We start from the raw sequence: 72,089 nt of genomic DNA, 5'->3' as shown, positions 1-72,089 counted from the left end.
TGAGCCTAAAGAATACAATAAATTTAATACAAATTACTTGTAATTTAAAAAGAGTGGGATACATAGCAAGTATGTAATTAATCGTAACTATTGAGGTTATTATTATTTTACTCCAGAAAGTCCCAATGAGCCTAAGAATGCACTAACTCAGCACTAGTATTTCCACTGTGCACAAAATGCCTTGCCTATTCTAGTAGTGAAGACACAAATTTCATGCAATTTAAAACCCACAGAGAAAGTGGACCAGTGTTTCATAAATATCCTAGAATGTTTGTTAAAATATTGTTTCCCAAGCCCCAACCCAAAACCTACTGAATCAGAAACTCCAGGGACTAAAAGCTAGGTGTTTAACAAATAACCAAATGATGACACTAATCATTTAGAAAGCTTGAATTCTTAGCCATGCAGACAGACACATATAACACACAGTAAAATGGATCCTTGTCTTGAGAAGTATAAATAAAATGTATTAGGAAACTCAAGATAGGAGAAAGGTTCTTTAATGAAGTTCTTATTTTGTGATTTTGAGAAGATGTTTGGGGAAAACAGACAGATATATATACCATTATAAATAAAATAAGTGAGCCCAGGCTGGGTGGCTCAGGTGGTTGGAGCCTCATCCCCTATACCAAAAAGATTGTGGGTTCGATTCCTGGTCAGGGTACATTACTAGGTTGCAGGATTACTAGGTTACTATTTAGGGCACGTGCAGAAGGTAACCTAGCAATATTTCTCTCTCACATTGATGTCTCTCTCTTTCTCACTCCCTTTTCCATCCTCTCTCTCTAAAAATCAATATATATATCCTTGGGGGTAAGGATTTTTAAAATGTTAAAAAATAAAAATAAATAAAACAAGTGAGGTTAAATGATTAAAAATAAATCTGAACCAAGATATGGTTGTTAAATCTGTATAAGAAAGTACTGTGTTCAGACAAATTTCTTCTTGGGTGTGCAGTTAGAAAATAAGTTTTTTATCTGCTAAAATATCATGAAATTTGAACCTTGCATGTTCTGCGAGGAAACAGAGTTGTTTAGTTCAAATCTAAGTCATGCAGGCGAGTGGGTAACCACAACACTGTCACTAGCATGGTGCACAGCAGGCTTCCCCACTCCCAGGAGGGAACACCCCATACAGAGGTGGGAGGCAGGAGTCAGCAAGTCAGGTCCCCACAGGGGAGAGGGCTGAGGTCAACTCTGTTAAGAGGAAAAGAACACCCAGCCCATTTGAACAACCAGCACTTCAGGTTTAAAGACAAATACACAGAAGAGTGGTGATCTGGAACCTTATTTTGTTGAGAAAAATCAGGTAAAATAGCAATGGGACTAGTGGATAGCAAACCTATAGTACAAAGCACAATGATGATGTAATGATAGTGTTGCACATATTGTATGTATTCCTACTGAACCTCCTGTGCAACATCACTAATCAAGTGATTAGTGATCACTTGGACCCTCCTGGATGGGTCCTCATGTAGTCCCCATTTACAAAGGAACACAGTCAGCTCTAAAGCAGTTAAGCGCCTTGCATCAGATCACAGGCTTACAAGGGGTTAAGCAAAGATTTGAACACATGCTATCTGACCTCTGACACTGGGTTTTTTATCTCAATGTAAACTTGCACTCTATGAAATAGAAATGTTACAGTGAGGAAACTGACTCAATTTGGTGATGTTTGTGTAAAATTTAAACCATCCAAGTCCCTGCACTCCTGGAACTCTCAGTGAGGAAATACCCCAGATTCCCTCACAACAGTGGAGACCAAAATCAGTCTCTTCCATCCCTCTCAGGTCACTCTGGAGCTGTTTGAGGGTCCTGACATAACCTCCTCAGAAATCTCAATTATATAATTATAAATCTGTTTATACCTTCTTGATGTGTGTGTGTGTGTGATGTCATCAATCTTGACCACCAAAATAAATTTTTATTTTTTTAATTAATAAATTTATTTTTGTTACAGATGTTTCTCCTTTTTCCCTCATTGATTCCCCCCTCCCCATCCCTCCCCGCCCTGTCCCCAGCTTTGTTGTTCAAGTCCATTGTTCATGCATACATGCATATAAGTTCTGTGGTTTATCCCTCCCCCACCACCCCCTCTTCTAGAGACTGTCAGTCTGTAGCCCACTTCCACGTCTCTGGGACTACCCTATTCCTCAGACTGTTATGTTCATTGTATTCCACAAATAAGTGAGATCGTATGATTCTTGTCTTTCTCTGTTTGGCTTGTTTCGCTTAGGATAATACTTTCCAGGTCCCTCCATGTCTTCTCAAAGGAAAAGAGATCTTTCTTTCTTACAGCTGCATAATACTCCATTGTGTATATGTATCAGTGTTTTTTTATTCATTCATCTACTGATGGACATTTGGGTTGTTTCCAGATCTTAGCAATTGTAAATAGTGCTGCTACGAACATGGGGGTACATATATTCTTTCAGATTGATGTTACAGGGTTCTTAGGGTATATTCCTAGAAGTGAGATCACTGGGTCAAATGGCAGTTCAATTTTTAATTTTTTGAGGTAACACCATATTGTTTTCCACAGTGGCTGCCTAGTCTGCATTCCCACCAGGAGTGTACTAGAGTCCCCATTTCTTCACACCCTCGCCAACACTTGTTTGATGATTTGTTGATGGCGACCATTTTGACAGGTGTGAGGTGATACCTCATTGTTGTTTTGATTTGCATCTCCCTGATGATTAGTGATGTTGAGCATTTTTTCATATATCTCTTGGCCATTTGTATGTCCTGTTTGGAGAGGTGTCTATTTAGGTCCTCTCCTCATTTTTTAATTGGGTTCTTTCTCTTCCCTTTGTTGAGTTGTGTGAGTACTCTATATATATTGAAAATTAACCCCTTATCTGAAATATTATTGCCAGTTATGTTCTCCCATACAATGGGTTGCCTTTCCATTTTGATGATTATATCTTTTACTGTGCAAAGCTTTTTAGTTTGATGTAGTCCCATGTGTTCATTTTCTCCTTTGTTTCTGTTGCTTTAGGTGAGGTATCAGTGAAAATTCTGTTGCATATAATGTCTGAAATTTTGTTGCCAACATTTTCTTCTAAGATTTTTATGGATTCATGAGTCACATTTAAGTCTTTTGTCTATTTTCAGTTTATTCTTGTGTAGGGTGTAAGTTGATGGTCTAGTTTCATTTTTTTTGCATTTAGCTGTCCAATTTTCCCAACCCCATTTATTAAAGAGGTTGTCCTGACTCCACTGTATGCTCTTGCCACCTTTGTCAAATATTAATTGAGTATATTGCCTTGGGTCTATTTCTGGGTTGTCTGTTCTGTTCCACTGGTCTATATGACTGATCATGTGCTAGTACCAGACTGTTTTGATTACAGTGGCTTTGTAGTATAACCTGAAATCTGGTAATGTGATCCCTCTAACTTTGTTCTTCTTTTTCAATATTGCTGTGGCTATTTGAGGTCTTTTTTGGTTCCATATGAACCTTTGAAGCATTTGTTCTAGGTTTGTGAAGTATGTTGTTGGTATTTTGATGGGGATTGCATTGAATCTATAGACTTCTTTGGGTAGTATGGACATCGAAATGATGTTGATTCTTCCCATCCGTGAACAAGGTATGGGCTTCCACTTCTTTATATCTTCCCCTCTTTCTTTTTTCAATTACCTGTAGTTATTTGGGAATAGGTCCTTTATTTCTTTGGTTAAGTTTATTCCTAGGTATCTTAATTTTTTTGCCACAATGGTAAATGGGATTGTTTAATTAGTTTCTCTTTCTGTGAGTGCATAATTAGTGTATAAGAATGCCATTGGTTTCTTGACATTAATTTTGTATCTTGCTACTTTGCCAAATTCATTTATTAAGTCTAATAAATTTTTGATGGAGTCTTTGGGGTTTTCTACTTATACTATCATGTCATCTGCGAATAATGACAGTTTTACTTCCTCCTTTTCAGTTTGGATCCCTTTTATTTTTTTCTTCCTGTCTGATTGCTGTGGCTAAGATTCAAGTATTATGTTAAATAAGAGGGGCAAAAGTGAGCATCCTTGTCTTGTTTCTCTTTTTAAGGGATATGCTTTTAATTTTTGCCCTTTGATTATGATATTGGCAGTAGATCTTTCATATATGGCCTTTATTATGTTGAGATATGATCCCTCTATTCCCTCATTGCTGAGTGTTTTTATCAGAAATGGGTGTTAAATTTTGTTGAATGATTTTTCAGCTTCAATTGATAAAATCATATGATTTTTATCTTTCATTTTGTTTATGTGTGCATCATATTTATTGGGTTGCCAATATTGTACCAGCCTTGCATCCCTGGGATGAATCCCACTTGGTCATGGTGAATAATTGTTTTGATGTATTGCTGGATTTAGTTAGCTAGTATTTTGTTCAAGATTTAGGCATCTATGTTCATTGGGGATATAGGTCTGTCGTTTTCTTTCTTTGTAGTGTCTTCTTCTGGTTTTGGAATTAGAATTATGCTGGCCTCATAAAACTAGGGTGGAAGCCTTCCTCCTTCTTGAATTTTTTGAAATGGTTTGAAGAGAATGGGTATTAGTTCTTCTTTGAATGTTCAGTGGAATTTCCCCGTGAAGCTGTTCTGGGCCTGGGCTTTTGTTTGCTGGGAGAATCTGAATTACGTCTTCAATTTCTTTTGTTGTTATTGGTCTGTTCAAGTTTTTTTTTTTCTCTCTTTTGGGAGACTATGTGTTTCTAGAAATTTGTTCATTTCACTTATATTGTCGAATTTGTTGCCATGTAATTGTTGATAATATTTGTTCTCAATCCTTTGTATTTCTTTGGTGTCAGTTATTATTTCTCCTCTTTTATTTCTGATTTTGTGTATGTGGGTTCTCTCTCTTTGTGTCTTGGTGAGTGTAGCTAAGGGTCCATCAATCTTGTTTATCTTTTCAAAGAACCAGCTCTTTATTTCATTGATCCTTTGAATTGTTTTTTTTGGTCTCTATGTCATTTATTTCTGCTGTGATCTTTACTATTTCCTTTCTTCTACCTGATCTGGGGTTTCTTTCTGTTTGTTTTCCTGTTCTTTAAGTTCTGAGGTAAGGTAGTCTATTAGAGATTTTTCTTGCTTCTTGAGGTAGGCCTGCAGTCCTATGAACTTCCTTATCAGAACTGCTGTAGCTGCATTCCATAGATTTCGTGTTGTTGTGTGTTCATTTTCATTGATTTCTAGGAAGTTTTTAAATTCTTCCTTGATCTCCATGGTAACCCATTCATTGTTCAATAACATGCTATTTAGCCTCCATGGTTTCAAATGTCTTTGCATTTTCTTGTTGCAGTTGATTTCTAGTTTCATGCCATTGTGATCTGAGAAGATGCTTGGTATGATTTTATTCTTCTTGAACTTGTAGAGACTTAGTTTGTGTCCTAACATGTTGTCTATCTTTGAGCATGTCCCATGTGCACTTGAATAGAATGTAAATTCTGCAGTTTTGGGGTGTAATTCTCTGTAGATAGCTATTAAATCTATTTGATCTAGCACATCATTTAGAGTCTGTGTTTCCTTGTTAATTTTTTGTCTAGATGATCTCCAGTGATATCAGCGGTGTGTTGGAGTCTCCTGTTATGATTGTATTGCTGTTGAATTCTTCTTTAAAGTCCTCCAAAAGATTTTTAATATATGTTGGTGCTCCTATATTGGTTGCATATATGTTTACCAATGTTATATGTTCCTTTGGATAGATCTTGTCAGTATTATGTAGTGGCTTTCTTTGTCTCTAGTTATGGCCTTCATTTTGTAATCTACTTTATCAGATATGAGTATTGCTACCCCAGCCTTTTTTTTTTTTGCTTCTGTTTGTTTGAAACTTTTTTCCAATACCTTCACTTTCAACCTATGTGAGTCTTTTTTTGTGATGTGGGTCTCTTTGTAAACAACATATATGTTGAGTCATGCTTTCTTATCCAGTCAGCTACTCTGTGTCTTTATATCAGAGCATTCAAACCATTCACATTTAAGGTGATAATTGATATGTTTATTTTTTGCCATTTTTGTTTAGTGTGGTTATATTTTTCTTCCCATGTCTTCTACTAATTTCAGCAGTCCTTTTAGTGTATCTTTTAGTTCTTGTAGTGCTGATTTGGTGTTAATATATTTTCTTAGCCTTTTTTGTTTGTTTGTTTGTCTTGAAAGCTCTGTATTTGATCTTCTATTTTGAATGCTAGCCTTGCTGGATAGGGTATTGTTGGTTTCAGATCCCTGTTTTTCATGACCTTGATTTCTTCTTGCTACTCCCTTCTGGCCTATAGTATTTCTGTTGAGAAGTGAACGTAGAATCTTATGGTTTTTCCTTTGTAGATAACCTGTTGCTTAGCTCTTGCTGCCTTTAGGATTCTCTCTTTGTCTTTAATTTTTGGCATTTTAATTACTGTGTGTCTTGGTGTGGGCCTGTTTGGGTTCTTACTTGGGGCTCTCTGTGCTTCTTGAACTTCAATGCCTTCTTCCTTCACCAAGTTAGAAAAGTTTTCTGTCACTATTTCTTCAAATATATTCTCTAACCCTTTCCCATTTTCTTCCTCTTTGGGGACTCCTTTGATGTGAATGTTGTTATGTTCTCACTGCTCTTGTGAGCTGCTGGGTCGCACAGGCCTCGGTGGAGCCCCAGGTCCCACCACTGGAGTCTGGGGTGTGCTGCTGCCCTGTGGGGCTCAACTCCTGCTGCGCTTCTGCTGTGTTTTGGGGGGATGGGTCTCAGTTGCTCGTCTGTACTTCTGTTGCCTGGGAATGGATGTCTGCTCCCCAGCCTCTGTTTTTGGATGTATATCTCAACTCTAATTGGGCTGTTAATGGGGGATGGTGCTGGGCTCCTGGCTCTCTGCGACTTCCATGACTGGCACCTTAGGAGCTCCACTGCTGTGCACTGGTCTGTATTGACACAGAGTGTCCTCTGGTCCGATGGTGCCAGGTGTGCTGGTCAGCTCAGGTTGCTGGGCCTTAGCCGCTCCACTGCCTTCTCCCATGGAAGACCCAGGATCTTCCAAAATGGTGGGACTTCCCGTCGGCGCAGGGAAAAGCACATGGAAGGACCTCTTATTGTGGTAGCCGGCTACTCCAGTCCACAGCACAGGAACTTTCTGGTCCGTGGCTCTGCACTGCTCAGGTTTCGTTGTCCACCTTCACATCCACTTACACTCTCTCACACACTAGCTCACTCTCTGACATACTCACCCTACCTTAGGTCCTGCCTGCCACCATCTTCTCCCAAACTAAATTTTGAATGGGTTTTCATCTACCTCTGCAGGAGAGCATGACCCGTATATTGTTTAACATATTGTCAACTTGTTTCTTCTTATATGTATAATTTTATATCTGCTTTCCCTATTATACTCAGGGAAATTCTTTCAATATCAGCAATAGCAAATATTGATAACAACAAGTCTGCCTTCCAGAACAATGGAATTTATTCCTAAGTAAACACAGTTCCATTTCCACCTGAAATCCATGGATGCTTTGGCAATAAAAATAACTCTTATTGAATTTATTGGTATGATATTTAATAAAATTATATAGGTTTCAGGTATACAATTCTATAATACCCTCTCTGTATATTGTATCGTGTGTTCACCATCCCAAGTCAAGTCTCCTTCCATCATTGTTTATCCTCCCTTTACCCTCTTCTACCTCTCCCCACACCTCCTTCCCTCTGGTAACCATCATACTATTATTTATGTCTATTCATCATTTTTTTTCTTAATCCATTTATCTTTTTTACCTAGCACCCCCTAAACCTCCACCCCTCTGACAGCTTTCAGTCAGTTCTCTATGTGTATGAGTCTGCTTGTGTCTTATTTGTTAGTTTATTTTGCTCATTCCTTCCACATATGGTGAAATCATGTAGTACTTGTCTTCCTCTGGCTGGCTTTTTCACTTAGCATAGTGCTCTCTAGGTCCATCCACGTTCCTTCTTTTTTATGGCTGAGTAGTATTCCATTGTGTAAATATACCACAGATTTTTTATCCACTCATCTACTGATGGACACTTGGGCTGTTTCCAGATCTTGGCTATTCTAAGTAATGCTGCTATGAATATAGGGGTGCATATATGCATTCAAATTAGTGTTACAGGTTTCTTTGAATAAATTCCCAGAAATGAAATAGCTGGATTATAAAGCAGTTCCTTTTATTTTTGAGGTAACTCCATACTGCATTACACAGTGTCTGCACCAATCTGCATTCTCACCACAGTGCATGAAGGTTCTTTTTTCTCCACATCCTCACCAGCACTTGTTTGTGGATGATTGATGATAGCCATTCTGACAGGTCCTTTGCCCATTTTTTAACTGGATTGTTTATTTTGGAGTTTAGTTGAATAAGTTCTTTATACATTGTGGATATTAACCCCTTATCAGATGTATCATTGGTAAATATGCTCTCCTATTCAGTGTGCTGTCTTTTCATTATGTTAATGGTTTCTTTGGAGTGCAACACTTTTTAGTTTGATGTAGTCCCATTTGTTTTCTTTTTGTTTTGCTTCCTTTGTCTGAGGAGATACATCAGAAAAAATTTTTGCTATGCAAAATTTCTGAGATTTAGCTACCTATGTTTTCTTCTAGGACTTTTATATTTTTGAGTCTAACATTTAAGTCCTCAATCCATTTTGAGTTTTCCTGTGTATGGTGTAAGAATGTGGTCTAGTTTTATTTTATTTTTTTTTCACGTATCTATCCAATTTTTCCACCTCCATTTAATGAACAGACTATTGTTACCCCATTATATAGTCTTTGCTCTTTTGTCAAATATTAATTGACCATAAAGACATGTGTTTATTTCTGGGCTCTCTGTTCTGTTCTATTTATCTTTATGTCTTTTTTTTTTATGCCAGTAGCATGCTGTTTTGATTACTATAACCTTGTAGTATAGTTTTATATCAGGTAGCATGATTCCTCCAACTTTGTTCTTCTTTCTCAAAATTTATGTGGCTATTCGGGGTTTTTGTAGTGTCATATAAATATTTAGAATATTTTTTTTTTTTGTGAAATATGCCATTGATCTCTTGATAAGAATTGTGTTGAATCTATAGATTGATTTGGGTAGAATGAACATTTTAATGATATTAATTATTCTTATCCATGAACATGGTTTACTATGACTGCTTTGGCATTTTTTTTTTTTTTTCATAACATTTTTTCCCTGAGACAGCCATAGTTGGTTAGTGTTAAGAAAAGAGATAAAATATTTTACCACCCTAGACTTATAGGGTTGTTTTAAGATAGGCAGGGAGTTGGGGACCTTCCTCAAACATAGTCTAGGCATATTAGATGCCCATGATACAGTGGTTGTTGGAAATACTAAAGGAAGAGTAAGGAAATCTGTGTCCCAAAAGCCAGCGAAAGGGGCAAGAAAATAAATAATGCCAGGAATATACCTGAGATAAAATAGTGACTTCAGGGGCTTTACTTTATAGAGTTGAGTTCTATGCTTTTCTAGTAAAAAATATTTTCTCATGATCTGATTTTTAAAATGCATTCACAAAGACAAAACTTATTTTCCCCAGCAATAACTGAACAGTGCCCATTAGGAGAACCCTTCCAGGTTACCCTCACATTCTTGAGAAAATACCATGACATTAATCTCAGGGTGTGATACAGCTGGCAGAATATCCTTTGGAAATGTTTTGCCTTTCAGCTACAAAAGTTCTTCTAACAAAGTGGATGTTAGTAGAATCTCCCAGGCACCCCTGGCTATGTCTATAGCTCATTATCTCCTCATTACAGGGAACCTAAAGGGGATGAGGAAAGTGCATTTGGAAAGATGCATTCATCTTTTATTGATTGCCAACAGAGCTCAAGCCTCTGAATACTCACACTTCTGGATGTTCAGTTAGGAAAATAAGCAGGGTAGGCTCGCGTTTACATGCCCTCTCCCTTCTGGTGGAACTGACTCCAGCAAAACACTGAGCACCTTCCCCAGTTGGGTTCTCATGGGCCAGCTCCACACATGAGCTGAAGCGAGGCATTCAGTGAGCATATGACTTGTTTATTGTCTCAGAGAACTTAAAACATTTTCCACTAATTGAATCTCTTCTTCTGATGAATGAGTAAATGGAGACCCAGAGAAGTAAATCAGCTTATTCATGATTATTCAGCCAGTGAGTGACGAAGCTGAGGTTGGATCTCAGGGTTCTTGATGTGTTCATCACACCTTTTTAATTATTCTGACAAGTCTGTGCATATGCACTCCCCTCCCCCCCTTTTCTGGAGAAAAAAATAACAAAGCAGTAGTTTTAAACTCTCCCATATTGTTAATAAAGCACATAGTCCAGAGTTCATCTAAGTACACTTAATAATGACATTTGTGGACAACCCAGATTTTTTGTTTGTTTGTTAACCCTCACTTTAGGACATTTATTTTTCCATTGATTTTTAGATAGAGTGATAAGGAAGGAGAGAGAGAGAAACATCGATGTGCGAGAAACACATCAATGGGTTACCTCCCACATGATCCTAACTGGGGCAGGGGATCAAACCTGCATCCCAGGTACATGTCCTTGACCCTATGGTCCTTTAATGCTGAGCCAAACTGGCCAGGGCAGCAACTCATATTTTATTAAGACTTTACAAAGTAAGAAGGCAATTTTTCTGAGGATGTGTCAGGTAATAAATTAGTAAAGGAACTTAGGGTATTTTATTCTGACATAAAGGCAAGATTGGTGGGAGTATGAGAGTTGTCTAGAAAAGGAAGGAATTCATTGATTCTTAAAAGTAGAGGCATGTAGAACCAATGAGAAAATGGTTGTGAGCATGGACTTTGAAATCAGAATGACTAGTGTAAACTGAGCAAAATATTAAACTTTTTGAGTTTTAATTTCTATGCATGCAAAATAGAGATACTAATACTTACTGTATAGGATTGTGAAAATTATATTAAACCATATTAATTGTTGTTTTTATAGGATAATTATTATATCAGGCAGTATTCCAAGCATTTCACATGTGCTGATGGATATTTCTTCTCACACAACTTTATAAAACAAGGGCTGTTATCTCTATAACAAAAAAACTGAGGCAAAGAAGGAAGAGCACTCTAATTATATATCAAAGTTTTTTGCCAGGGCAAACTGGCCTTAGAACCCATGACGATCACTACTATGCTAGATCTTTATAGCATATTTCCCCTTTATTGAGTACATAGTCACTGCTTAAAAGAAAAAAAAGTAGCTTGTATTAGTACTATTATTTTTTCTTTAAAATTAATGATAATGATGATGATTATTATAGTGAAGAAGAGTGAGAAGAGGAGGAAGAGGAAGAAGGAGGAAGAGAAGCAAAGGTATACATGATAATAATGAAGGGACTTCCTGGGGTCACCAGTGTGTTGTTTCAGCGAGGAAAGTCTAGGCTCTGATGAGTAACAACAGTCCTCAAAATCTCAACAGATTAATATTTTAAAAGTATATTTGTTACCCATGTTTTATGTCCACTATGTGTCAGTAGAGGGATGTGGGGAAAGTCTACTTATCTTTTTATTTATTTATTTATCCTCACCTGAGGACATTTTTCCATTTTTTTTGTTCAGATAGAGTGGGAGGGAGAGAGAGGAAGAGAGTGAGTGAGAGAAACATCGACGTGAAAGGGACACATCGAGTGGCTGCCACCCACATGACCAACCAGGGCCTGGGACAAACTGCAACCGAGGTACATGCCCTTAGCGGGAACTGAACCCAGGTCTCTCTGGACCACAGGCCGACACTCCAACCACTGAGCCAAACCGGCCAGGGCAAGTCCACTCATCATAGTTACTCAAGGACCCAGAATCATGGGGCACAGTCTCCAGATGTCCTTCTGTGATCAGGATGACAAGGGGCAGATATGTTGTACCAGGCACTGCAAATATTAATACAAATCACTTCTATTCACATTGAAAATCCAGGATAAACCATCAGTCACACCACATTTCAGAGTGTGTAGGGAAATGCCATTATACCATGTGTCCAGAAGAAAATGAAATTGAACATTTATAAATAGTCTTGCCCAGCTGGTGTGGGTGGGTCAGTGGTTGAGCATTGACCCATTTATCAAGAGGTGGTTGGTTCGATTCCCAGTCAGGGGACATGCCCAGTTGTGGGCACAATCCCAAGTGGAGGCCATGCAGGAAGTGGCTAATCAATGTTCTCTCATCGATGTTTCTATCTCTCTCCCTCTCCCTCTCTAAAAATAAATAAAGAAAAAAAATTAAATAATAAAATAAATAAGTAGTCTTAATGACTTTTCCAATTAATAAGTAAGAACCAGAATCAAAACTGGGAAGCCTGAGTAAATATTAGTTTTTAAGGAAGAACTTGATGATCATCTGTATTTGTTTTCTGTGACTACATTACAAATTACCATAAACTTTCTGGATTAAAGCAACATACATATACTATGTGATATTCTTAGGTCAGAAGTCCAGGTGGTCTCAGTTGAGTTGTCTGATTAGTGTCTCACAAGGTCGTTAACGTCAAGAGGTCTGCCAAGCTGGGCTCTTAACCTATCCCTGCTATTAGTAGCCACCTACCTTCCTTTTCACATGACCTCTTCTACCTTCAACCAAGGACAGTGCATTATGTCCAGCTCAATCCTTGAATTTCTCACCTTCATCCAGATAAAACTCTTTATAAGTACCTATGCAATTAGATCAGGCCCACCCATATATTTTTTCTGACTGAGGCCCATTGTGCCGTATGACATAGCTCCGTCATAGAAGTGATGGCTCATTGCAGTCCCAAGTGTTGGGGTTCAAGTGGGACATCTCTGGTGAGCCATTTCAGAAATCCCACCTGCCTCACCATCATCACTGACCAATGATATTAAGGATTGCCCATCAAAGTAGGTGTTCTCTTCACTGTAAGAATAATATCCCGACTACTTCACTTCAGTTCCAGAGAAGACACTGTGGCTACTGGAGCCTAAATCAAATGCTTTTCTGTTGACTCCTTTTTCACAGAGCAGAAATAAATAGAAGCCAACTGTATTAGTTTTCTACTGCTGCTGTAACAAATTATCACGAACACAGTGATTTGAACAACCCAAATTTAATGTTTTATAGTTCTAGATGTAAGAAATGTGACACAGGTCTCACTGGGCTAAAATCAAGGTATCGCTGGGGATGTGGTTTTTTTGAGAGGCTTTAGGAAAACTTATTTACCTTTTACGGATTTCAGAGGTTATCCCCATTTCTGGGCTCTTGGCCCCTTTCCTGTATCTAAAGCTGACAGTGGCAGGTGGAGTCCTAGCATTTCATATTCTTCTTGATTTTCTTTTTAGGGAGAGGGGAGAGGGAGAGAGAAAAAAACATCCATTTGTTTTTATATTTATTTATGCAATCATTGGTTGATTTTTGATGTGCTCTGACTGAGGATCGAACCTGCAACCTTAGTGTATCAGGACGATGCTCCAACCAACTGAGCTACCCTGCCAGACCACATTTTCTCCTTTGTTTGTAGTACCAAATGGTGTTTTAATTTTTTTTTTAATGACTCATGTAATCAGATTGGACCAACCCAGATAGATCAGAGTAATCTTCTTATAATCTCCTCATCTCAAAATCCATACCCTTAATCACAGCTACAAAACCCCTTTGTAAGGTAACATATTCAAGGATTTCAGGGAGTGTGGCATGGAAAACTTTGGGAGTCATTTTTCTTCCTACCATACTAACCAAAAAACGTGTAAATCTATTCTAAAGATTTATGCCTTTCTTGGGTAAACTACAAATTTCCAGAAGAGGTTGGAATTATAAACCGGAAGGACAGCTACAGTCCCTCCCCATATGTTTCCAATGCTCCTGTTGAAAACCAGTTTACTTTTCTTTCACAGCAGAACTTCCTTTCTCTTCATCTAGTCTACATAACAGAAAATAGCTGTCCAACATCTTCCAATTTCATAATACAATTCTAGCCACCAGCTTGATTTTTATTGTATAATTAATTATGTATAATATACATATACATATATACGCATGTATATATTACATATAATTATATAATAACATGTGGATATTACTTTAATATATGTAATTATATATAGTAATATGTATTATTATATATAACTAGTATAAATATTAGTATATATAATTACATATATTACAATGATATATACATATGCACATATACATATAGTATATATTATATATAAGTATATATAATCATTATATATTTCCCCAGTTATTCCAAATGAAGAAGATATCATTGTTTAATGTTTCCCTATGGCCAATAAAATGGACTAAATAGAATATAAAATGTTGTTCTTATATCATGCATGTGTCTCCAGCAGTGATGCCTTAAACTTTGTGTGTGTGTGTGTGTGTGTGTGAGAGAGAGAGAGAGAGAGAGAGAGAGAGAGAGACATGCAACCGTGGTAGGTGCACCATTGCCCTATGATGGAAGAAATACTGTCTCTAAAGCCTTCATAATTTAAATTCAATATCAATGCAGGATATCTGGCTCCTTCAACTGCAATTTTATTATATTACCTTTGTGTACAAGTGACATCCCGGACCTGCTGGTTGCTCTACATTACATTTGTTGATTCTCTGTTCCAGTTTAGCTTTCCCCTAAGCAAACCTTCCAAGTTAGTAGCTGGGTTATTCAGAGTAGTCAGTATACAAAGTTAATGTTTGTTTCTGAATTCATCTTACTTATATTTCAGGCACTAGTAACAACTTAAAGTAATTTAAGGAAAGGGAAAATAAATAGGGTCCTGGAAATGTCACGGCTGGGAGACTATTGCTACATGATCACATTCTTGCCTAGGATTTCCAGGTGTCTGTGAACAGGAGTACTTTTGAGGAAAAAGATTGAGAAATATACTTCTTCTTTTTTTTTGATCAATATAGACCTTTACTGTTAAATATAGCAATACAACAAAGAATTACCGAGTATTTGAGGAAATCAGCATCATGAAAGGGAGAGAGAACCAACCACAAACAAGGAAAAAAATGAATATACATAATAAGACTATATATCAAAGAAATAAGAGATAAATGCATGTAATTCAAATCTATTGAGGTTACTGAGAAGTTGTCATATCCACAAAAGAAAATGTTACTGTTATACAAAAATGAAACATTAAAGAACTGATAGATAGCTGTGGCCAGTGTGACTCAGTTGGTTGGGTGGTTCAATTTCTTTTTTTTCTTTTATTGATTAATTTTTGTTACAGATGTTTCTCCTTTTCCCCCCACTGATTCCCCCCTCCCCCTCCCTCCCTGCCCTTTCCCCAGATTGTTGTTCATGTCCACTGTTCATGAATACATGCACATAAGTTCTGTAGTTCATCCCTCCCCCACCTCCCCCCTCTTTAGGGGATTGTCAGTCTGGACCCCACTTCCGCATCTCTGGGACTACCCCATTCCACAAACTGTTATGTACATTATATTCCACAAATAAGTGAGATCATATGAAACTTGTTTTTCTCTGTTTGGCTTGTTTCACTTAGGATGATACTTTCTAGGTCCCTCCATGTAGTCTCAAAGGATAAGAGATCTTTCTTTCATACCGCTGCGTAGTACTCCATTGTGTATATGTACCACAGCTTTTTGATCCATTCGTCTACTGATGGACACTTGGGCTGTTGTCAGATCTTAGCTCTTGTAAATAGTGCTGCTACAAACATGGGGGTACATATATTCTTTCTGATTGGTGTTTTATGCTTCTTAGGGTATATTCCTAGTAGTGGGATCACTGGGTCAAATGGAAGATCAACTTTTAATATTTTGAGGTGACACCATATTGTTTTCCATAGTTGCTGCACCAGTGTGCATTCCCACGAGCAGTGTACTAGAGTCCCCTGTTCTTCACACCCTCGCCAACACTTGTCGTTTGATGATTTGTTGATGGCCATTCTGACAGGTGTGAGGTGATACCTCATTGTTGTTTTAATTTGCATCTCTCTGATGATTAGTGATGATCAGCATTTCTTCATGTTTCTTAGCCATTTGTATGTCCTGTTTGGAGAGGTGTCTATTTAGTTCCTCTGCCCATTTTTAAATTGAATTCTTTCTCTTCCTTTTGTGGAGTTGTATGAGCACTCTATATGTATTGGAAATTAACCCCTTATCTGATATATCATTGGCAATTATGTTCTCCCAGACAGTGGGTAGCCTTTCCACTTTAATGATTGTATCTTTCGCTGTGCAGAAGCTTTTGAGTTTGATGTAGTCCCATGTGTTCATTTTCTCCTTTGTATCTATTGCCTTAGGTGATATGTCAGTAAAAATTCTGATGCATATGATGTCTGAAATTTTGTTGCCCACAGTCTCTTCTAGGATTTTTATGGATTCATGAGTTACATTTAAGTCTTTGATCCATTTTGAGTTTATTCTGGTGAAGGGAGTAAGTTGATGGTCTAGTTTCATTTTTCTGCAAGTAGCTGTCCAATTTTCCCAGCACCATTATTAAAGAGGCTGTCCTTACTCCACTGTATGCTTCTGCCACCTTTGTCAAATATTAATTGAGCATATTGCCTTAGGTCCATTTCTGGGTTCTCTGCTCTGTTCCACTGGTCTATATACCTGTACTTGTGCCAGTACCAGGCTGTTTTGATTATAGTGGCTTTGTAGTATAACCTGAAATCTGGTATTGTGATCCCTCCAACTTTGTTCTTCCTTTTCAAGATTTCTGTGGCTATTCGAGGCCCTTTTTGGTTCCATATGAACTTTTAAAATAATTGTTCTAATTCTGTGAAGTATGCCATTGGTATTTTGATGGGGATTGCATTGAATCTATATATTGCTTTGGGTAATACGGACATTTTAATGATGTTAATTCTCCCAATCCATGAACAGGGTATGTGCTTCCACTTTTTTATATCTTCCTCTATTTCTTTTTTCAATGACCTGTAGTTTTCTGCGAATAGGTCCTTTATTTCTTTGGTTAAATATATTCCTAGGTATCTTAATTATTTTTGCCGCAATGGTAAATGGGATTGTTTTCTTAGTTTCTCTTTTTGTGAGTTCATCATTGGTGTATAAGAAAGAATGGCATCAATTTCTTGACGTTAATTTTTTATCCTGCTACTTTGCCAAATTCATTTATTAAGTCTAGTAAACCTTTGGTGGAGTCTTTGGGGTTTTCTATGTACAGTAACATGTCATCTGCAAATAATGACAATTTCACTTCCTCCTTTCCAATTTGGATCCCTTTTATTTTTTCTTCCTGTCTGATTGCTGTGGCTAAGACTTCCAGTACTATGTAAAATAGGAGTGGCGAAAGTGGGCATCCTTGCCTTGTTCCTGTTCTTAAGGGAAATGCTTTTAGTTTTTGCCCATTGAATATGATGTTGGCTGTAGGTCTTTCATATATGGCCTTTATTATGTCTAGATATGATCCCTCTATTCCCACACTGCTGAGCGTTTTTATCAGAAATGGATGCTGGATTGTGTCGAAGGCTTTTTCAGCATCTATTGATATTATCATGTGGTTTTTATTCTTCATTTTATTTATGTGGTGTATCACATGTATGGATTTGCGAATATTGTACCAGTCTTACATTCCTGGGATGAATCCCACTTGCTCATGGTGGATAATTTTTTTCGTGTATTGCTGGATTTGATTTGCTAGTATTTTGTTCAGGATTTTGGTATCTACGTTCATCAGAGATATTGGCCTGTAGTTTTCGTTCTTTGTTGTGTCTTTTTCTGGTATTGGAATTAGAATTATGCTGGCTTCATAAAACGAGTTTGGAAGTCTTCTTTCTTCTTGAATTTTTTGAAATAGTTTGAGGAGAATGGGTATTAGTTCTACTTTGAATGTTCGGTAAAACTCCCTCGTGAAGCCATCCGGGCCTGGGGTTTTGTTTGCTGGGAAAGTCTTGATTACATCTTCAATTTCTTCTGTTGTTATTGGTCTGTTCAAGTTTTCTATCTCTTCCTGATCCAGTTTTGGGAGACAATGTGTTTCTAGAAATTTGTCACTTTCGCTTAGATTTTCGAATTTGTTGCCATATAATTGTTCATAGTAGTTGTTAACGATCTTTTGTATTTCTGTGGTGTCAGTTGTTATCTCTCCTCTTTCATTTCTGATTTTATGTATTTGGGTTCTCTCTCTTTGTTTCTTGGTGAGTCTAGCTAAGGGTCCATCAATCTTGTTTATCTTTTTGAAAAAACAGCTCTTTGTTTTATTGATCCTATGAATTGTGTTTTTTGGTCTCTATGTCATTTATTTCTGCTCTGATCCTTACTATTTCCTTCCTTCTACTTGCTCTGGGGTTTTCTTTTTGTTTGCTTTCTAATTCTTTAAGTTGTGAGGTTATATAGTCTATTAGAGATTTTTCTTCTTTTTTGAAGTAGGCCTGTAGTGCTATGAACTTCCCCTCAGAACTGCTTTCGCTGCATCCCATAGATTTTGTGTTGTTGTGTGTTCATTTTCATTGGATTCCAGGAAGTTTTTGATTTCTTCCTTGATTTCCTCGGTGACCCATTCATTGTTTAATAACATGCTATTTACCTTCCATGTGTTCAAATGTCTTTGTATGTTCTTCTTGCAATTGATTTCTAGTTTCATGCCATTGTGGTCAGAGAAGATTCTTGATATAATTTCAATCTTCTTGAACTTGTAGAGACTTAGTTTGTGCCCTAACATGTGGTCTATCTTTGAGCATGTTCCATGTGCACTTGAGAAGAATGTGAATTCTAGTTTTGGGGTGTAGTTCTCTGTAGATATCTATTAAACCTTTTGGTCTAGTGCTTCATTTAGAGTCTCTGTTTCCTTGCTAATTTTTTGTCTAGAGGATCTATCCAGTGATGTGAGCGGGGTGTTGAAGTCCCCTGCTATGATTGTATTGCTATCGATTTCTCCTTTGAAGTCCTCCAAAAGTTTTTAAATAAATTTTGGTGCTCCTATGTTGGGTGCATATATGTTTATTAAGGTTATATCTTCCTGTCAATATTACGTAGTGGCCTTCTTTGTCTCTAGTTATGGCCTTCATTCTGAAATCTATTTTATCAGATATAAGTATTGCTGCCCCAGTTTTTTTTTCTTTTCCGTTTGCTTGAAAGATTTTTTTCCATCCCTTCACTTTCAATCTATGTGAGTCTTTTGTTGTGAGGTGGGTCTCTTGTAAACAACATATAGATGAGGCATGCTTTGTTATCCAATCAGCTACTCTGTGTCTTTTTATGGGAGCATTCAGTCCATTTACATTTAAGGTGATTATTGATATGTACTTATTTATTGCCATTTTTGTTTAGTGTGGTTCTATTTTCCTTCACATTTCTCCTGGTAATTACAGCAGTCCTTTCAACAATTCTTGCAGTGCTGGTTTGGTGCTAATGTATTCCCTTAGCCTTTTTTGTCTGAAAAGCTCTTTATTTGACCTTCTATTTTGAATGATAGCCTTGCTGGGTAGAGTAGTCTTGGATTCAGATCCTTGTTTTTCATGACCTTGATTACTTCATGCCATTCCCTTCTAGCCTGTAGTGTTTCTTGTGAGAAGTCAGCTGAGAGCCTTATGGGGTTTCCTTTGTAGGTAACCTGTTGCTTATCTCTTGCTGCTTTTAGGATTCTCTCTTTGTCTTTAATTTTTGGCAGTGTGATTACTATGTGTCTTGGTGTGGGCCTGTTTGGGTTCTTCTTACTTGGGGCTCTCTGAGCTTCTTGAACTTGAATGCCTTCTTCCTTCACCAAATTAGGGAAGTTTTCTGTCACTATTTCTTTGAATATATTTTCTAGCCCTCGCTTATTTTCTTCTTCTCCACGGACACTTATGATGCGATTATTATTTCGTTTCCAGTTGTCCCATAGTTCTCTTAAGCTGTCTTCCTGTTTTTTAATCATTTTTTCCTTTTTGTTTTCTGATTGGTTGATTTCTTCTAGCCTGTCTTCTAATTCACTGATCCGGTCCTCAGTTTCCCCTACTGTGCTTTTTCGACCTTCCAATGTGTTTTTCATTTCTGATATGTCATTCTTCATTTCTTCCTGTTGGTTTTTCATTTCCAACTGGCTTATTTTCAACATTTCTATGACTTTACTCATGGTGCTCATGTCCTTACATGCTGTTGAGCTTCCACAACATCATGGCTCTAAATTCTAGTTCTGTTATCTTGCTTAACTGCACCTCATTTATTTCATCTTCTGTAGAGGTCTCTTGTTCTTTCATTTGGCTTTTGTTTCTGTTTCTCACAATTTTGGCTATCACAGTGGGCTTTGGAGTCTGCCAAATTTTCCCAGTGGGTGTTGGTGTTCTGCTGTTTGTGTCTCCCCCTCCTGGGTTTGGATGTGCCAGGGAGGACCCACTTTAAACACCACCGTCAAGTCTTAGCTTTTCTGGTTAGTGTTGCACGCCCAGGGAATGGTAGTTATCCTCTAGCTTTTTTTGCCTGGAGGCTATTAGTAGAGGTCACCTGCAGACCTTTGGTTTCTGAGTTGCCTGAAAAACTCCCTCAAGTGCTCAGTGTAAGAGGATTTCCTGAGAGTGAGGCAGGTGTTCGTTGTTAATGGGCCTCAATTAGCATTTCAATGGCCACCAGGTGGGGTTGAATCTCTGAGGGAGAGGCCACCCATCTCTCTGTCTCTCCGGGGCCCTGAGAAAAAGTAAAATGACCACAGTCCTGCATGGCTGCACTCAGCAAAAGCTCTTAGCACCCTCCAAAACCCGAGTGTCCCCACACAGTTCCAGTCCAGTCTGCCTTCCCTTTGCCAGAGCCCAAGGTGATTGGCTGCTGCCAATTTAGCCTCTGTCCGAACTCTGCTTCGTGGAGCTGTGTGGGACTTTTAACCTGGGGGCGCTTCTTCCAGCCAAGGGCGGCTGCGGCTGTGGCACCAGCTGAGGGGGTTGCACTCAGCAGAAGCCTGAGGACTTAGCCGGGGTAGCGGGACACTGCCGAGGTGGCAGTAGTGTCCAGCACAGTCCCCTGGTCCCCGCGAGTTTGCGCGGCGCCCGCCGAGGACTTAGCACGCATAATTCGCGGGACTCAGCCTTGGTAGCAGCGTCCCGCCAAGTACCCTGGTGCCCGCGAGTCTGTGCGGAACCAGCCGAGAGCTTAGCAGGCATCAGAGTTCCCAGGGCCCATGCAGGGTGGCAAGGGAGGCGGTAGCAGTACCTTCCAGCCGAGTTCCCTGGCCCCTGCCCAGGCCGCTGCGGACCGTGGGCTCCTGGCCCCCACTCGCGTCCTCGCTAGCCTACCAGGATTGTGTGGGTGTTTCTGGTTATGTGTTCCTCTAAGGTGTTTTTTGGCTGCCCTTTCCTGACGATTTGCCTTTATTTTCGTTGGAAATCCAGTTTGGTATTGGGAGATGGTCTGTGTCGCTCCATTCTCTTCGCCGCCATTTTCTTTCCTCCAGAAATATACTTCTAAGTGCCTAGTATTTTCAAATTGTTTTATTATTTTCATTTAGGTTGTGGTTTATATTTTAGGATACCTTCTTGTGGTATGTCAAATGTTTATGACTCAGCCACGGTGACTGGTGAACATTGCTGACGGGGCAACAAGGGGACCTCAGGAGATGGGTGGACGTGGACCATTGGTGTGATGGTGAAGGTTATGAACAGTGGCTGCCTGCACGGCAGGGTGCAGACTGCTCAGCAGCACTAAACAGCACCTTTCACAGCTATGTACCCTGTGAACACTTTTCTGTTTTCTTTTAACTAGCTTGTATCTCAGAATGTAATTATTCAAAGATAACTACTTTTTTTGTGATTTCAAGTAAAACGCTCATTATACAAAATTAAAACAACACAAGGAAAAAATACAAAGAAGGAAGAATTTATATGCATTTCCCTGCCCCCAAAGCCAAATAATTATTATTGTTAGAATGAGGTGTATGCCATTCCTCAAAAACAACAGTATTTTAGGATGAAAATACTTGTCAGATGCATCCACGTACACTAAATTTTTTAGGAAGTAGTGCTGAGGATCTTTTAAAGGAGGGAGGAGTGCTGTCTTTTCTCGGGGACAGTTGGATTTTCCTCGAAATGTGTAGTGGCTGCACTCCGTGTAGCACACAGACTCACAGGAATATCCTCTTACACGGAGGCACTGGGTACTTGAGTGTCTGTAAGGATGTACCACATTGTTTACTGAAGGCTTTAAGTTTTACCAAATCTGAGTAGGTATGTTTGTGCATAACATATATTCATAATTTGAAGTGATTATACAGTGTGGGGCAAAAAGTAGGTGTAGAGTCGCCCTCGTTTATCGTGGTTAATCAGTTCCAGACTCTACCGCCATAAATGTGTCTCCAGAAGTAGGGTCCTTTAGTCCTGCAGTCGTCGCCCCGCTTCGCGCCTCCCCGGGCGGAAAAACCGCGATAGAGGGAAGCCGCCAACATCGAAGCACGAAGTGGTGAGGGGACTGTACAGTTGTTCATATGGAAAATAATACAAAAATTAATAATAAATAATAATACAAAAAATAAAATGTTTCTCGTGCTCACATCACCACTGTAAACCTCCTTTGCCCGCCCAACGTTGTGTCACCAGGGAAAGGAGAGCCTCTTACTGCCACATGGAGAAGTGAGTGCTGTGATCATGTTGCTAACTTACTTTCAGAAAATGACATCTCTTAACAAATGAGGACATTATTAAAAGTCCATCCTCCATTTTTAAAGTAGTTGCTTACATTTCTGCTTCATTTCTGTCATGCACAGACCCTAAAATGACCCCCAATTATGCTCGTCTTCTGGTATTCACACTAGAAGGGGTTATATATCCTCTTCCCCTTGAGAGTGAGCAGGATCTTGTTCCTTATCCACAGAATATGGCCAAGGTGATGGAATGCTATAGCCTTGATTACATTACATTATGTGGCAAAAGTTATGGGGTGTCACTCCATAGTTACATTAATGGGACTGTACTTCATGCAGACCTACGTGAGACTGTCTCACTCTCCTGATGATATTGAAGGGTAAGCTTCCAGATGTGAACTGCCTCTAGACAGTAGCAGACAGCTCCAGGAAGACTCTAGGATCTGAGAGTGACCCACAAGAAACAACCAACCAGCACTCGACCACCTTAGTCCCCACACATGAGATTAATTCAGTCAATAACCTAAGGGAGTTTAGAAAGGGATTGATCCCCAGCTAAGTTTCCAGATGAGAACCTGGGTCTTGACTCTACTTTGACTGCAATTACCAAGGAACCAGCCAGCTCATGCTCAGATTCCTAACCCACAGAAACTGTGGGATAATAAATGTGTACTATTTGAAACTACAATGCATGTAGTAATTTGTTAAATAGAAATACATAACTGATATAGTTTCCTAAACCAAATGCATATGTACAAAGATGGCATGCATCTGCCATAGAATATTTCAGTCATGCTCATGGTCCCCAAAGCAGGTAAACACAAGACACGGGAATCTCTTTATAGATAGACTTACCTAGACCGTAAGTCTTTCTGTGTCATTCTTAATTATGTTATATTTATTATCTCTCATGGTTCGTAGATATGGTAAAGATGGTTCCAATTTTATAGATGAGGGAGCTATAAAGACACTCTATATGCAATGGACCAGTCAATCATCTTCAGAACAACCCTATGTGGGATGGTCTGTTGGTGAGTAAGCAGTGCTTTATCCAGTCACTCTTAGGACGTGGCAGAATAGGAAGCTATGTTGTTTAATTATGTGTCTACTTGACTGGGCCATGAATGCCAGCCATTTGGTCAATAATTACTTTGGCTGTGTCTCTGAGGCTGTTTCTGGGTAAGTGTAATTTTTCGTAGACTGAGTAAAGTAGGTACCATTCCCTTATATAGGTGAACCTTATCCAGACAGTGGGGGGCTGAACAGAACAGAAAATCTGACCATCCTACCAGTAAAAAAAATTCTTCCTGCCTGCCTGCTTTGAGCGGAACACTGGCTCTTTTCCGCCTTCTCATTTGAACTGAAACTACACCATTGGCTCTTCTGGGTCTCCAGTGAGCTGACTGCAGATCCAGAGACTCCCCAGCTACCATAATCATGGGAGCTGCTTCTTTATAATAAAAAGTAAATGTAGACCTAGATATTTCCATCCTAGTCATTTTATTTCTCTGAACCCTGACTAATATGGAAGTCAAGCACTGACCTGTCTAATCTCAAAGTGAGTATTTTTCTATCACTGTCCTGTTTCCCTATGAGTAAAAATATGACTTGTTTTTTGTGATAATACTTGGGAAGTTATAAAAATCCTTTATTGTACACCATAAAATGCACTTCTGCATGCACCATCTCAATTGTTTTAATACTTTTATTCTTTTTAGAAAGTTTCCTTTTAAAGCCTTTAGACACTAAAATGTAAAAGAAATAAGAGAATAGCTCTGTTGTATGGCACAGGGCAGTCATGATCACCCTCAGTTCTTGCCTGAAATTTTAGAAGCCCACGGACTACATTTTGAAAAAACAGGGAATATTTCAACTAGTCTTCCACATGCCATTGGGGATGTGGGAGACAGCAATCATTACCTTCATTTTTTTATACAAAGAAGACAGGGTTTAAGCCAGGCTCTTGTGGGAATAACATGTTCCCGGTAAGACCAAAACAGAGATATGCGAATCCTGGCTACATCACCTCCTCAGTGGTCAGTTCTACAGAATCAGGTCCTTCCCAGTTAGATGCTTATGCAAATCACTTCTGAGTATCACCAGAATGTTTAACATCTCAGATAGCCTAAGAATACCATGCCCATTCCCTTGACACTGTCTATTCAAACACAACCAGTGATGAAGAAATAGTTCTTATTTCACATTGACAGTAAGGCAAATGTGTGAAAGCCAATGTAAGTATAATGCTTAACAGAAATGTTGTGCTGTGTGACCTCAGGCAACTCACTCTCCCTCTCCTGCTCAGTTACTGTATCTAAAAACAGAGAGGATGATGCTATTTCATGGAATTGTTGTGACGATGGAAGTAACATATGCATCAGTACTGGTGATGTGTTCAAGGGCCAATTGTGTTAGTTATGGATAGATAATGTGAATTATTTGTAAGGGGAATATTATTTCAATGTTCAGATTTTGAATTGTATGTATAGAAATATCATTAGAAAATCAGTGACAGGTTGCCTCAATGAAGAGCAGCACTTTTTTGTATAATATACAGAAATAGGATTTCAGTTTATTTTTGATAAGACCAAGTTCTATGAGCATATTGTCAAATTACCTCTATTAGACCAATGAGAAATGCCTCATGCTTAATAAAATGAGATCATTGGGTTTTGCCTATATATTAAATTACTGTTTGCCCACAAACTACAGTTTCAAAGCTGATGTTGCACTGCAGGTGAATAAGCCTCCCTGTACTGTGTGTGGCTCATTAATTTCCAGATCATAATGAAGACCAGAGACTTACTATGTAGAAAGCAGGTCAGGTAGAAAGCTCAGAGATAAGAATGCAGGGTCTCCATGTGGTTTTGGTGATGCCTCATCTCCTCATGTAGTAGTATGCAATGAGGAACAGGAAGAAATGTCTGTGTGACCCTAGGGGTATTCGTGGCCTCCTAACCTGCAGATTCGCATGATGGAATCTGAAGATTGATAGGTCACTGTTGGACTCCATGTACTTTCAAAAAAATGTACTAACAAATGAGGCTCCCCATTGAGTTCTCAGTTACTATCTTAAACACCAGTGTGGAGTCCCCACCAAGAGTTGGTGTGTTCTATGTACTGGATCACAGCTCACATGTTTAGAAAATGTCAGTTTCTTACCTAAGTATTTAAGGTCTTTCAGAGCTGGCTTCTGGATAGAAGCTATCATGTTAAAGTGGAAATGAATCTACAAATCAAGTTATCTAGGTTTTATTTCTTCTGCCACCTAACTCTCTGTGTTCCTATTGCTAAGTTATTTAGCTATTCTAGGAGCCAGTAAGCTGTAGAGTAGCTTGAATTAGGTGTGCTGTACCATAAAATATGTACCCATATTTTTAAAATTGTGTGTTCTTTATTGATTTTAGAGAGAGAGGAAGGGAGAGGGAGAGCAAGATAGAAACATTAATGAGAGAGAACATTAACTGGTCACCTCCTGCATGCTCCCCACTGGGGATTGGGCCCACAATTAGGCTATCTGAGATGCTCTGACCAGAAATAAAACTGGCAACTTCTTAGTGCATGGGTCGATGCTCAACCACTGTGCCACACTGGCTGGGCCCAGAGCCCATATTTTTAAGCCCACCCTTTCATCTTCCACTGTAGTGAATGTTTATCAAGTTGTTCTGAACAGGTTTAAATATTTTGAAAAAGAATCACTGGTTTCCACAGAACACAATTCTTCTCTTTTACTAACTCTGTGATCTTCAGCAAACTACTCAATTTTTCTGAGCCCGTTTCCTCATCTGTAAAATATGAATAAGAGATAATAATAGCAGTTAAGTCCTAAGTTTGTTTCAAGAACTAAATGAATTATTATTTATGAAGGGCTTAGAAAAGTACTTCAATAAATATTGTTTTTTCTTCTTATTCACTGTTATTATTCCCTAGTGCTACTGGTGTCTTTAAGCAGAAAACAAGAGCAGAGCTAGTACCAGTCAACAGACATGAGTATCAATCACATTTAAGTGAATAGTTTAATAAAAGCAAAGATCATGTGTCCATCATGCTATATTAAAAATATTGCTATTTATGGTAGTAACAAAAGACAGATTTGGGCTGAGGCCAGAGCTATGACTTTTTAATGCTAGAATTATCTAGGAACTTTAAAAAATATCTGTGTCCAACCCCCATTCAAGACCAATTAAAATATGGTTATCTTACATTTTTAATGTACTCCAACACCAGTTGATTTGGAGTTAGGAATAGACCCATTTATAAAGTTGTTCTGAATTCCAAGAAGTTGTTATGTAGGGAGGGGGGATGGGACTAGAAAATGTTCTGGCCAGAGACTACATCTTTCTACCTCCGAGCAGACTTCTGCTTTCCTCCTGGTTCAGAATAAAGAAAATTCTAGTTTCCTCCATTTTCTAAAGTTGACATAAACCTTCTTCCCCTGACTTAGCTGTTCATCCTGTGTAAAGAATAATTATTTTCCACCTGATCTTAAATGTTTCTTTTGATTGGTTGGGAGATATTCAAGAAGTATATTCGGAACTATTTAAAATTTTGGTTATTAAGATCACCCTGACATTGTCAGATAAAAAACAGAAGAAAGAGTCAGTCAATGGTAGAGTGTCGACCCATGTACCAAGAGTTTGCCAGTTCAATTCCCGATCAGGGCACATGCCCAAGCTGTGGGTGAAATGCCCAGTGAGGGGCATGCAGGAGATGACCAATCAATGTTCTCTCTCATCAATGTTTCTATCTCTCCCTCTCACTTCCTCTCTCTAAAATCAATAAAGAAAAAAAAAATTTAAAAAGAAAGCAAAAAGCAAAATTTATTTAATATAGCTTTATTTTTTTAGTTTCAAGCATGATTTTACATATTTTTTTATAGGAGTGAGGACCAGGAATGTGAGTGAGCTCAAAGATGGAGACTTGCTAACTCTCCAGTCACTGAGCCATGCTCTATCCCCTCTCTGAGTAGAACCTGCTAACAAGAGTGACCCTTTTGGCCCTGGTCAGTTTGGCTCAGCAGTTAGTCAGCTTGTGGACCAAAGGGCCGCAGGTTTGATTCCTGGTGCAGGGCACATACCCCGGTTGCAGGTCAGCTCCCCACCCTGGTCGGAGTTTTGCGGGAGGCAACCAATTGATGTTGTCTCTCTCACATAGATGTTTCTCTATCCTTCCCTCCATCCCTTCCACTCTAAAAATCAATGAAAAAATATCCTTGGGTGAGTATTAACAACAACAAAAACTAAAGTGACATTTTTGGGGTGATTTGAGAGCATTTCCTTGAAGAGAGTTCTCCATGTCCCTCTGGTAGATGAGCTGGGCTAGTAACTGTGATTGTCAGTGAACAGGAGAACCATGTCAAGACTGAAGTGTTAACACAGTCTTAGCTCGTCGAGGCTGCTCTGTACATGTAGCCCTGGTCAGTCCTCAACTGCTTGTGTCCTCAACTGGTTGTGTTCACTTAAGTCATCTATTTCCCTTGGGCTTCTCTATCAGAAAGCACACAAGAAGAGAGAAACATGAGATGAAGGCTGTGGATGTTTGGGAGGAAGACAGGAAAAGAAACTTCCAGATGCATGCCTATGGGATAAATGCCAAAAAAGGAGGGAGGCACAGCTCCTTTAGAGCACCCTGGAACAACCCTAACTCGCCCGCACTTGGGACTTGTGTGAGAAGACCGTCTTGTGCTGAGCCTCACAGGGCTTGTCCCCATGACAAGGAAAGATTTCTCACAGCCTGGACAGAGGAGTGGAGAGGGAAGGAAACCAAGTGTGTCTGCAGGGCAGCAATAGTCAGGCATGACCTGAATGAGTCAGAGACTGGCTGAGATCTCATCAGGCCGTTTGTGACAGTCAAGCGCCTGCATTTCATCCTGAAAGTTATATATAAATATTTTGGGTCTTTAAGCAGGAGAATGACGTGGCTTGGTTTTCATTTTAGGGGGGAAGGTCAGCACTTCTGAGTACTACATTTAAAAGTCTCATGGGGATGTCAGACAGAAGTGATCCCTGTTGTTGGAATCCCACATCATATCACGTGAGGAAGGGATGCGAGAACTGAGGTGGGTTTTCGGCTGGAGGGTGTAAGGCCGATGGTGAACATCTGCTGCCGTTGGAAGAGGGAGGAGAATGCTTATCTGTGATTTCCTGGCACCAACAGATCTTAGTTATTGGAGACATATTTCAGTGCAACATAAAAAAATAGTACCTCTGGGTGTTTGGAGCTGTCTCAAGATGGGAAGGCTTGGCAATTGTTTCTGACTGATAAGTGCAAGTATCCAATGGGTATCTGGCTAGGTATATTTAAGTCTTTTGCAAAGACTCTTTGCCCTTGTGGATCACTTTGTTCACTATAATCAGCCACTAGAAAGTGTGCTGATGAAACAAACCAGTGAAGGTCACTAGTGCAACAACCTTCCTCGAGGGCTGAGATGGAAGTTCAGATAATGAGAATTCTTTGTACTCACTGTAGACACATTCGCTCAATTAAAAGCAAAGAACAAAGTACATGTCCTTAAAAATCTGTGGCTTTCACCTTGTAACCAAAAGGACATGATTGAAAGAGTTCTTGATTGGATCCTCCTGGCAAGGGACCTCGTATCATCTTTTCCACCTACTTTTATGATTCACAGGGCACAGACACATTTTTACAAGTGCATGGCCGAATATCTTTCTCTCATTTTTCTTTCCAAAAAACTGGCGTTAAAATATAGCTCCTGAAATGCTACATTTTAATGAAAAGGGTATTTTAAACTACAACCAAAATAATAGTTGTATGTGTGTGTTTGTGTGTATAACTATATATATATATATATATATATATATATATATATATATATATAAAATGTAAAATGTACACCTTCCATAAATCTTCTGATTTATGATATTTTAGACAAGCAATATACAAATCAAATGAGTATTTATGGTGATGCTCAGAAAAATGAGAAAGAGGATGAATTTCAAATAGCTCTTCCTTTAGTTTAATATCTTTTTCAGTGACAAACATAGGTCAGTTTGATGCCCAGCTGAACTATGATACAGAACCATTTTACTTGACATTTCACTTGACATTTTGAATTAATTTGCTTTTGCAGCCATGGAACCAGTATAAAATTACATGTTGTCGATTGAAAACTTCTAATGCACTGTACTTAGGATCTATTAAAAACTTGCCAGTATTTAAAATTTTTAACCTAAAAAAATGGCCATTTTTGTAGCTAACTGGAAAAGAGGTCTCAGTTTCAGTCTTTGCTATAGCACAGGATACTTGAGAATTCAATCCATTATTCAATTCTTAGAACGTAAATTGTTTTATCCAGTTAAATATAAACAGCAACCGAAACTGTCAGAGGTGTTGTGTGGTTTAAATGAGACACTGGGTGGGAACACACTTTGAAAAAGTCTAACTGGTTTGGAGTGCATTAGCATTCTGCAAAAGGTTGTAGAGTTTATAACCAATCATTCCCCAATGCTTAAGTGATTTCCTGGTTAGAATACACAGAGGTTTACATGTTTTTATTTCCTTCTGGATGCGACCTGACTTTTCTTTCATTTAGTCTGTTCTCAAAGCTATTCCCCTCATTCCTTGGATTTACTGTGTGGATTTCTTCTGAATTGGTAGGATATTTATACATTTCATTAACAATACATACTCCAGCTTCCTGGTTTGTTCATCCAGTAAAATGCTCAATAGAAAATGTGCCTGAGGGTTGTTCCCTTACTAGGGAACTGACATTCATTCCCTTACAATTTCCAAGAGCTTTAAGCACTTGTTTTGTTTAGGAGTCAAACAGCTATGCTGGTAAAGCTTTTGTTATTGTTCAAGCTCTTTGTCCTTTATATCTGGGTGATAGTTTACACTCGCTGGTCAGACACAACCTTCAGCACCTCTAATCTGGGTTGTGGTACAACCTCCTAGAAGTCTTTGGCGCTTCAGTTTCTTTTCCCTTCAAATCAGTTGTCCAACTTACCAGCAAAGTTTAACTTTAGTTAAAAAAAATTTTTTTTTAATTTTTACAGAGAGAGGAAGGAAGAGGGAGAGAGAGAGAGAGAAACATCAACAAGAGAGAAGCATCCATTGGCTGCCTCCTGCACACTCCCTACTGGGAATCCAGCCTGCAACCCAGGAACGTGTCCTGACTGGGAATTGAAATGGTGACTTCCTGGTCTATGGAATGACGCTCAACCACTGAGCCACACTGCCTGGGCAGAACTTAACTTCTTATTATGAGGAATATTGCATGATTCCTCAGTGTTCCAAGGCTTAAACTCTCACCTTACAAATCATTATATGGGATCATCTTAAAATATAAGTGGAGACAATACCTCTTGTTTCTCTTCTCCCTTCTCTTGAATCCAACCTACTAAATTCTTTAATATTCTCCAAATCCTCTACCACAAGGTTCTCTTCTCGCTGACCATTCACAGCCTGGTCCTCTACCTAGAAAGACTTTTTCACCTTTGACAAGCACAGTCATCTTTAGAGGACAGCTCAAATGCCACTTCTCTTAAGTTCTCTCCTCCTCCTTGAGGCAGGCAGTTCACCACTTACTCCTCTCTGTCTCCCCTAGAACTGCACTCAGGCTTTCTGTTGTAATTATACTTTTACTTCCCTGTCTTTGTTTCTTCAATCTGTGACCTTTTATACAGCAGGGATTCCTACTTACCCGTCTTTGCTTCCCCAGGGCCTAGATACTCATTTGACTTTTTTTTTTAATTTTAAAAATAAATAAATGGTAAGTTTCCCCTTTTTCTATAGATACCGCTAGTGCTGCCTAAATAGTTCAAAATGAATATTTCTGGTTACTCAGTAAATGTTTAAAATATCTGAAGGTCCCAGAGAAAAAAATGACTTTTTCGAAAGAAAAGGAATTTCAAGTATATGATGTCCTGTACTCTGGCCACGTGTGAAGGTGTATGCATGGGCTTGCTTTCAAAAGAGCTAATAATGGCTCTGACCAGTGTGGGTCTGTAGTTAGAGCATTGGCCCAAGGACCTAAGGGACTCAGGTTTGATTCCCAGTCAAGGGCACATACCTGAGTTGCAGGTTTGATCCCTTGACATGGATGGGGTCAACCAGGAGGCAACCAGTCAATGTGCCTCTCTCCCATCAGTGTTTCTCTCTCTCTCTCTGTCTCTTTTGCCCCCCACTTCCTCCTTCCCAACTTGTCTAAAAATCAATGGAAAATTATCCTCAGGGGAAGATTAACATAAAATAAAAATAAATTTAAAATAAATAAATAAAAAGCTGTTAATAGAGAGCATGGGCTGCTCTGTATCTGAGAACAGCCTCTGGCATTTGAGCTGACCATTGGCTTAATGAGATGCTGTAGATGGTCAGTGCCATTCAGTTAATAACGGCCCCAGCGTATTCAGGCCACAGAGGGTGACTGTCTACCTGTGTTCTCCCTCAGGAAGAGCACATCTGCATTAGTTGGTCTATTGCATAGTATTTTATTTTAAGGGGTTATGTAGAGCTACCTACAACTGGCCCATAAGTGAGAGACCAGAAGTTAAGGGGTAGATATGAATGACATCATTAACGTAATGGTTAAACAGGTTGCAATAATTAGATGAGAGTGAGGAATAAAAGAGTTTCCATCCATTCATACTGGGACCCACATACCAATAAATTGACATGTGAATGAGCAAGGAGACAAGGTCCTGTTTTGTCAGAAGGGAGCAGCATTCATCCAGAGAGGGTGGTTACTACGGCGCAGCAGGTGGTTAATTCAATCAGCAAATAAGCAAGTGAAACTGCCAGAGAAATCGGTTTCCTGGCCCTCTCTGAAGGAGACGAAGAATAACATTCGGAGGTTTTATGAAAAGGATTGGACTAAATGTTTTTCAAACATTATTACGAATCACCTGAGATCATGGTTACATGCAGATTCTTATTCAGGAAATCTGCAGTGGGTCCCGAGAGTCTTCATTTCTCACATGTTTTTGGGTGATTTTGATAATGCTTGTTCAGTGGTCCACCCTCTCAATGGTAATCGCTGGATAATATAAAAAAGTGAAAGTATATCATAATCACTAGGAGCATATTCAAGAATCAAAAAAGCAGCCATGATTTTGAATTTCAGTCTGACATGCATTTGGGAAACTTGCATCTCCTGCCTGGGCCTCACTCTCCTCATCGGCAAAGTGTCTGGGATGCTATGGCTTCTTCATGTTGACTCTGCCTAGACAAAACGAGGATGTGTGCATAGAGCATGGATGCAGTGCAGCACATGGTGAGTCCTACATAATGTTAGTGATTACATTTTAGCTTTACCACTATTGTTCCTTCCATTTGAGGATTGTATTATTCTGATTTATTTTCAAATGTGTCAGAATAGTAAATTGCCTCAAAGTGCAATGTGAAAATCAATGAAGGTACATTTTATAATTCTGATAATGTAACTTTAATGAAACTCCAGTCATCCTCAGACCAACGCAAACTTGTCCTTCTGGTGAACAACTGTTCATCCTTCAAGATTTAACTGAAACACCACTCTTCTCTGCCTTCTCAATTACTGTGGAGACGATTATCACTTGAATTTTTAATCTCTCTATTATACTTACTGCAGGCATCTCTTAAATCATCCACCATGAAGTTATAAAAACAACTGCTTGACCATAATGGGGATCTCTTGAATTCAGAGACTATGTCTTACCCATGGTGTATTCCCAACATCTATATGTGGTATGTATCATGGTTTATAATAGATACTTTAGCACAATCAATGAGTGGAAAACACAGAGGAATAGTCAAATTGACTCATGAATGGGGAAAGTCAGTCCTTGATGTTCACATTTTCTTTCAAAAACTTCCTGCCCTGTTTTTCATTTCTCTATTTCATTGGGGTGGAGTTTTACCCCTAACTACTATGATGAGAATCTCTATTAAGATGTTTTTGACAAAAATATTTGATACTTGTCTTCTCTTGGAAGTCTTTGTATTTTAACCAAGGTTTATGGGATATGTGTGGATACATACAAAGATGTATATCACTGTGTGAGGACAAACTAGGGACAGACGGATGGGATGGATAATTTGGGAAAAGATCAGGTCATTTCAGTGCTCTCCAAATGATGAATATTCAGCTCAGTTTGATTATGAAGTCAGAATCGCTCCACTGAGTGGATGAAGTATGTCTGAAGTTGCTGCCAGAAAAGGAAGTGTCCTCCCATTAAACCCAGAGCAAAGCCACGACTAGTTTCTTCTATCTTAATTTTTACTCTGGAATTGATGTAGAGGTTTGATTATGAAGTCAGCTCTACATCAATTCCAGAGTAAAAATTAAGATAGAAGAAACTAGTCGTGGCTTTGCTCGTGTTTAATGGGAGGACACTTCCTTTTCTGGCAGCAACTTCAGACATACTTCATCCACTCAGTGGAGCGATTCTCACAGAGAGTGAGCATCCTTTGAGAAAATCTAAATGGCGGGGAAGTTAGATCCTCCAGTTTCAAAGGGATTTTAGAGGTCCCCTTCCCATCTCTCTGTCTTTGGAGACAATAGTGTCCTTAAAACATTGGGCAGTCGGAACCATGTTTATATCATCCTTGTTGACTGAACAATTTTGGTTCACAACTGTTTTTGTACAAAACCTCATTAAAAAAAATTTTTTTTTGCCCTAGCCAGTTTGGCTCAGTGGTTGGAGCGTCAGTCCATGGTCCAGAGCGACATGGTCCCACTAAGGGCATGTACCTCGGTTGTGGTTTGTACCTGGCCATGGTTGGGGTCGTGTGGGTGGCAGCCAGTCGATGCGTCTCTCTCACATCAATATTTCTTTCTCTCTCTTCCTCCCTCTCTCCCTCCTGCTCTATCTGAAGACAAATGCAAAAGTGTCCTCAGGTGAGGATAAAAAAATAAATAAATAAAAGAAATTTTTTTCTGTATTGATTTCAGAGAGAGAGGAAGGGAGAGGGAGAGAGATAGAAACATCGATGAGAGAGAACATAGACTGGCCACCTCCTGCATGCTCCCACTGAGGATTTGGCCCACAACCTGGGCAGGTGCCCTCAGGAATAAAACCAGCAACCTCTTGGTGCCCCACCACTGAGCCACACTGGCCAGGCTTGTGCAAAACCTCTTAAATCATACAAAAAAAGAAGAAGAAGAAGAAGAAGCTTGGTACCACCTTGTCTTTCTGTTAATGGCAGCTATTAGAATTGCACACAGACTGGGAAGATCAGTCTTACCAGATAAACTAACAACTGTAGGAATCTTTTTTTTTGCTTTTGTAATGTTGATGATGGTGATAACACTAATTATAGCAGTTACTATTTATTAGGCACTTATCAGGCACTGTGCTAACTTTTTAAGTACATTCCCATTTTGGTTCACTTTTCATCTTTACCAAACATGTGAGAAGTAGGTGATGTTGTTCCATTTTGGACAACCAAAGGTTGTCTTGGAGTGGTTAACCACGTCAGACCTCCGCACCACAAAGCTACATGGCTCCTGCCACAGAAGCTCTGGGAGAGTCATTTGCAAAATGGCAGCATCTTTGAGCAATGTCCTTGAAGTCATACAAAGACACATGTAAATGATAAACTTTCCAGATAAGTTGATGGTCTCTTTGAACTGTAAATATTGACAGCAACAGTGGTTTTTTTTTTCTCACCTCTTAGGCAAATGCTTTAGAGGTGGGCTCAGCAGATACCCTTGCATGTCCCTGTCTGAAGCTGCTCATAGAGGTTTATTCTCAGTGGTGGCCACTAAATTCTTTAACTAGCCTGCCTGCCTGTCGTTACAGCTCTCCCATGTTCTGTAGGCGGAGACTGTGGGACATAGAAGGCTGGATAGAACATTAGCCCTAGTATGAGGCAGTTGGGGTCAGAATTGCCCAGCCCTGGGACCTGCAGTGACCATCTCTGGTATGGCTTTACTGAATGCTGCTCTTTAGCTCCCCCTTTTCCTTGAGTTCAGAGGCCTCAAACTTGTGGGTGCCTTTGTTTTGTTTTTTATGTTCAGTACAGCTGAGCCCACTGGGAAGGTCTGGCAGGCCCATTGCCCAAGTTTGAAACTGAAATTGGATGGCCTGACTTCTTATTTAAGTGGCACTTTTACCCCCATTTTTTTCTTCTTTTAGAAAAATCAATAAATGGTTTATGATGCCTTTCAAAGAGATTGAATGAGGAGAAATCGTGTTTAGCCTTATTAGTATGGCAATTAAATATCCTGGGTTTTCAGATCCAGTTTCAAATATTCTATCTTGTCCCCAAATTGTATATTAGGTCATATTTCCTGACTTTAGACTCAGGGGATATGCTTTCCTCTGCTAGAATAATACAAAGGGAGGCCGTTTTGAACATCAATTATGGCCAGGCACTTAGAATTGAAGAGATGAGTGTGTGTGTGTGTATCTGTGTCTGTATATGCTCATGTATGTATATATGCATGCATGTATGTATGCATGCATACATATCTCTCCATCCCTATTTATACCTATATAAAGCCAAGTTTTGTCCTTATCACGTTCCCATTACAAATTGGAGAAATGGATGCTTCCACCTTTCTCAAAGTCTACTCTTCTCAGTAGCTGGAATGAGATTCCAACCTTGCAGTATAGCTTTACAGCCTACAGCCTACAGTCATTATTATCACTTTCCCTCCATCCTCAAACTTATTTTTAAATACAAATTTTCTTTCTTTACCTAGGCATATTCCCACTGAGAATATACCCCAGGTTACTGATCCTCTGACCACAGACGCCAGGTAAAGGGGTCACTTACCTTATCCACAGCCTTCTACTTGTCCAGTCTCCTGCCCCTCCAGTTCTTTCCTAATCCTTTCAATTCTTGCTCCTGGGAGATGTGAAATCAAACAAAAGACACCTGAGTATCTGTCTAAAGAGCCCTGATTGATTGCCATGCAGTAATTACTTAGAAGGTTGAGGAGTGGGTGTGAGAATGGGGATGATCACACATCAGTTTAAAAGAGATTTGTTTCTCTTTTTGCGGCTCCCCTGTCATTTGCAAGTGTCTGTTGGTTTCCTCTCAGCCTGTTTGTGATTGAGAACCTGCTGACACTTGGTGGTGCCTGCATTTCCACAGGTAATTTAGCTGTGGATCCAGAGGAAAATCACCTGCATTTATAACAACAGGCTGTCCATAAATAACCTTTTAAAAAACCTGTAACAATCGTTAGGACAAATGTAAGGTGAAATTTTCTAGTGAAAACATAATTGATGAAATAATATTTTGTTTTATATTTGCTATGTGTTTCAATATCAGGTTTTCACCTACCTTGCAGCTTCTCTTAAACACATTAGGGAAACCATCCAATGATGTATTTAAAAACAAAAAAGGTAAGCAAAGCATTTAGGTAATTTATTTGGGTAAATTCAGAGATCATCATTAAAACCTTTACATATGTCACAGAGGGAAGAGTTAAAATTAAATTGTTCTCATGAAAATAACCTACACATGTTCACAAAATTCAAAATTGTAAGAGTGACCTCTAGTGACTATGTAACTGCTTAAATCTTTACTAAAACTCAAAATAGTGTGAAGTGTGAACATGTAGAGAAAAAAAGAGGGCACACTTTCTTTATCATAAAGAAACAATTATTTGTTTTGAATTCAGTAGTTGTACTTTCAAAATAATATAATTATATGGCAAAACATTGATATCTTTCCTGTAAAAAAAATATATATGCATATATATACACATTTTTCTATTATATATATATTTACATATATATAAATACACACACACACACACACACACACACACATTTTTCTATTCATTCTTTAGTTCAAACCAATGAGCCTGTATCATGAACCTACTGGACACAGTCCTGAGAAGTTCCTGGATGGAGAGATAAATGTTTCCTTATGTTTCTCACGATACTCACAAACTCATGAGAAAAAAGATAAGCAAACCACAGCACTGCAGGGCATTGAGGGCAGGGGCATTAGTGACAGCAGATGGAAATGGCGATGCCTCCAAGGATAGAACTACTACGTAAGGGCTCCACCGCCATCTCTGAGGAGGGCGGGCCAGAGTAAGATCTCACCAATGGGGAGACAGAGGGAGCAGCCCTACCTGGGCACAGACACATGAAGGCCACATGGATCTGTGTAAGAACCACAACTATTTTGGCAGGAGTGTAGCATATAGAGCTACCAAGATATGTAAAATGGCTTGAGACATAGGGCTGTGTACCATTCTGATGCATTCTGATGAAGGCATGGAGATAAACTTAAGCAAGAAAGAAATTTCAATAGGTTTGTATTTTGGAAGAATTATCTGGCTTCAGAGAGGGACTTAGTCTTGAGGAGATCAAGACGAATTACAAAAAGACCAAATAGGTGGCTCCTAGCATCTTCAATATGGGAAATGTTATGAGTCTTATCTCTTGAGCTAGATCACAGATATCTGGACAGATCATTTATTCTTTGTTCAAATTTGTATTACTAGTAGACATAGTATGTACAAATGCATAATACATTTCAATTGCATTAATGTTGGTGTTGTGTAAAAGTATGATAGCATATATATATATATATATATACACACACCCACACACACACACATACACATATATATGTAAAACATGTCTGTAAATTACAAACACACTAACACAAATACTATAATGCTATTTAATAATGAAAAGATATATATTTTGGTTATATATATATATAAACATTCACTCAGATACACTAACTATATGAACCATAACATGACATTTTATTTTAGAATCAAACCTTTTAAATATTCATTTCATGGATATTTTTAAATGAACTGGAATGTAGCTGAAGAAAGTGTTGTGTTCCTAGGTTTTCCAGATTCCGGGTCAGAAATTCAAGTATGGAACTGCAACCCTTATGTTGATGATTGAATCTTCACCTTTCTGATACATGAAACACTTAGTTTATCTTCTCACTTCCTGTCTTAGTCCACACGGTCTGCCATGACAAAATACCTAAGACTTGGTAGCTTAAACCACAGAAAATTATTTTCTCAGGCTTCTGGAGGCTGGAAGTCCATTTGAAGGTATTGAAAAGCTTGGTTTCTGCTGAGGTCTCTCTCTGCTGTGCAGACATCCACCTTCTCATTGTGTCCTCACATGTTTTCTTCTCTGTTCATATGCCTCCCTGGTGTCTTTACTTCTCCTCATAAAAACACCAGTCTATCTGATTAGGGCCCTGCCCTTATGCATACGATTAAATTCCAAATACAGAACCCTCAGGGACTAGGGCTTCAACATGTGAATTTGGGGGTGGGGACACAATTTAGTCTATAACACTGCCATAGTTTTTCTGATTAGAAATAAAATAGCAAGAAAATGCTTCTTCCAAACTCATACTTTGTGGAAATATTTGATCACAAGCCCAAATATATTTTTAGGTAACAGGGACTAACTGTAGTGGAGGCTGTGGCGTGCTGCCCAGAAGCCCTCTTCTGAACTGAGACACTCATTCCTTCAGCTGCTGGGAGCATTACTTGCTGACAGTATAAAGTTGAGTCCCCATCCAAAATTCCCCAAAGCCAAATGCAATTGCCTTGCCCAAAGTCATATCCCTTGCTTCGTAGCAGTTCCCATCCAAAGACAAGTCAATATAGGATTCTAACATCCCTAATATTCAACATAGATGGGAACACTAAAGAGACATCCAAAGTGCAGATCGCCCCATGTTGATGACTTAATCCTTTGTTGCGACTACATCATCACCTGCTCCTTTGCAGTGTCTATTACTTCCTACCATCTATTGTAGTTATTTGGCTTCTATTGCTATATTGCTTACCAAACAGAAAAATGAGAAGTTGAGAGAGGGAAACTGTGTCTATCCCCACTATAAGTCAAGAAAGTGTGAAGGGGGGGGGGCAAAATGTGGATGGAAACTTTTCAAAACATGAACATTTGGGTGCACCTTGAGATTTGGAGCTTTCTCTATGTTGATCAGGAAACACAGGTTGTTTTTTGTTTTGTTTTGTTGTTGTTGTTGTTGTTTAATTTTTCTTTATTGATTTTTTGAGAGAGGAAGGGAGAGAGAGAGAGAGATAGAAACATTGATGAGAGAGAACATCAATTGGCCGCCTCCTGCATGTCCCCCACTGGGGATTGTGCCAAAAACCTGGGCATGTGCCCTGACAAGGAATCAAACCAGCAACTTCTTCATGCATGGGTCGATGCTCAGCCACTGAGCCACACCAGGAGGGCAGAAAACACTGGTTTTATTGTGATATTCCCTACTGTGTCTAAGAACAGGTTCACTTCATGTTCTAGTTAACTTCTAATGGCTTTAGACTTGCATCCCTCCTCCTTGTCTTACATTTCAAATGGTGGAATTTTAAGCCTCAGAATAGAAGGGTAGAAGTGGCCATGAACTCTTTCAAATAATCTGTTCTCAGAGCTAGTAAACCCTGCCTACCTCTCTTCTGACAATCCCAGAGATGAAGGGTGCTGTAGTTTGACAGCAGTCTGCCTGATCCCATGCTCTTAAACCTAACAGGTCCATCTCTGTGTGAAGTGGCAGGAAAGAGGCCAATACAAACTTGACACGAGGAGTGCCAAATCCTCGCAGTGTCCCTGTATTGCTCACACCCTCACCCAGTTATGATCCATTTGCATGTCTGATATTTCTTTCTCATTCTCAGAACTGGCCTGCCATGACATTTGGGCAGTAGAATTCAGATCCTGTGTCTTAAATGCTCAGTTTTCTGTAGGACATAGTTAGAACTCGGACTTTCAATGCCTTTTATATTTGAGACAATGAGTTGTTTTCAACAAATATGAACAATGGCCTTTGATCAGTTTGCTCCCATCTTAATTTGGGTTTCCGAAAACAGGTACTGGTATGGAGATCTGTATGCAGGACTTTCATTGGTGTGTTCTCTTCAATATTGTCCTAAATTGTGGGGAGGTGGCTTTCATGCTCCTGCATTAAAAAGCCATTTGAGCTCTGGCCAGTTTTCCTCAGTGGTTAGAGCGTCACCCTGCAGACCAAGTAGTTGTGGGTTTGATTCCAGTCAAGGCACGTACCTCAGTTGTGGTTTGTCCCCGGCCCTGGTTGGTGGGTCATGTGGGAGGCAACCAGTCGATGTGTCTCTCTCACGTCAGTGTTTCTCTCTCTCTTCCTCCCACTCTATCTGAATAAAAATAGGAAAACATCCTCGGTGAGGATTTAAAAAAAAGTCATTTGATGCAGGCTACCCCGTGGGAAGAGGATGTGATCTTGACAAGATAACTGTCTTTATCTCAAGATGCTTGACAGCTGAGGGCTATCAGCTGACAGCAGTCCCAGCAGCTGAGAGAGGAGCCCCTTGGTCTTCAAGGAGATCTGACAGTGTTCCACATGGGCCAATAGAGTTGGTAATGTCCCGGGTCCTGCCCATAGGAAAAAAGTCTTACTATCTTATCATATGCAAATAAATCATAAGGAACTATTCAGTCTAGTGACCTCAAAGATAAGATAGTGCTCTCAGAGTGTGATCCTAGAAGCACCACCACTATGGGGAACATTTAAAATGTCCCCTCTCAGAAATACTGAATAAGAATCTATGAGAATGGGGGTCAAGGATATCTTATTAATTAGTACCTTCCCCAAACCAGGTGAAACAGATTCTCCTAAATGTTATGGAAGAGGCTGCCAGGTAAGGGGAGTGGGTCCTCTCCAGGTCCTAAGTCAAATCCATCTTTACTCATAGTTTTGTGTATGTGTTCTTAATAAATAATAATAATTCATTTTGATAATGTGACACACAGTAATTAAAAAGCATGTGGTATTTTAAATCCAATTTAAATGGGAAATTTTTATATTTTGAAGATTTGACGTATTTTGTTGTTGTTAAACTAGATTTTGAATGAGTATTGAAAAATCTTTAAAAGCAGAGTAAATCCATTGGAGTATAAGGCATTTAGCAATTTAAGTATCTGGGAGCAGCCTCAGATATCCAAAGTCATTTGAAAGGCTTGAGACAAATGGGAATTTGATTGAATGGCAGACAAGAGAGAATAGCCAGCTAGCGCCAGCCAGCAGTGGTGCCCCAAGATCTACCTCGCAGAATGGTTTGCTGCCTGGGGACTGTGAGAGGTGATGTAAATGTTGTCCTTTCAGATAGGCTATGATTTCTTTAATCCTCATAATAAATCATCTTTATGATCATGAACAAATTTGCTCTATAGCTCCCACGAATTTACACACCAACTCAGTGCTGATGACTCCAGCCAGGGCTCAGGATTTCATATATCCATTCTTAACATCTTTGCTAAGCTCCAGATTTATTGATTCAAATATGTATTTGCAATCTTCAGTTAGATGTTATATAAACACCCGAACATGAACATGACCAAAAGCAAACCTTTTCTTCTCTGTTCCCAAATCCCAAACCTGTTTTCTTGTTGGTCTCCCCCATTTCAGTAAATGATGTTAGGATATAAGAATTATTCAAGATAGCCCTGGCTGGTTTGGTTAAGCGGTTAGAGCGTCGGCCTGTGGTCCTGAGAGACCTGGGTTCGGTTCCCACTAAGGGCGCATACCTCGGTTGCAGTTTGTCCCCGGCCCTGGTCGGTTGTGCGGGTGTCAGCCACTCGATGTGTTCCTTTCACATCGATGTTTCTCTCTCTCTCTCTGTTCCTCTCTCTCCCTCCCACTCTACCTGAACAAAAAAAATGGAAAAATGTCCTCGGGTGAGGATAAAAAATAAAATAAATAAAGAATTATTCAAGATAGAAAGTTGGAAATCAGCTTTGATGCATTGCTACTTCAAATTTTCTTATACCTAAAATAGGGTAATTGCCTTCAACTAGTCTCTGACTCTTCTCTCCCTGCCACCCCCATATGTCCTCCACACAGCAGCTAGTGCCCTTTTTAAAAAGCTTCAAGGGAAAAATGCAAAGAGAAGGATGGTGGAGGGCAGGACCAGAGGGAGGGTGAGTGGACGTGAAGGTGGACAACCAAACCCAAGCAGTGAAAAGACTCAGAGCAGAAAGTTCCTGTGCTGTGGAGGGAGCAGCTGACTACCACGGTAAGCAGCCCTTCAGGGCCTTTCTTCCTGAGCCGTGGGGAGGTCCACCATTTTGGAAGATTCCAGGTCTTCCCAGGGAGGAGGCAGTGGGAGCAGCTAGGGCCCGAAATCCTGAGCCCACCAGCACACCTGGCACCCTCGGACCAGTGCAAACTCTGTGTCAACGCAGACCAGTGCATAGTAGTGGAGCTCCCAAGGTGCTGGTCACGGAAGCCCCAGACAGCCCAGAGCCCAGGACCATCCCCCATAGTAGCAGCCCAATCAGAGTCCAGATATATCCCCAGCAACAGAGGCTGTGGAGCAGACATCCATCAGGCAACAGAAGCACAGACCAGAAGCTGAGAACCATCCCCCAAAACTACAGCAAAGACTGAGCAGGAGCTGAGCCCCACAGGGTATCAGCACTCCCCAGCCACCAGCGACAGGACCTGGGACTCCACAGAGGCCTATGCAGTCCAGTAGCCCACAAGAGCAGTGGGAAGCCAGAGCACGAAAGAGACTGGTGCGATCCAGCTGCCCACCCGTGGGAACTGCAGGGTGCGGGGGCACCAGAAAGGCCAGTGCAACCCAGCTGCACACAAGATAGGCATAAAAGATGTGAAAATTGAGGCGGAGTGAATAGTAGCTACACAGACAATCTCCCAGAACCAACGGGGAATTACAACTAAAACAAAGACAAATCCTCAAAAAAAAGCAACAGAGAAGCAGCAGGACAGGACCATATAACCAGGGACACTGGTAGGATCTGCGGAGGCGTGAGAGGGTGGCAGGCTGGTAGCTCACAGACAGCAGCAGTCTTAGCTGTGAGCAGCGCCCTTGGGGGATAAAGACCAAGCCTGCTCCACAGCACAGAGAGCCAGGACAGAGCACTAAAATAGCCACAGCCACTAACCTGGGGGCTACCGCAGAGGGAGGGCAGACTGGGCTGGCACTCTGTAGGGACAACTGGGATTTGAAGGGCACTCAAAGTTTTTGCTGAGTTGCTGCCACAAAGGACGGTGGCCAGTGTACTCCTCCCCAGAGCTGTGGGAAAAGCAGCAGCCCCCCACCTCAGATATTCAGCCTTTCCCAGGTGAGGCAAGAAATGCAAATTGAGGCACATTTACAACCAGCATCTATCCCACCCTGTGGAAATCCTCTTATGGAGAACACCAGGGCTACATTCCAAGGCACTGAGTAACTGACACTACTAGCCACCAGGAAAAAGCTAGAGGATAACTGAACCTTTCCTGGGCTTGCAAATCTACACAGGAAAGAAACATGACAGTGGTGTTTACCGTGGACCCACACAGGCTCATCCAAACCCAGTAGAGGGAGCCACAAACAGCAGAACAACAACACCCACAGGGATAATTTGGCAGGCTCCAAAACCCACTTAAATAGCCAAAATGATAAAACAAAGAAACAAATCCCAAGTGAAAGAACAAGAGAACTCTATTGAAGATGAGATAAATGAAATGCAGCTAAGCAAATTATCAGAGGTAGAGTTCAGAGCCATGATCTTGAGGAAGTTCAACAGCATGAGTAAGAACATCAGTACCATGAGTAAAAATATAGAAACACTGAAAACCAACCAAGTGTAAATAAAGAATGACAAAGCAGAAATTAAGAACACATTGGAAGGAATAACCAACAGAGTAGAGGAAGCTGAGCACCAGATCAGTGAATTAGAATATAAGGTAGAAAGTTGGCTAAATACCATGTTATTGAACAATGAATGGGTTACCATGGAGACAAGGAAGAAATCGTCCTAGAAACCAATGAAAATGAACACACAACAACACAAAATCTATGCGATGCAGTGAAAGCAGTTCTGAGAGGGAAGTTCATAGCACTACAGGCCTACTTCCAGAAGCAAGAAAATTTCTAATAAACTATCTAACTTCACAAGTTAAAGAACTAGAAAGCAAACAGAAAGAAAACCCCAGAGCAAGTAGAAGGAAGGAAATAGTAAAGATCACAGCAGAAATAAATGATTTGGAGACCAAAAAAACAATTCAAAGGATCAATAAAACAAAGAGCTGGTTCTTTGAAAAGATAAACAAGATTGATGGACTCTCAGCTAGACTCATCAAGAAACAAAGAGAGAGAACCTACATACACAAAAAATTGAAACTAGACCATCAACTTACACCATACACAAGAATAAACTCAAAATGGATAAAATACTTAAATATGACTCATGAATCCATACAAATCCTAGAAGAAAATGTAGGCAACAAAATCTCAGACATCATACGCAGGAGAATTTTCACTGATACATCACCTAAGGCAACAAAAACAAGGGAGAAAATGAACACATGGGACTACATCAAACTCAAAACCTTTTGCACAGCAAAAGATACAATCATCAAAATGGAAAGGTAACCCACTATATGGGAAAGCATAATTGCCAATGATATATCAGATACAGGATTAATTTCCAATTTATAGAGTGCTCATACAACTCAACAAAAAGAAGACAAAAAACCCAATTAAAAAATGGGCATAAGAATTAAATAGACACCTCTCCAAACAGGTTTACAAATGGCTAAGAAACATATGAAGAAATGCTCAACATCACTAATCATCAGAGAGATGCAGAAATTAAAACAACAATGAGGTATCACCTCACACCTGTCAGAATGGCCACCATCAACAAATCATCAAACAACAAGTGTTGGCGAGGGTGTGGAGAAAGGGGGACTCTAGTACAACACTCCTGGTGGGAATGCAGACTGGGCAGCCACTAAGGAAAACAATATGGTGTTACCTTAAAAAAATTAAAAATTGAACTGCCATTTGACCCAGTGATCCCACTTCTAGGAATATACCCTAAGAAGCCTGAAACACCAATCTGAAAGAATATACGTACCCCCATGTTCGTAGCAGCACTATTTACAATAGCTAAGATCCATAAACAGCCCAAGTGTCCATCAGTAGACGAATGGATCAAAAGCTGTAGTACATATACATAATGGAGTACTAATCAGCTTTAGGTAAGAAACATCTCTTATCCTTTGAGATGACATGTAGTATCCTAAGCAAAATAAGCCAAACAGAGAAAGATAAGTATTATATGATCTCACTTATCTGTGGAATATAATGAACATAACAGTCTGAAGAATGGCGTAGTCCCAGAGATGTTGAAGTGAGGTTCAGACTGACAATTCCCAGAAGAGGGGGTAGTGGGAAAGAGATAAACCACAGAACTTATATGAATGTATGTATGAACAATGAACATGGACAATCAAGCTTGGGACAGGGCGGGGAGGGATGGGTAGGGGGGAATTAGTGAGGAAAATAGGAGATACATCTCTAACAAAAATAAACAAATTAAACGCCCTGTCCAGTTTGCATCTGCAGTTAGAGCTTTGGCCTGCACTCCAGAGACACCTGGGTTCGGTTCCAACTAAGGGCACGTACCTCGGTTGCAGTTTGTCTCCAGCCCTGGTTGGTCATGCGGGTGGCAGCCACTCGATGTGTCCCTTTCACATTGATGTTTCTTTCTTTCTTCCTCTCACTCTATCTGAACAAAAAAATGGAAAAATGTCCTTAGATGAGGATAAAATATTAATCAATCAATCAATCAATTAATAAAAACGATCAAGGGCTTTCCATCATATTATAAACATTTTATAACATAGCAATGCCTACATTGCCTGCAAGTCCCAACTTGGTGGAATTCATCTTGAATGTATCTTTATCCTCCAAATTTTTTTTGTTTTTCATTTGTTCATTCAAGGCACACTGGCATTCTTTTTAATTCTAGAAAAATAAAAAGAAACAAAATAAGAAACAAACAAAAAGTGAATTCTCTTCCTGGGAACTCTTTTTTTTTTCCTGGAATGTTGTACCTCCAGATCTTCTCCAGAAGGGAGGCTTGTTATTACTCATATAACTGTCCAACTGTTACTTTTCAGGAAGAAATTCCCTGACCACTCAATGTAACTTGGTCTTATAACTCATCCTCTCCACTCTTCTTCACACATCACCTTATCCCTTTGTTATATTTACCACAGTACTATTTATTATTGTTCATTAATGTATTAGTATTATTCTTCTCCTATTATAATGCAAACTCTACAGAGCAAGTATTTTGCTTAACTTATTAGCCACTGTGTTTTCAGCTTTAAGAATAGTGTTTTGCCTATTGTAGATACTCAACAAATATTTTTGAGTCAATGAATAAATACCAATCATGACAATAACAAGTGATAACACTTATTAGGCATTTAATATGTACCAGTTATGAACAATTTAAGTGCACTACTTGACCCCATTCTTACATAACTTTATGAGATATCACTATGCTAAAGAGAAATTTACAATGTTAAGAAATTATAGTTTTATCTTATATTATTTAATATAACTTTATGTGTAATTCTATTTACTTATAATATAATTAAGGATATAGGGGGTCACTAATTATTTTTTGAAATTTTACATTATTTCATGGAATGCACTAAAGTAGTAATTGTTCATTGGAGTATTTATATAAAATACACACATATTCATTGGATATGACAAGACTGTACTTGCTTGAAACAAATTGATCAGTACCTGGAAATAAAAAATCTGTTAGTCACTCACAGATCTTTTGCTAATGGGGCTTAAAACATTTTAACCAGAGTAGTTTTCTTCTCTTAATATAAAGTATTGTGAAAATGTTCTTAAACTGTTGTGAAAAACTGCCGCAGTCCAGCTGCAGCAGGGTCCAGGGGCCCGAAGGTGGTCAGGCGTTGGCGCTGGGAGACAGATGACTACACGACTCAGGAAGTGTGACACTGTTCCGATTTATTGCAAGTTTCTATGTGCTTATATACTTTCTTTTTTGGCATAAATTTAACATTTGAGATTAAAGAAGCAGGGAGTTACATTCCATAGTACCAAAATGTTAGTTTTATTTTTATCAGAATTAATTTATAACTTTTTGTGTTTATAGATACAAAGAAGGGAGTAGAGTAACCTGTAAGGTAAGACAGAGTTTTCTATAGGCCCTTTGTCTGAGATTAATAGTTGACCTTTATTTAAAATCTAGTTCTGGGTTTTAGATCAGCTAGTTTTTTATTTACTTCCCTAACTAACTCAGGACAACATTTCTTATAAAACCTATTCAATTGCAATGATTGGGATTCTTTTGTTCCTTTGTGCGTAAACACCAAGGGGGACTTTGGCATGCCAATTGTTCCATGAAAGCAAGCTTGCATAAGGAACATGTAGTCCGTCTTTGTTAACTATTCTTATTCTATCTGGGCAGGAAGCACTGTAGTATAAGGTGCCTCCATTAGGTTCTACCTGTCACAATTCATCTATGAATTGTTTATTAGTGACTGTCTCGGGGAAAATTTTTTACCTAATTGAATTAGTAAATTATTAAGACAGTCTGGACATGCAGTGGTGACTGTTTCAGGGGAAGCTGGAGTTTCTTCAGAATTTAATTGAAGAGGTATGATTTCAGATACCTTGTTTGTTACTCCCAGGTTAATCATATAGTAGAATAATAATTCCCAATATTATAATTCCCATAATACCGATTAATCCCACCCCCATGCTACGTCCTCTTCCTAGAAGATGCATTCCCTGAAGCTTTCTTCTCCATATCCGGACTTTGTCAGATATATGGTTGGAAGAGAACTTAGCAAAAAACAATTAATGAAAAATAATTCATAGAACTTCATGAAACCATACAGTTGGAAAACAAATTAAACTACATTATGGTGGTTTATTGATGGTAAATATATCATCCAGTACTTAGTTACTAAGTTTAATGTTTCTAGAACTTGGAATTATTAGAACTAATCAAAACGACCACATTAGATTTTAAGTATTAAGGAAATAGAGTTACAATTCTCTAAGTTATCAAAACAAACCTGCTTAAAATTTATATTTAGAGGTTTAGTAAAGGAGATACATATTTTTCATGACTATTCAGTCAAGGAATCCTATGGTCCTTAATCTTGGCCCTGTGATACAACATAAATTAGTACCACTGAATTGGACTAAGAGAGCCAGAGTTTCAAAGACAGACTTTCTGATTAAACTCTCTAAGTGTTAACTAACCATACTCGCTGTCATGCTATCATTACATATCTGTTGAGTAGAAAGTGTGGGGTCACTGATTTGAGTAAATGGGCTGGAAAATTCAAGAATGCTGTAGAATAATTTAACTTAAAAACTAAGCGTCTTTGGGGGGATTGAGATCAATAAATTTTCAATCCTACTAGAATCTGGGATTAGTGTCAGGGAGGGAAATAACCAGGTTTGATCTGGATGACACCTTCATTTTAGTATTTTTATTTATGATATTTAAAATGGATGAAGTGAACATTAGTAACAAGAAGGACTTGGCCCCTGCCAAATTCCACATTCTTTCAAACATTCTGTTTGATAGAGATCATGATCTACAATATATAAAAGAGATAACAGAGACTCAGATAATTACGTAAATTTCGAAAAGGGATACAAAACTGAGGTTCAAATTCAGGTCTTCATACTTTAGGTCCAGTATTCATTATAAACACTGGACCGCAGTCAGTGGTACTTCTTTCCTTATTCTTTTTTTCCCTTTTCTTTTTTTTGTCCAAATTTTCCCACTTCTGTTTATATTAATTCAATGCAACAGTACTTAGTGATCACCGCACCAAAGACATAAGACTACACCGTTGGATCTGATTCATAAATTTATGTTGAGAATTAATTTCAATATTCTATTGTAAAGTGCTAAGAACATTGACTGGGTTATAGTAATGTTCAACAAATCTTTTAATTTTGTTTCTTCTATTTCTTCTTCTATATTATTATTGTTGTTGCTATTATTCAGATACTATTCTTGACTTTACAGAATTTAAATCTAATGAAAATAATAAATAGAAATAGAATTATTATAAGAAAGAATTTGGATACATATAAGAGGTGCTATGCATTTAGGTAATGATTCTGAGAGTATTTTTCTTAAGGGACAACTAAAACTTTGACTATGATTCAGCTGAGTAGACAACAAGGAAGTCTCGGCATTGAAACTTTCTCAAACAGAGACACTAAAGAAACTTTCTCTTGGGATCCCAAATCAAATTGCCCCTGCAGATGTGAACTTGACTCTGAAAAGATGATGGGAGAAGATTCCTTTCCAGGAAATTGGGAGCCTCCCTCTTCCATGCAGGCCATCAAAGCTCCTGAGGCTGATGAGGCTGCCAACAGGATCCAAATCCATGCAGTGTCAGATTTTCCTGTAAGAGAGGACCAAAGAGAGGAAGCACCGTGGTACATCGGTTCCTCACTCTCAAGATGCTCTTTGGATAGGTCTAAACTGTTCTGCCCTGACTCAAAAGGGAATCTTGTTCTATGACTTTATCGAAGCAACGGCTTCACTGCCTCTCTGGAACCGTCAGCCATTAAATCATCTCATCTCGGTCCTTCCTGTCTCTGCACAACCATAGTGACTTGCAATGATTTTTTTCCTCCTAGTCACAGATTAGTTCAGCTAGGATGAATCTGATTTTCACTTAAATCTGTGCTGATTTCCTCCTGTGAGCTGCTGCTGGGGCTGCTGGGTCTCTGCCAAGGACTTTTCTCACCTGGATCCTTATTTACAGTTTCAGGCAGAAAGTTGGCAGCTCAGATGTTTGTAGTCATAGTAACTCCAGGGGAAGATTAGAGAAGTACACACATGAGGATGTCTGGCTGTATGAATGTGAGGCTGTCTTTCTCAATTCATCCTCTATCCATTCATTCACTGATTCATCTTCAAAACATTCATTGAGAATCTCCTACGTGTCCTACATTGTGTTTGATACTAGAAATGCAGAGTTAAAAATTATTTAGGTGCTGCCTTTGAAAAGATCATTCGTTATTTGATCACCGAGGAAATGTTATTGAAATTTCTATATAACAATCCCTTGATAGGTATGTCCTTGCAATGCAGTGAGAAGATGAATAGGACTTGGCACCTATCCATGAAGTATGTGTTGTCTAGAAATCATTAAAAAGTTAGCACCCATTATGCATATGCCTTAGTGCTGGGTGCCATATAGATTTTTTTCTAATCTATTGATAGAGACAACACTATAAGCTAACAATTCAGTATGAGAGAAATGCCACATAAGTCTATAGTGCTGGTTCTCAACCAGGGACTCTTTTGACCTACCAAGCAAAATATTCAGCAATGCCTGAAGACATGTTTAGTTGTCATATCTAAATAGTGCTACAAGCATCTATTGGGTAGAGAATAGAAATGCTGCTAAACATCCTATAATCCACAGGACAGCTCCCTGGAGCAAAGCGTTCACCAGCCCCGAATGTCAAAAGCTCCCTGGCTAAGAAGCTCTGTGTGAATATAGATGGACACACACACACAGCTGTGAGTATGAAGGAAGGTTTGATTCACTATCTCAAAGTCAAGAAAAGTTTTTCCAAAGGAGAAGGTACATTTCAATTTGGTGATTGTGAGATTTCATCCCAAATCAGTATGAGTGCTCATGACCCTGAAACATTGTACAATAAATACTGCACAATAGAAAGTCATTTTTGTTTATTTATCTTCACCAGAAATTACTGGGAAATATTCTCCCATGTAATATTGTTAGACATTCCCAATAACCTTGTGAGGAATGTGGGGTAGACATATTTCCTGCAGAACTTAAAATTTATTGTGTCTTGTTTAGTTATATTCCTGCTCCCCTAAGGCACTACTGTTAGTTAGGTGGCATTACTCATCAAGTCTAATAGCTTCCTGAAATAAACCAGAATATTCCAGCAGCAAACAGAGAAGAGAGCTAGCAGAAAGTCTTCACAAATAAAATAATAATGTTCTATTAAACAGAAAGATGCATTTTGGGAAATTAATTGTCAGATGCCTTGTGCATTTTATTTTTCTCCCTCACTAGAGTCCTTTCACAATTCAAGGGCACCCTGGTTTAAAAATATGGCAAACCCCAACATTTTGAATAGTGAGAACAATTAATTAATTTATCAGATCCTTCAGAAGGGCATTGATTCTATAAAGCCCCACTAAAAATTGGTCAAGAATAACAGAGAATTGTGCTGAGATAGCATTTGCCAAGAGAGAATGTGGTTGAGATTTATCAGACATTTCTCAGATGGACATCCCCACCGCAGGTAATGGTCAGCATCATTCCTATAGTTAACTCCTCAGGTACCTTCCACCACTAAGGTTTGCATCAGACTCTGAATCACTGGACCACTTTACCATTTGTATCCTTTTCCTTTCCAAACAAATCACCAACTCCTGCTTATTCTGCTTTCTAAGGCATTCTCTTGTCTGTCCTTGAATCTCTGCTGTCCAGGGCACACACTGGGTTGTGGCCACTGACGATCACCTTTTTTAAAGTTTTCTTACCCATGTAGCATGTAAACTACTATTTACCTAATATATTCACCCAGAATCACAAACTGAAATGCTTTCATTTAAAAGGAAACCTTAGGTATCAATCATGAATGAAAAACAAACTCAGGAGAGAATGTGGATGACCTTAAAGTGATTACATATTGGGGGAGGGGTTAATTCTAGTTAGGAACATTGCCTGGAGGTCAGTTCTGACTGCGGAGAAGCGGAGGAGGTTAGCAAACTTTGGACAAGTGCGAACAGCCATCACCAAACTGAGACCTACCTTATGTAATCTGGGGGACAGCAATAGCACTGACAAGGGAAACTCATTACATAAATGGTGTTATTCTTAACCTCTTCTGCACCCTGTAACTTGTCCCACGCCTCAGCAGTGGTATGGATGCCTCCTTTTAGGAAATGCTGATTCAGGGCTTATCATCTTGGCCTGGACCCTGGCAAGGCATTTAAAGTGGTCTCTCTGCCTGTGCTCCTCTGAAATGCCTGTCACACTAGGGCCCACCTGTCGTTTCTTTTCCATGAAGGATGGAATTTATTTATTTATTTTTATTTACCTTCATAACATTATATCTAGTTCAGTGGTCTCATTGCATGGTGTGTGTGTCTCTAATAAAATGTGTTGCACAGGACTAGAAGTTTTTAAATTTCTGAAATGTGGGAGAAAGATTGAAAGATGTGAGTGTAGGCCCCTCCCCTTGAGCTATCATAACTTATAACAATATAAAACGTATAATATTTATAAATTAAAACAGTGACAGAAAGTATTCTAAGTAGTTGCATATATTAACACATACAACTTGTCAGAAAACTAGGGTGCAGTGAGGTTAAGTGTCTTGCCCAACATTTCATACCTGGCTAGTGGCTAAGCCAGAATATGACAGGGTTTGTACATGGTCCATCTTCTGAATCAATGTTTTTAGCCATCTTTTGAGTAGCTCAGAGTTGAATTTATCACATTAAAATCTATGCTTTGGTTAGGAGCATATTTACTGGATTTTATTCTTTCTCAGACTTTAGATGGCATGAGGCACAGATAAGAGTACTAAATTTGTGCAAAATACACATAAATGCAGATACTCAGGTTTCTATCAATTAGGATAGAAGTAGACCTGCTATTACTAGTTAAAACATTTTTTAAAATATATGAGACGGGCAAAAAGAAAAGAGTAGCTTTGTTAAATTGTGAATGAATATCTGGCTTTTTATATTATGAGGTAGAGCTCTTTTTATATGTTGGACATTAATTCTATAAAATGCCTTTGGGATCTGAAACATGCTTTGTGTGAATTCTATAAAATGGTCTTTTTGTGGCTTGTGCTAAATGTGAAAAAAAATTACATGTTTTTAGGCTCATCTTGGAGGAGTTTATAATATCAACAGTTTCTCTTTCTCATTTTCAGTGGAAAAGGAAATCTCATCTCTCTCTGAAGACACAGTGTGTCACAAATGCTAGACTAAACCTTTTGAAATAAAGGTGAGCTCCAGGGAGAGCACTGAGCTTCCACAGGTCAGTTTGTACACCCCGTCTTGAGCACTCTTTTTCTGACAGAAAACAAAAGATGCCATTCTCCAACAAGAAGAGCTAATTTATTTGGGTTGTTTGCTATAGGCTTGTTTGATGTTCCTTTGGCCCTTCATCTTTGTTTGAGTGAAAGAGAAAAATAAAAAAAGAGAGAGCAAAATAATTTTTTTAAAAAAGTATTAAATTGGCAAAGTCCTGACTCTAACTTTGGAATAGAGAATGCCTTAACCCAGCCAGAAATGCAGGTGTACCTTGGTGTGCCTTTCTCTGGCTTCCATAGGTCTTTGCGGTGGGATTTACTCCAGCTCTCCCTGCTGGCTCAGACCCTCATGGTCCCTGAGACAGTACTAGCAAAGGCAGGAAGGTATTAGATGCTTTCAACCCACACCCACCCCCTTTGTGAATCTACAGAGTATTAAGACTAAGTTCTACCTCATATGTAAGATCCAGGGACCCAGATTTGCTTACTAAACTCTGGATCAAGCAAATTGACATTTGGGAACCAAGGTTGGACTGAGTTACTAAACTCTCTTCCTTATTCCATGGACTTAGTCTAGATAGTAGCACTCTCCTAAATTATCCTTCTTTCCTTCCCTCCCTCCCTCCCTTCTTTCCCTTCCCTTCCCTTCCCTTCCCTTCCCTTCCCTTCCCTTCCCTTCCCTTCCCTTCCCTTCCCTTTGCTTCCCTTCCTTTTCCTCCCCTCCCCTCCCCTCCCCTTCCCTTTCCTTCCATTTCCTTCCCTCCTTTCTTCCTCCCTTCTCTCTCTCTTTCACTAGGGTATTTATTTAACAAACAATTTTAACAGCTAGTCTACCATTCTCCATGGAGCTCATAGAGAAACTTTAGAGATAGAATTGAGATGTAGTCTCCCAATAAAAAATGTTATAATTTATGGAGAAACTATATGGACTTTACTTTTTTGGATAGCTATTGGAATTTCTCCAGGAACACACAGTATCCAGGGTCTCTCCAGGAACAATTGGAAAAGCCATAAAGAATCCAGACTATCCTAACTCATTATTCTTCCCTTCTCTGCTCATCTGTAAATCTGTACCATGTTTTCATTTGTATAAATTGTTTTTCTCTGCTGCTTCATGTGTATAGCACATTTTTGCTGTGTTCAATTGACTCTATTAGACATGTAAAGCCAAGTTCACTGACAGGCCCTCAGTCATAATTCCAAAAAGTCTGATTAGGCCAGCTTGTTTAAGAAGGAAAGTCTGTGTTTAAGTGATTTCTTGCAAAGCTTCTATCTCCCTCTGTCATAGTCACTTGCTCTGTCTGGGTGGGAGACTTTGCTTTTACATTTGTCATGAAGCTCCTCCTCTTCCTCTCTCTCTCCCTCTTCCTCCTCCTCCCTCCTTCTTCCCCTCTTCCCTCTCTTTCTCCCCCTTCTTCTCCTCCCTCTATCTCCCCTTTCTTCACTCCCTCCTCCTCTTCTTCCTTCTATTTCTCATCATTATCACCTTGATTATCTGGTAGAATCATCTCATGAGTCTTCCTAGTACTTGCTTTCTGTCCCTGAGTGTTTTTTATTTTTTTTTATTTTTTATGAATTTTTATTTATTTTTTGTTACAGATATTTTATCTTTTTACCCCATTGGCACCCCCCACCCCACCCCACCTCCACCCTGTCCCCGGCTTAGTTGTCCATGTCCATTGGTCATGCATACATGGATATAAATTCTGTGGTTTATCTCTTCCCACCCCCCCACCCCCCATCCCCTCTTCTGAGGGATGTCAGTCTGTGCCCTACTTCCATGTGTCTGAGTCTACTGTATTCCTCAGACTGTTATGTTCATTATATTCCGTATATAAGTGAGATCATGTGGTATTTGTCTTTTTCTGCTTGGCATATTTCACTTAGGATAATACTTTCCAGGTCCCTCCATGTCGTCTCAAAGGATAAGAGATCTTTCTTTCTTACCGCTGCATAGTACTCCATTGTGTATATGTACCACAGCGTTTTTATCCATTCGTCTACTGGTGGACACTTGGGCTGTTTCCAGATCTTAGCTATTGTAAATAGTGCTGCTATGAACATGGGGGTACATATATTCTTCCTGATTGGTGTTTCAGGCTTCTTAGGGTATATTCCCAGCAGTGGGATCACTGGGACAAATGGAAGTTCAATTTTTAATTTTTTGAGGTAGCACCATATTGTTTTCCATAGCGGCTGCACCAGTCTGCATTCCCACCAGCAGTGTATTAGAGTCCCCTTTTCTCCACACCCTCGCCAACACTTGTTGTTTGATGATTTGTTGATGGCGGCCATTCTGACAGGTGTGAGGTGATACCTCATTGTTGTTTAATTTGCATCTCTCTGATGATTAGTAATGTTGAGCATTTCTTCATATGTCTCTTGGCCATTTGTATGTCCTGTTTGGAGAGGTATCTATTCAGCTCCTCTGCCCATTTTTTAATTGGGTTCTTTGTCTTCCTTTTGTGGAGTTGTATGAGTACTCTATATATATTGGAAATTAACCCCTTATCTGATACATCATTGGCAATGATGTTCTCCCATACAGTGGGTTGCCTTTCCATTTTGATGATTGTTTCTTTTGCTGTGCAGAAGCTTTTTAGTTTGATGTAGTCCCATGTGTTCATTTTCTCCTTTATTTCTGTTGCCTTAGGTGATGTATCAGTGAAAATTCTGCTCCGTATGATGTCCGAAATTTTGTTGCCTACATTTTCTTCTAGAATTTTTATGGATTCACGGGTCACATTTAAGTCTTTTATCCATTTTGAGTTTATTTTTGTGTATGGTGTAAGTTGATGGTCTAGTTTCATGTTTTTGCATGTAGCTGTCCAATTTTCCCAACACCATTTATTAAAGAGGCTGTCTTTACTCCACTGTATGCTCTTGCCACCTTTGTCAAATATTAATTGAGCGTATTGCCTTGGGTCCATTTCTGGGTTTTCAGTTCTGTTCCACTGGTCTATATGCCTGTTCTTATGCCAGTACCAGGCTGTTTTGGTTACAGTCGCTTTGTAGTATAACCTGATATCTGGTGTTGTGATCCCACCTACTTTGTTCTTCTTTTTCAAGATTGCTGTGGCTATTCGGGGTCTTTTTTGGTTCCATATGAACTTTTGAAGTATTTGTTCTAGTTCTATGAAATATGTCGTTGGTATTTTGATGGGGATTGCATTGAATCTATAGATTGCTTTGGGTAGTACGGACATTTTAATGATGTTAATTCTTCCAATCCATGAACAGGGTATGTGCTTCCACTTTTTTATATCTTCCTCTATTTCTTTTTTCAATGACCTGTAGTTTTCTGCAAAGAGGTCCTTTACTTCTTTGGTTAAGTTTATTCCTAGGTATTGTAATTTTTTTGGCGCGATGGTAAATGGGATTGTTTTTTCAGTTTCTCTTTCTGTGAGTTCATCATTGATGTACAAGAATGCCGTCGATTTCTTGACGTTAATTTTGTATCCTGCTACTTTGCCAAATTCATTTATTAAGTCTAATAGATTTTTGATGGAGTCTTTAGGGTTTTCTATGTACAATATCATGTCATCTGCAAATAATGACAGTTTCACTTCCTCCTTTCCAATTTGGATCCCTTTTATTTTTTCTTCATGTCTGATTGCTGTGGCTAAGACTTCCAGTACAATGTTAAATAAGAGTGGCGAAAGTGGACATCCCTGTCTTGTTCCTGTTCGTAATGGGAATGTTTTAGTTTCTGTCCATTGAGTATGATGTTGGCTGTAGGTCTTTCATATATGGCCTTTATTATGTCGAGATATGATCCCTCTATTCCTACATTGCTGAGCGTTTTTACATAAATGGATGCTGGATTTTGTCGAATGCTTTTTCAGCATCTATTGATATGATCATGTGGTTTTTATTCTTCATTTTGTTTATGTGGTGTATCACGTTTATTGATTTGCGAATATTGTACCAGCCTTGCATCCCTGGAATGAATCCCACTTGGTCATGGTGAATAATTTTTTTGATGTATTTCTGGATTCGATTTGCTAATATTTTGTTCAGGATTTTGGCGTCTATGTTCATCAGGGATATTGGCCTGTAGTTTGCTTTCTTTGTAGTGTCTTTTTCTGGTTTTGGAATTAGAATTATGCTGGCTTCATAGAACGTGTTTGGAAGTCTTCCTTCTTCTTGAATTTTTTGAAATAGTTTGAGGAGAATGGGTGTTAGTTCTTTTTTGAATGTTCGGTAAAACTCCCCCGTGAAACCATCTGGGCCTGGGCTTTTGTTTGCTGGGAGAGTCTTGATTACCTCTTTAATTTCCTTAGTTGTTATTGGTCTGTTCAAGTTTTCTATCTCTTCCGGGAATAGTTTTGGGAGACTGTGTGTTTCTAGAAATTTGTCCATTTCGCTTAGATTGTCGAATTTGTTGCCATATAGTTGTTCATAGTAGTTGTTAACGATCTTTTGTATTTCTGTGGTGTTGGTTGTTACTTCTCCTCTTTCATTTCTGATTTTGTGTATTTGGGTTCTCTCTCTTTGTTTCTTGGTGAGTCTAGCTAAGGGTCCATCAATCTTGTTTATCTTTTCGAAAAACCATCTCTTTGTTTCATTGATCCTTTGAATTGTTTTTTTGGTCTCTATGTCATTTATTTCTGCTCTGATCTTTACTATTTCCTTCCTTCTACTTGCTCTGGGGTTTTCTTTTTGTTTGCTTTCTAATTCTTTACGTTGTGAGGTTAGACAGTCAATTAGAAATTTTTCTTGTTTTTTGAGGTAGGCCTGTAGTGCTATGAACTTCCCTCTCAGAACTGCTTTCGCTGCATCCCATAGGTTTTGTGTTGTTGTGTGTTCGTTTTCATTGGTTTCCAGGAAGTTTTTAATTTCTTCCTTGATCTCCTTGGTGACCCATTCTGTCCCTGAGTGTTAATGGACTGCTTTAGTGCTGATATATGCTAGATTCTCAATAAAATGTAGTGAAGAGGTAGATGATACTAACATCAGAAAAAAATAGAATTCTTCCAGGTTAACATTTGATTAATTGAACAGGTGTCCACTTAGGCCTTATTCACCACAACCAAATGTAGATAGAGGTAGGTAGGTAGGTAGGTAGGTAGGTAGGTTGGTAGATAGATGATAGATGATAGATAGATAGATAGATAGATAGATAGATAGATAGATAGATAAGATAGATAGATAGTTTTAAGATAATAAATGACATATAAATGCTAAATAAATAGTAGCTAATATCATGGTTTATTCCTTCATACAAAGTAGCTATAGGTGTGAAAAGAAATGTCCATGTGTGCATGCGTTTATGTGTGCATGCATGTGTGCATTTTGCCAATATTCTTTTATTGTATGTTTTTTTCCCTGAGCCATTTTCCATTATCCCAAATGTCCATTCTAGAGCATACCTTGGTGTTTATAAGTTGGTGCTCTGGCAGCACAGAGAGTGTCTTATATATATATATATATATTTTTTTTTTGAAAACTGTTTAATACTGTTAATTGGTGCTGCTGAAGAAGATGGTGATGGAGGATGGTCTTTAAGAAAAATACATTTGATTACAAGAAGTAAGCAAATAAAACAGAGCACTAAATGCTTAGATCTGCCTGCTCACAATTGGCCATGCACAGTGTCTACTTTTCTTCCCCCGCTGCTCCACATGCTGCTCTCTCCTGCGGCATCTGTGCCAAAGACTTCTGTCATGATGTGTAAAGCTGAGATTATGTTACTACCTTTTTGAGTGTGTCCCCAGTGTACCCCTACTTATGTATGCATAACACTAGATTTGCAGCCTTGTAAGAGAAGCTGGACAACTTTTTTTTTACCTGGACATTTGGAGTTTGTGCATTGGCCTCTATGAATTGGGAAGTTCACTGTGTGTGTGCAGTGCTGTGCTGGGCATGAGAAATATGGTGTGAAGAAAGCAGCTGTCCAGGACGCTTTAGTATACAAGATAGGGGTGAAAAAAATGTCATGCCAAATATTACAAGTATTAATTGATCTTTTAAAAGTATGCTGTCTAGACAGTGTGACTCAGTGGATTGAGCTTTGCCCAATGAACTGAGAGATCCCAATACAATTCCTGGTCAGGGCACATCCCCGGGTTGCAAGATCAATCCCCATTGGAGGGAATGCGGGAGGCTGTTGATCAATGTTTCTCTCTCACATCAGTGTTTCTATCTCTCTCTCCCTTCTTCTCTAAAAAATATGTAAAAGGCATAAATAAATAAATAAATAAATAAATAAATAAAATTATGTCAAGTTCTTTAAAGTGGAAGCTCAGGAGTGGTTAAAATAACATACACAAGGATTTACTAACTTAACTTGTTGAGCCAAAGAAAGTGTCCCTACAGAAATGGTATTTAAGCTGGGATCTTACAAATGAGTCTGAGTTACCAGTTAAAGAAAGAAGAGGGAACCAGTTTGAGGGGAGGGGAAAATGTCAAATATGTTCAGGTTCCCTCATTCAAGTATCCAGTCACTGTGCAAACACGTGAGTGCTGACTTGATGAGTACTATCAGCTGCTGGAAACTTAGGAGTGAACAAAGTGGGAAATTATCACTTCTTTTGGTACTTAAATTCTAGTGAGGAAGAGAGTAGACAGGTAAATAGATGAGGAACCGATGTCATTTTGGGCACTGAGCTGTGTGATGAGGGAAATGTGTGTTAGGGTACATGACAGGGAATGTCAGGAGAGGAGGAAGAAAGAGGAAGCAAAATGAGACAGGCAGGTCTGGGAAAAGCCTCTCCGCGGAGATGAGTCAGAGCTCAGAGGTGGGTGAGAATACAGTAAGCATGTTAAACTACAAGAGGTGTAGTGTGGTCAGAGTGGGGAGCACCGAGGTCAGAGAGGTACAAGATTAGCCTGGAGATGTGGGTGAGACCACTGAATTTTGAACATTATCCTAAAGGCAAAAAGCAGCTATTGTAAGAAATTAAACAGGGATCACATGATCACATTTGCATTTCAGCAAGTAAATAAAAGAGATTTTCTTGTGGAGCAAAAGTAAATGTTAAACTCATTCCTGAACTGCTCAAGGGAGTGTAAATGCTACACACTGATTGTCCCTGCCACTCAAAATGAACACACACTCAACCAGGCCAGTCATTAATGCCACGTCTAGATGCAGCACCCAACAGAGATGCATGCATATCTACAAAAGAGATGTGCAAGAAATATATAGCAACGTGATTTGTACTATCTCCAAATGCTCAATAGTGGAGAGGATAAATAATTATGGCATAACCATATAATAAAATATTTTGCAGCAATGAGAATAAACAAATTACTGCTACATACAATATTGAGGAATCTGACCAGCAAAGCATTTAACAAAGGAAGCCAGCCATAGAAGAATACATACTATATGATTCTATTTCTATAAATTTTGAATCCATATTTGTAGCATTTAGACTCAGGATACTAGTTGTCTTTAGAGAGGAGAATGGAAGTAGTTTTGATTTTAATTTTTTTTTTTATCTTTACCCTATGACATTTTTGTATTTATCTTCAGATAGAGTAGGAGGGAGAGAGAGAAACATTGAAGTGAGAGAGACACATCAACTGGTTGCGACCCGCACAACCCCAACTGGGGCCAGGAACAAACAGCAACTGAGGTACATGCCCTTAGCAGGAACCGAACCTGAGACTCTCCTGTTCCCAGGCCGATGCTCTAACCACTGAGAAAAACTAGCTTGGGCTGGAAGTAGTTTTCAAGAGGTAGCTTCTGAGTACTGTTGATTTTTTATTTCTTGATGGGGGCAGAAGTGTTAAGTGTATAAGTTCACATTGTAATAATTCATTGAGTTGTATAATTTCTATTTGTGCATTTTCATTATATATTTTATAATTCAATTTAAAAGTTTAATAAAACAAACAATGAAAGATTATGAGAATAATGACAGGAGTCTAGGGGAAGACTGGTTGTAACCCAGACCAGAAGGGGTAAGAATAAATAAGTAGATTAAGATGGTATTATGTAGAAATTCAAAATTCTAGTGATTAATCAGTGAGGAGTCAGATAATTTTCAGAACTTTGGTTTAAACTTAATTTTCCTCTGTTTTATATAAACTTCTGAAAGGTGTGTCTAAAACTTTTTCCTATTATCCCCATGGCACTAGCACAGCAATTAGCATGGGACAAGTGTTCAGTAAGTGTTGAATTGATAAATAAACACTACACTTCCAGATGAAGGTGGAGGCTCTCACTTGGCATGGGAGGATAAAGAGGAAGAGAAAAGTAGGACGTTAAGACGTGGTGCTCTCAGTGTTACCTCAACAGAAGAAATGAATGTAGAAAGCCATCGATGCCTTTCTTAGGTCTTATAGACACAGCAGTGAGTCCTGACACAGCATGAGAGACCATCTATTGACAATAGGCACTGATCCTAAGCCTTTTATAGTTTTATGTGGAGAGCCAAGATGAATTAAAAATAGCATCATATTCTGACTGATGAGAACAGTTGCATATAGGTTTCTTGTTAAAAGCATCAAATGATACTCTGTGACTTCAGTTTAGTTTGCTGGTCTGAATAAATTTCAGTGACCAGCCAAGGGAGTGATTTGTATATCTGAAGCTGCTGTGTTTCACTATCCTAGACAATATGGATATTTCTGGAGAAGGAGAGACAGGCCCTAATCTCTGGTTTATAAATGGTCACCAAGAACTAATAGAGAGGGACTGCAATGTGGAGTGCATTCAGAATCAGGAGCGCTGCCTGCATCTGAGCTGTTCCACATCTCCTCCTTTTCTGCTTGTGTAAAATTTCCAACAGTCAAGTCTCAAAACATGTCATTTTTTTTTATAGTAAGTGAACATTTTTGTACAATGTTAGATGCTTAACCATTTTCTTAAAATGTGAGTACTTAGATGAATCAACTGTTTCTTTGAAATCAAAAAAATCAGTTTTGCAATTATAAACAAACATTTCCCAGCCTGGAGCATTAGCAAGGTCATGGAATTTTGAGTGACACCCACCATACTTTATATCTCTGCACTTTCCCTTGTCACAGATGTGTGACCCTAGCAAAGGCATTTAGCTATAAGGACCTTGTTTTCTTAACTATAAAATAGTGACAATAGTACATACCAATAGCTTTACTAATACCCCAATATTGAAATAATGCATATTGAATCCCTACAGTGATTCCTAGCATTACATATCTATTAGTTTTCTTTGTCCTTCCTGGTACTGAATTATGATTCACATATATGGGCTGTTGTGTTTTCTTCTACATCAAAAGGTTCTAACTTGTTTTACCTTGGAAATATTATACTTAATTCTAAAGTTTTGCTTCCAGTTATCATTTTCTTATCATCATCAATCAATGCTCAACTACAACAAGAAGGTGTACATAGCCCACTCATTGGGGCACACCTGGAGAACCAGGCTTGGGTGATTAGTGAGGCTATACCAATGGACCCTGCAGAACACCTACTACAATAGGCCACTCTATCAATCTGGAAGATATAGTAGCTCTACATCATACATAGAAACAAACACAGGGTGGCTGCCAAAATAAGAAGACAGAGAAACATGTCCCAAATGAAAGAACAGACTCAAACTCCAGAAAAAGAGGTACACAAAATGGAGACAAGCAATCTACTAGATGCAGAGTTCAAGACACTGGTTATAAAGATGCTCAGTGACCCTGGCTGGTTTGGCTCAGTGGTTAGAGAATTGGCCCATGGACCAATGAGTTGTGGGTTCAATTCTGGTCAGGGGCACATACTTTTGTTGCAGTTTGTCCCTGGCCCTGGCCAGGTCATGCAGGAGGCAACCAGTAGATGTGGCTCTATCACATCAATGTTTCTCTCTGTCTCTGTCTCTCTCCCTCCCACTCAATCAGATGATAAACAGAAAAGTATCTTCAGATGAGGGGGAAAAAATTCTCAGTGAACTTAGGGAAAGAGTAGATAAATTTGGTGAGAACATAACAGCATAAAAAGGGACATGAAAACCATAAAAATGAACCAGTCAGAAATGAATAATACATTGACTGAAATGAAGAATACATTACAGGGGATCAACAGTATGGTGAGTGAAGCAGAGAATCAAAGCAGAGATTTGGAGTATAAGGAAGCAGAAAACATGCAACTAGAAAAGCAAAAAAAAAAAATTCCACAAAATGAGGACATGAAGATAGTATACAAGGAGCCTCCAGGACAACTTCAAAGCATACCAACATTTGCATCATGGGGGTTCCAGAAGGAGAAGAGAGAGAGCAAGAAATTGAAAACCTATGAGAAAAAAAATAGCGATGGAAAATTTCCCTAACTTGGTGAAAGAATAGACATATGAGTCCAGGAAGCACAGAGAGTCTTAACCAAGATGAACCCAAGGAGGCCCACACCAAGACACATCATAATTAAAATTCCAAAGGTTATAGAAAAGAGAGAATCTTTTCTTTGTTTAATATGTTTCCTTGATTTTTTTAGAGAGAGAGGAAAGGAGAGAGAGCTAGAAATATTGATGTAAAAGAGATATATACATTGATCAGCTGCCTCCTGCACACCCCCTATTGGGGATTGAGCCTTCAACCCGGGCATGTGCCCTGACCAGGAATCAAATTGCAACCTCTCACTCCATGGGACAACACTCAATCCACTAAGCCACACTGGCTGGGCAAGACAATCTTAAAAGCAGCAAGAGAAAAATCAGTTAGTTACCTACAAGGGAGCCCCCATAAGACTGTCAGCTGATTGCTCAACAGAAACATTGTAGGCCTGTAGAGATTGGCAAGAAATATTCAGTGATAAAAATCAAGGACCTTTACTTGGCAAAGCTATCATTTAGAATAGAAGGATATATTAAGAGTTTCCTAGGTAAGAAAAAAATAAAGAAGTTCATCATCACCAAACCACTATTACATAAAATGTTAAAGGGTCTTCTTTGAGAACAAGGAGGCAAAAAAGATTTTAAAAATATATGAACAATAAGATGATAATAAATATACAACTATCAACAATTGAATCTGAACAACAACAAAATAAATAAACAAGCAGAATCGAAAGAGATTTATAAATACAGGGAACATTTTGACAGTTTCCAGGTGGGAGGAAGGTTAGGGAGATGGGTGAAAAAGGTGCAGGAATAAGAAGTACAAATTGGTAGTTACAGCATAATCATGGGGATGTTAATTACAGCATAGGGAATATAGTCCGTAACATTGTTAATAGCTAAGTATGGTGTCAGATAGATACTAGATTTATCAGGATTCTTACTTAATAAGTTATATATGTCTAATCACTGGGTTGTGCAACTGAAATTAATATAATATTGTCTTTCAACTATAATTAAAATATATATAAAGTAAATAAATAATTGGCTATTTTATTTTATTTTTTATTTATTTTTATTTTTTATCCTCACCCAAGGATATTTTTTGCATTTATCTTCAGATAGAATGGGAGGGAGAAAGAGAGAGAGAGAAACATCAGTGCAAGAGAGACACATCGAGTGGTTGCCACCCACATGAACCCAACATGGGCCGGGGACGAACTGCAATCGAGATACATGCCCTTAGAAGAACCGAACCCGAAACTATCTGATCTGCGGGCCTGTGCTCTAACCGCTGAGCCAAAACAGCCAGGGCAATATTTGACTATTTTTAAAAAATCAGTATTATCAATGCATACCAGTGGCTGTTGGTATTCCCACTATTCTTCCTTAATATAGTATGAATTTAGGCACCTACAGTCGTAGTAATTGTGTGTAAACTAAGGGCAGAGTCTTGGTTTGTGCCTGAGGAGCCCTCATGAATGCATGCTTGCATTCTTAGGGCTGGTCTCTAGAGTCATTTCTCTTGCCCGCTCAGACTTCAACTGTCATTCTTAAGGATTTTTATCTGATAAATGAGGCCTTGTTGATAATTTTTAGAAAATTTTTATTAAGTTACACTTATATGCATGAGGGATGGAATGTCCTCGTGAAAGTGAGTAGAAGTGGACCCTAAAGATAAGAATATGGTTTATTTTGGGGGATGGACACTATGCTATGGTCATTTGAAGGAGACATCAAGATTAAGAATACACATACTTACTCTAATAAAAGGGAAAATAGCTAAAAACAGTTTTACCAATCAGGAAATGAGTCACACAGGTTGATCAGTAGAGGAATTTGATTGGTGCACTAGATACAAAGATGTTAGAACAGCTAAAAGGCCAAAAGTGGGGTAATGAGTCAGCTGAGATAGTAGCAATAAGTAGGAGCTGCTACCATTTCCAGAAATAAACAGGATAAATGTTAGGTTCTAAGGCCCAGGACATGGTTCCACTTAATGGGAGCTTGCATTCTCAGTGGTAGAGGCTTCCTGTCTAAGAAGATATTCAGTAACAGAAAACAAGTCCCCACCCTCAGTAGTGCCTTCATTTGAAGCATAGAAAGGAAAGAAATAGGTGGGCCTCTTCCTCTATCCAATCTTCCCATTTTCTGCCAGGGCATCCCATTGCCTAAATAGAACCAGAAGTTGGGTTAGTGAATGTAGTTTGCAAGGATCTGAGTAGAGCAAGTAAAGAGGAAGAGGCCGATCTGAGAGCAAAAAAATGCGAATAATCAGCACACTGGTGAAAGCTAATTGGTTGTAATCAAGGGGTAACATTTAGCAAATTTTTGTGGGAAATATGTTAAATGACTCAGCATGTCAGGGAAGTGAGATGACAGAAGGGAAACCAGGGTTGTTTCAATGATTCCACACAAATGGAGGGGGGAAATTGTGCCTTGGATTTCCATATTGCACACAAGTTATTTGCCATCCCTTTGGTGTGGTCAGAGCTTAATCCAGGAGGACAAAAGCTATATTTATGACCTTAGTTCTGGTAAATGATTGGTGCTAGTGCCTCCCTGTCTGCAGATGCACCAAGAGATTAGTGTCTGTTGGTCCAAAGCCTCTTTCCTTCAGATTCCCAATCTCCAGACTATATGTAGAGTGACAAACCTGGCAGAACCCACTGAAAGCAATTAGTTCACTTAAGACACATTGAAATATGTGGAATAAACAACTTTGTGTTTTCTATGGGGCCTATTACACTTGAGCTTGAGAAGTACTTATTAATAAATTTTGGTTAATATCTACTTGAAGCACTGTACATTAGCATTTCAAAATAAGGCTGAGTTCAAAGGACAGTGGGTTGGCAGGCAGATGATGAAACAAGCTGAATAGCAACATTTCTCTAGAAATCTGAGGTTTATGGAGGATTGGTTTTGGCATCTCCACTGGAAACTTACATTCAGAGTGAAGTGTAATACCAAACCAGTTCTGACTTTGCCCAGGATTTGGATATGAGACAGTAAATCAGTATGATATTGTTGGAAAGAAATCTTCCTGAGCTAGAGTCAGAAGATACAGGTTAGATGCCAAACTTGCCTTTATTAGCAATGTGACCTTGAGTGTGCCACCTAACATTGCTGAGGTTTGGAAGGCAGGGCAGTGGGGAGGGGTTTGATATGTGTGTGGTGTTGGGAGGTAGGAAGGGTAAATTTATTTAGAGAAAAAAAGTCATCTTCTACAACAGTAGACATGAATCTTTTCTGCTGTTCCCATGTCCTTGAATACGTGCAAGGGACACCGAGGTGTGCATAGAAATGTGGCATGTGCTGCAACTAGTTATCATGTCCGCTTGATCATATCAGCCATGGTCCTGATCTCACCTTGATTTTTTTTTTTTTTTTTCAGGCATAACTTGACACTGCTAAGTAAATCTTACAATGTAGTGTTTAAGTTAATAATCTCAGGAGTTAGGTAAATATAGATGCAAATCCAAGTCCACAACTGTGTGGCCTTAAGTAACTTACAAAACAGGGTTAGGCCTCTGTTTCCACACCCATAAAATAGGAAAAATGATAGCTTCTCTCTCAATACTGCATGCCTTGAATGACGGGGAAATGCATTAAAGCTCTTAGTACAGCACCTGACATGAAGCCTCCATCAATTCTGGATATTATTACAATTGTGAATTATTAATATTTTAATCAATGTAGTTATTTCTATCTAGCTCATAGTCTTCAGCCATCTAGTCCTCTCCTGTGGGATATTTTCACCTGGACTGTTTCTGGCTACTTGATTCTTATCCATGAAGTATGAGAAGTCCTTGGGGGCCTCCCTTGAGCTCAGTCCCAATTCAGGTCCTAACTACTTTCAACTTTTTTCCAGGTGTACTAGACTGGGTTTCTGAAGGAAAAAAAGTTCTCATGTAAAGGGTTCATGAGAATGTAATTTATCCTGGGATAATTTTCAGAAAAACATAAGAGGGAAGTGGGGAATGGGAAGAAAAGAGATCATGCAAGGGTGTGGTTTCAAAGTTCTGGGGAGGGACATGCTGACTCAGTCCTACAAGTGAGCTCTAAGCATGGCTTACACTCACGTATGCAGGTAAACTGGCTCCCTGGGAAAACTAGAATTATCCCAGATAGTAAGATCACTGGTGTTGTCTGTCACCTACTGGTTGGCATGCCCCAGGCACCTGCAGTTCTCCCTGTACTCTGGCAAGGCACCTGTTGACAGCCTGAGGACAAGCTTTCTACCAAGAATCGCTAGCTATTATCAGTGAAAACACACTTGGAATTTACATACAATAGTAGATGTAGATCCTAAATCAAGAAAGTTCACTATGGGAGGTGATGAATGAGTTCATCTTGGCAATCATTCCACAACATATATGTATATAAAATAATTACCTTGTATACTTTAAATATATACAACTATAGTTTTCAATTATTCCTCAATAAAGTTTTAAAAAGTAGGGGATGGTAAAGAGATCCATCAGCAACATCTTTTTCCTTTTTTGGTTAATCCTTACCTGAGGATATTTTTCCACTGATTTTTGTATATATATATATATATATATATATATATATATAGAGAGAGAGAGAGAGAGAGAGAGAGAGAGAGAGAGAGAGAGAGAGAGAGGAAAGGAGGGAGAAGGAGAGAGAGGAGCAAGAGAGAGAAACATTGATGTGGGAGAGACATTGATCAGTTGCCTTCTGCATGGCCCCAATCAGGGCCAGGGATCAAACCTGCAAACCAGGTATGTGCCCTTGACCTGAATCAAACCCATGACCCTTAAGTCCGAGGGCCCATGTTCTAACTGCTGGGTCAATCCAACCAGGGTCATTGGCAGCATCTTTCATAGCAGTAGTACTAATCTTAAAGCATTTCCCTGAACATAGTACTTTGCCCTTCATACTTTCAGCCTCATCTCATATTGCTGGGTGAGATTGTTCTCCATTGACAGATGGTGGGGATGAATCTTATTTAACATATGTGCATATGTACACACATGGAGACATAAATATTTTGAAATTTATGTTTAACAATCTATGATATTTGGTCTTTTCAGGAAAGCAGGCCATTTAATGAAATTTGTACAAATTTATTTGTGCTACAATGTTTTTTAAAAAGCAAAATAAAAGGCTTTGTTTAATAAATGTATTTTTATTTAAAAGTTTTAAGTCTCTGCTGAGTAATGACAGCTCAGTTGTCAAAAGTTTGCAAGGATGGGCTGCATCAAAAAAATCCCACAGGAGTTAAAATGCTTATTTCTCCTCTGGGGGAAAGGTCATGCTTTTCTAACTTAGCACATGATAATTGCTGTAACATGGCTTCTTAGAACCTCTTCTCAGTGACATCACAGCCAGTGTAGATGTGCAATCATATATGTGTACCACTGAGGAGAGGACACCTGGATTCCTGCCAGGTGTCTCTCTCCCTAGATTCTGCCAAGCAGTTGAGTCTCTCACAGCAAGTTCTGGATCAAAACTGCATGTAGACGTAATGAGCCTCAGAGTTACCATTTATCAGTTGCTAGAATTAGGACAGAGTTGAGAAACACCTAAATTCCTGATGCCCATTGAATCTCACATGTAAATAAAGCAAACTGTAGTAACCAGAGTCATATAAAGCTCCTTTAGCTATGAACCCATCTCCTTCCCTCATGGGAAAAGAGAACGAACAGTGGGATCTTGCTCCCTAATTCCTGGACCCCCAGCCTGCCTTTCTTTTCATCTGAGTTAAGACATTTTGGTTGCCTGGACACAGCTGAGCTTGTGAAAAAATGTCACTGAGCTGCTGTCATTGATGACCACTTATTACCATGATTTATAAATGAATTATCTGTGAAAATGGTTCTTGTTTTAGTCATGCCCCCTTCAGGAAGAGACCTGTTGTCATTGGTTTGTTTCAGTGACATGCCTAGCTACTCTGATATTTCACAAAAGTGGCAGAAGCTTTACTGTAAATGATATCTGTCCTACAGAATTATTTAACTTCTAATAGCATTAACCTCAACATGTGTATTCTGCCCACCTCTTCAATCTTAGTTGAGATTTCTGCTTTTGGGGCATCAGACTCCTCTTAGCTTTTTGTCCCATTTTCCTTTAGTTCTGTTTCAAGAATGAAGCAATCAACAATACATTGGTAACCAGGCTTCAATGTTTCATAAGAAATAGATGTCAGGTGGAGAATGGGCAAAGAAGCACAATTTCACCAATTTTGTGCTTCAGCAAGAGGAAGGTGATGTTTTGCTAGTACACCTGCAACCTATCATAGTATTGCCATTAACTTACTGAGTCTCTATCTCATGCCTGAATCATCACCTGTGTTAAGCCTAATCCTCAGAACTGTCTTTCAAGGGAGGGCTAGTTGCTTAAGTGATATAGTTAAGTGACAGGAGTGAGATTCTGATCAGGTCTCTAGGATCCCAGCCTTTATTTATTTTCATCCTTGTAACAATTGCAAAGGTTTGTTCCATAGAACTCTAGGCCTATATAACCTCCAAACCTCTACCTCCACACCTCCTTCCCCCAAAATGGAACATCGATTTCTAGGAGAGAGTCATGAGGAATCACTGTATACACCAATGTGCTGAAAGTTCTGGCAGGCCTTGCTTTCTGTTGGTCATTCTGTTTAGCTGGTCTCTCCCACAGTTGGTGAACCATTCTGTTAGGAAGTGCCTGATTAACACCGGCAGCAAATCCCTGTGCATGACATGTGGGGAAAGCACCACTAGACGATGCTGTCTAGGTTTATGGATGTTTATTCTTTCTTTTAAATGTATTTATATTTTCAGGAGTTTAAAATTATTTTATAATATCAGTAAAATTTATAAACTCTAGAATTTCTTTCTTTCTGCTTTTTGAATACCTTTTTCTCTTCTCCAGCCCACGCTGCTGCCCCTCCTCCCTATGACACTCACCCATCATCGTATCATCATTCTTTTCCATCGTCATGACCTGTGGTTAAGCATCAATGGCGTGTGAGTACCACTTTTCCTCACACCATCCTAACTGCTTCATGAAGATCAGAGAGATGCATATCTTTCCCAAGATCACAGAGCTAGAAAGTGGCTGCATTGCTTTTAAATCCTGGCCATAGAATCACAAGAGACTGGGCCTAGGCATTATTTAACCCTACTTCATTCTTTGTTGTTAAGAAATTGAGTCTTTGAATATTTAAGAGATAAATTCAAGCATCAGAGCAAAACAACTGTAGAATAAAGAAAAGCACCCAGGCCTTCTGATCATCAGGCCAAATCTATTTCCAGGACGAACTTAGCGACACTCCTGGCAACATATCAAATAGATTTTCTCCCACTTCCTCCTCCTTTTAGGATTTCAAATATGTGAATCAGGTCATCTAGCATGTGATATGCTCTGCACTGTAATGCGTTTTGTAACTAAATGGAAACTCCACTTTTAATTAACTAACAGTTATTAGCATATCAGTTACTCTAACTCATTACAAACAAATTGGACCAAAAATCTGACTATATAAGCATGAAATAAGCACTATTAAATTTCTATTTAGATAGAGATTCAACTATACTGCTAGTTCAGTTATCAAAGAACAGAAGTATCCCTTACTCACATTTAGCTCAGAATCGGTATTAAAACTGCCTGTAGTTTTTGTTTCCTGTATTTTTCTCATCTCTGGGCAATTGTCTGATAACCTGAATGATAATGAAATAGAGTCAAGTCAATCTTAGGTTCTACTGTAAGATTTTGTCAGACATGATAACTATTTTAATGTATCTTACATTTTAAACATTTGCAAGATCTAAATTTTCCTTTAGGAACAAAAAGAGAGACTATAGTCATAGTTTTTTTGTTTAAGAAAAATAGGTATACACAAAACTGACTTAAATTGAAATGTGTTTATTTTAATTTACGAATACCATCTTTTTAGAGGCAATGAAGTATGCTTCTTACAAACAGTAATGCTCTAGCATCACAAGATTGTTTGTGGATTATTAATTATGTCAACTGATGAAGGGCAATCAAAGGGACAGAAAATGTCTAGGCCACTCAGATGACAGCCAATTAAAAATTAAAGAAAATAATTTCCAAAATATATAGAGTGCCCAAACAACTCAGCAAAAGGATAACAAAGAACCCAATTAACAAATGGGCAGAGGACCTAAATAGACACCTCTCCAAACAGGACATACTAATGGCCAAGAGACATATCAAGAAATGCTCAATGTCACTAATCATCAGAGAGATTCAAATTAAAACAACTATGAAGTATCACTTCACACCTGTCAGTATGACCACCATCAACAAATCATCAAACAACATGTGTTGGCGAGGGTGTGGAGAAAAGGGGACTCTAGTACACTGCTGGTGGGAATGCAGACTGGTGCAGCCACTGTGGAAAACATTATGGTGTTACCTCAAAAAATTAAAACTTGAACTTCCAGTGATCTCAGTTCTAGGAATATACCTTAAGAAACCTAAAACACCAATCAGAAAGAATATATGTACTCCTATGTTCATAGCAGCACTATTTACAATAGCTAAGATCTGGAAAAAACCCAAGTGTGCATCAATAGATGAGTGGATAAAAAAGCTGTGGTACATGTACGCAATGGAATACTATGCAGCTGTAAG

Source organism: Molossus molossus, unplaced genomic scaffold (genome assembly GCF_014108415.1).
Source record: "Molossus molossus isolate mMolMol1 unplaced genomic scaffold, mMolMol1.p scaffold_m16_p_21, whole genome shotgun sequence".
Lineage (NCBI taxonomy): Eukaryota > Metazoa > Chordata > Mammalia > Chiroptera > Molossidae > Molossus > Molossus molossus.
The sequence above is the reverse complement of the archived record's forward strand: the minus strand, read 5'-3'. Positions refer to the sequence as shown.